This window comes from Salvelinus sp. IW2-2015, linkage group LG9 (assembly GCF_002910315.2).
Source record: "Salvelinus sp. IW2-2015 linkage group LG9, ASM291031v2, whole genome shotgun sequence".
Taxonomy (NCBI): Eukaryota; Metazoa; Chordata; class Actinopteri; order Salmoniformes; family Salmonidae; genus Salvelinus; species Salvelinus sp. IW2-2015.
The window spans coordinates 27,370,107-27,442,195 of NC_036849.1; positions in this window are offsets into that span (position 1 = coordinate 27,370,107).

Consider the following 72,089-nt stretch of genomic DNA (forward strand, 5'->3'; position numbering starts at 1 on the left):
GAGAGCTGGTCAACATATTTTACAGAGAGTGTGAAGAGAGCTGGTCAACATATTTTACAGAAGGAGGAAGGAGAGCTGGTCAAACATTTTTACAGAAGGGAGAGAGAGAGCTGGTCAAACATATTTTACAGAAGGGGAGAGAGAGCTGGTCAACATATTTTACAGAAAGGGAGAAGAGAGCTGCGTCAACGATTTTTCAGAAGGAGAAGGAGAACTGCGTCAACATATTTTATACGAAGGAGAGAAGAGAGCTGGTCACACATTATTTTACAGAAGGGCGAGAGAGAGCTGGTCAACATATTTTTATAGAAGGAGAGACAGAGAGCTGGTTCAACATATTTTACAGAAGGAGAAGAGAGCTGGTCAAACATATTTTAAGAAGGAGAGAAGAGAGCCTGGTCAACATATTTTATAGAAGGGAGAGAAGAGAGCTGGTCAACATATTTTTTACAGAAGGAGAGAGACAGCTGGTCAACATATTTTATTAGAAGGAGAGAGGAGAGCTGGTTACACGAGAGAATTCACATATTTTTATAGAAGGGAGATGAACGAGACTGCTCAACATATTTTACCAGAAGAGAGAAGGAAGAAGCTGGTCAACATTAATTTCTACATAAGGAGAAGAACGAGGTAGGCTGGTCCCATATTTTATTAGAAGGAGAGTAAGAGAGCCTGGTCTAACTATTTTTATTAGAGTCTCCCCTTCTGTAAAATATGTTGACCAGCTCTCCTCTCTCCTTCTGTAAGATATGTTGACCAGCTCTCTTCCCAGCTTCTGTAGAAAACACATAATGTACAGTGCATTTGGAAAGTATTTAGACCCCTTGACTTTTTCCAAATTTTGTTATGTTACAGCCATATTCTAAAATGTATTACATAGTTTTTTCCCTCATTAATCTACAATCAATACCCCAAAATGAAAAAGCAAAAACAGGTTTTTAGAAATGTTTGCAAATTTATATAAAAAAAACCAACTGAAATATCACATTTACATAAGTATTCAGAACCTTTACTCAGTACATTGTTGAAGCACCTTTGGCAGCAATTACAGCCTCAAGTATTCTTGGGTATGACGATACAAGCTTGGCACACCTGTATTTGGGGAGTTTCTCCCTTTCTTCTCTGCAGATCCTCTCAAGCTCTGTCAGGTTGGATGGGGAGCGTCTCTGCACAGCTATTTTTAGGTCTCTCCAGAGATGTTCAATTGGGTTCAAGTCCGCACTCTGGCTGGGCCACTTAAGGACATTCAGAGACTTGTCCTGAAGCCACTCCTGCATTGTCTTGGCTGTGTGCTTAGGGTCGTTGTCCTGTTGGAAGGTAAGCCTTCGTCCAGTGTAAGGCTCTGAACGCTCTAGAGCAGGTTTTCATCAAGGATCTCTCTGTAATTTTCTCCGTTCATCTGTCCCTTGATCCTGACTAGTCTCCTAGTCCCTGTCGCTGAAAAACATCCCCACAGCATGATGCTGCCACCACCATGCTTCACCATAGGGATGGTGCCAGGTTTCCTCCAGACGTGACGCTTGGCATTCAAGCCAAAGAGTTCAGTCTTGGGTTCATCTGACCGGAGAATGTTGTTTCTCATGGTCTGAGAGTCCTTTAGGTGTCTTTGCCCAAACTCCAAGTGGGCTGTCATGTTGTCATGTGCCTTTTACTGAAGAGTGGCTTTTGTCTTGCCACTCTATCATAAAGGCCTGATTGGTGGAGTGCTGCATAGATGGTTGTCCTTCTGGAAGGTTCTCCCATCTCCTCACAGGAACTCTGGAGCTCTGTCAGAGTGACCATCGGGTTCTTGAAGGATGGAGGCCAATGTGTTCTTGGGGACCTTCAATGCTGCAGAACTATTTTGGTACCCTTCCCCAGATCTGTGCCTCAACACAATCCTGTCTCAGAGCTCTATGGACAATTCCCGACCTCTTGGCTTGGTTTTTGATCTGACATGCACTGTCAACTGTGGGACATTATATAGACAGGTGTGTGCCTTATAAAGCATATCCAGTCAATTGAATTTGCCACTGGTGGACTCCAATCAAGTTGTAGAATCATCTCAATGATGATCAATGGAAACAGGATGCATCTGAGCTCAATTTCGAGTGTCAAAGCAAAGGGTCTGAATACTTATGTAAGTAAGGTATTTCTGTTTAGCTTTTTTAAACCTGCTTTAGTTTTGTCATTATGGGGTATTGTGTGTAGATTGATGAGGAAATTTGTAATTTAATCAATTTTAGTTGCAACATGCAACAATTTCAAAGATTTTACTGAGCTACAGTTCATAAGGAAATCGGTCAATTTAAATAAATAAATTAGGCCCTAATCTATGGTTTCACATGACTGGTAATACAGATATGCAAATATGCAACTGTTTTGCGTCATACAGTGCGACATCTCCCTCGCATTGAGTTGATCAGGCTGTTGATTAAAGCCTGTCAAATCTTGTCGCACTCCTCTTCAATGGCTTTGCAAAGTTGCTGGATATTGGTGGGAACTGAAACACGCTGTCTTACACGTCAATCCAGAGCATCCCAAACATGCTCAATGGGTGACATGTCTGCTGAGTATGGAGGCCATGGAAGAACTGGGACATTTTCAGCTTCCAGGATTTGTGTACAGATCCTTGTGACATGGAGCCGTGCATTATTGGCACAACAATGGGATGAATGGCATGACAATGGGCCTCAGGATCTCGTCACGGAATCTCTGTGAATTCAAATTGCCATCAATAAGATGCAATTGTGTCTGCCCACATAAAGCCATACACGTAGCCTGTGGTTGTGAGATGTTGGAGGCGGCATATGGAAAAGAAATGGGTATTCAATTCTCAGGCAACAGTTCTGGTGGACATTCCTGCAGTCAGCATCCCAATTGCATGGCATTGTGTTGTGTGACAAAACTGCACATTTTGGAGTGACCTTAAATTGTCCCCAGCACAAGGTGCACCTGTGTAATGACCATGCTGTTTAATCAGCTTATTGATATGCCACACCTGTCAGGTAGATGGATTATCTTGACAAAGGAGAAATGCTCACTAACAGGGATGTGAACACATTTGTGCACAAACTTTGAGAGAAATAAGGTTTTTGTCTGTATGGAAAATGTCTGGGATATTTTATTTCAGCTCATGAAACATGGGACCAACACTTTACATGTTGTGTTTATATTTTCGTTTGGTATAGTTAGGTCGGTTCTCCACCTCTCCACCGGTTCTCCACCTCTCTCTCCCTGCAGTCTAGAATTGGAAAGCTGCAAAAAAATGGGTCACGTGACTCGTGACAGGTCTTTCTGCATTGCTAGCTCTGCTACATTGTCACTCCAAGAGCGATTGAGAAATCCCCGAATTGTGGACAAATTTTTTGTTTTATTGAAAGCTTATGGCCAATTGAGGTTTTGAGTCAGCAAATGTGTACTTTTACACTTACAACTATTGCAATTATTTTGTATCATTAATTTATGTGACCTACTGCAACATCAGCGGAAATAGGTACACCAGTCAGCCACATAAAATAATGCGCTTTCAATAAAACAAATAATTTGTCCACGATTCGACAAATAACTACTCTGTAATGCTTGGCAAAAAATGCACGTAAGGCCCTTATTCACAATCACAGATGCAATTTATTTTCGGGGGAGAAGTGAAGACAGTAGACCAGTGTTACAGATTAGTTATACGAAGTAAACAACAATCTACAAACATGTCTGAAGACGAAATACGTGTGAGTGATGAAGAAAACTAATGAAGGGGCAGATCTTTCACGTCTCTCGAAAAGCTTTTTTGAAATTGGACACTGTGGTTGGATTAACGAGAATTTTATCTTTAAAATGGTGTCTAATACTTGTATGTTTGAGAAATTTGAATTATGAGATTTCTGTTGATTGAATTTGGCGCCCTGCAATTTAATTGGCTGTTGGCGAGTCCTAGACAGGTTAATGCATCCGCTGTGTCAGATTTCAAAAAAACTTTACGGAAAAAGCAAACCATGCAATAATCTGAGTACGGCGCTCAGACGACAAATCAACCCAAAGAGATATCCGCCATGTTGGAGTCAACAGAAGTCAGAAATAGCATTATAAATATTCACTTACCTTTGATGATCTTCATCAGAATGGACTACCAGGAATCCCAGTTCCACAATAAATGTTTGATTTGTTCCATAAAGTCCATCATTTATGTCCAAATTACTCCTTTTGGTTTGCGCGTTCAGTACACAATCTAAGCTCACGACGCGCGGGCAGGTCCAGGCAAAAGTTCAGACGAAAAGTCATATTACAGTCTGTAGAAACATGTCAAACGAAGTATAGAATCAATCTTTAGGATGTTTTTAAGATAAATCTTCAATAATGTTCCAACCGGAGAATTCCTTTGTCTTCAGAAAAGCAATGGAACAGAGCTCGCTCTCACGTGAACGAGCGTCACGAGCTCAAGGCATTCTGGCAGACCTCTGACTCATTCCCCTCTCATTCGGCCCCACTTCACAGTAGAAGCATCAAACAAGGTTCTAAAGACTGTTGACATCTAGTGGAAGCCCTAGGAAATGACCCCATAGACACTGTGTATTTGATAGGCCAAGAGTTGAAAACCTACAAATCTCAGATTTCCCACCTCCTGGTTGGATCTTTCTCAGGTTTTCGCCTGCCATATGAGTTCTGTTATACTCACAGACATCATTCAAACAGTTTTAGAAACTTCAGAGTGTTTTCTATCCAAATATACAAATAATATGCATATATTAGCAACTGGGACTGAGTAGCAGGCAGTTTACTCTGGGCACGCTTTTCATCCAAACGTGAAAATGCTGCCCCCTATCCATAACAAGTTTATTAAGGAGCGGGACTCTAACCCGGAAGCTTATAAGAAATCCCGCTATGCCCTTCGACGAACCATTAAACAGGCAAAGCACCAATACAGGACTAAGATTGAGTTGTACTACACCGGCTCTGATGCTCCGCAGCCGGTGTGAGTAAGACATTTAGACAGGTCAACATTCACAAGGCCGCAGGGCCAGACGGATTACCAGGACGTCTACTGCGATCATGATCTGACTAGCCAAGTGTCTTCACTGACATTTTCAACCTCTCCCTGTCCGAGTCTGTAATACCAACATGTTTTAAGTAGACCACCATAGTGCCTGTTCCCAAAAACACTAAGGTAAACTGCATAAATGACTACTGACCCGTAGCACGCACGTCTGTAGCCATGAAGTGCTTTGAAAGGCTGGTCATGGATCCTATCAACACCATCATCCCAGAAACCCTAGACCCACTCCAATTTGCATACCACCCCAACATATCCACAGATTATCTATTGCACTCCACACTGCCCTTTCCCACCTGGACAAAAGGAACACCTATGTGAGAATGCTATTCATTGACTACAGCTCAGCATTCAACACCATAGTGCCCTCAAAGCTCATCAATAAGCTAAGGACTCTGGGGCTAAACACCTCCTTCTGCAACTGGACCCTGGACTTCCTGACGGGCCGCCCCCAGGTGGTAAAGGGTAGGTAACAACATATCCGCCATGCTGATCCTCAACACAGGGGCCCCTCAGGGTTGCGTGCTCAATCCCCCCCCCCCCCCCCGTACTCCCATTTCACACATGACTGCACAGCCGGGCATGAATCCAACACCATCATCAAATTTGCCGATGACACAACAGTGGTAGGCATGATCACCAACAACAACGAGACAGCCTATAGGGAGGAGGTCAGAGACCTGGCCGTGTGGTGCCAGGACAACAACCTCTCCCTCAACGTGATCAAGACAAAGGAGATGATTGTGGACTACAGGAAAAAGAGGACCGGGCACGTCCCCATTCTCATCGACGGGGCTGCAGTGGAGTAGGTTGAGATCTTCAAGTTCCTTGGTGTCCACATCACCAACAAGCTAACATGGTCCAACCACACCATGACAGTTGTGAAGCGGGCACAACAAAACCTATTCCCCCTCAGGAGACTGAAAAGATTTGGCATAGGTCCTCAGATCCTCAAAAGTTTCTACAGCTGCACCATCGAGAGCATCCTGACTGGTTGCATCACTGCCTGGTATGGCAACTGCTCGGCCTCCGATCGCAAGGCACTACAGATGGTAGTGCGAACGGCCCAGTACATAACTAGGGCAAAGCTTCCTGCCATCCAGGACCTCTATACCAGGCGGTATCAGAGGAAGACCCTAAAAATTGTCAAAGACTCCAGCCACCCTAGTCATAGACTGTTCTCTCTGCTACCACATGGCAAGCGGTACCGGAGCTCCAATTCTAGGTCCAAGAAGCTTCTAAACAGCTTCCACCCCAAGCCATAAGACTCCTGAACATCTAATCAAATGGCTACCCAGACTATTTGCATTGCCCCCCCCTCCCTTCTCCACACCACTGCCACTCTCTGTTGTGATCTATGCATAGTCACTTTAAATTAACTCTACTTACATGTACATACTACCTCAACTTACCGGTGCCCCCGCACATTGACTCTGTATCGGTACCCCCCTGTATATATTGTTATTTTTTACTGCTGCTCTTTAATTGTTACATTTATCTCTTATTCTTACCGTATTTTTTGAAACTGCACTGTTGGTTGGGGGCTCGTAAGTAAGCATTTCACTGTAAGGTCTACACCTCTTGTATTCGGCGCATGTGACTAATACAATTTGATTTGATTTGGTAAGGTGATTTGTCTATTAGCTCTTAAACATTTGCTAACCGGTAGAGAGCCTAGGCTACAACACAATAAGATCAAATCGAACTGCAATGGTTAGACTACACATCTCTGCACGCTTGCTTTGACGGGTTCCCTTCTCCAAAGCACCAATGTATTTTAGCACGGCACCAGATCCAGCCCATGGGAACACAGAATGAACAGCTGTGTCTGAGCTTTCTACAGTGTTTTGTTCCCACTATTTCTGATTGTATATCTCTTTCATTGTCATCGTCGATAAAGTGCTTACTACACACATGTAGATTGTATGTAGGAGTGTTTGCATCCTATTTCCTGTCACAGCTACTAGCCTGTATCTCTCTGTATCTTTCAATGGAAAACAGTGAATTGTTATGCCTTTTCCCTAGATTTTTTATAATAAAGTGCAGCCAGAGACCGAACATCAGCTTGCTCTTGCTAGCATCTATTTGGATTTACACTTTTCAGAACTATCTTTTGCACGCCCTCCTTTCCCCCCCAAATAGTTGCATCTGTGACAAGCTCCAAATAAAGGCATTGAGGTCACAAAGTTTGCCCTAAGGGATTGCACATGCGCAGTTGTGACCCATCTCTGCTGTTGTCAGCCACATAACACAATGATATACAATAATAGCAACCATTTTAGGTGGGACAGTGCCAATTTCCTGACTCAAAACCGATAGTACTTTTGATCAAAATTCGGCCGTACACTTTCAATAAAACAAAGAAATTGTCCACGTTCGCAGATTTCTCTATCGCTCTTTGACTGACAACAGGGCACAGCTAGCAGTGCACAAAGACAAGTTACAAGTCAAGTTACCCCATTTTTGCAGCTTTCCAGTTCAAGACCACAGGGAGAGAGAGGGGGGAAAGTCAAATTCCACCTAACTACATGGCGGTTGGAACCAAAAATCTCAAATTTGTACTCACCAGACCAAAGGACAGATTTCCACCAGTCTAATGTCCATTCCTCATGTTTCTTGGCCCAATCAAATCTCTTCTTATTATTGGTGTCCTCTAGTAGGGGTTTCTTTGCAGCAATTCGACCATAAAGGCCTGATTCACGCAGTCTATTCTGAACAGTTGATGTTGAGATGTGTCTGTTACTTGAACTCTGTGAAGCATTTATTTGGGCTGCAATTTCTGAGGCTGGTAACTCTAATGAACTCATCCTCTGCATCAGAGGTAACTCTGGGTCTTCCTTTCCTGTGGCGGTCCTCATGAGAGGCAGTTTCATCATAGCGCTTGATGTTTTTTGCGACTGCACTTGAAGACATTTTCAATATTCTTGAAAGTTTCCTGATTGACTGACCTTCATGTCTTAAAGTAATGTTGGACTGTGGTTTCTCTTTGCTTATTTGAGCTGTTCTTGCCATAATACTTGGTCTTTTACCAAATAGGGCTATCTTCTGTATACCATCCCATACCTTGTCACAACACAACTGATTGGCTGGAACACATTAAGAAGGAAATAAATTCTACAAATTAACTTTTAACTAGGCACACCTGTTAATTGAAATGCATTCCAGGTGACTACCTCATGAAGCTGGTTGAGAGAATGCCAAGAGTGTGCAAAGCTGTCATCAAGGCAAAGGGTGGCTACTTTGAAGAATCTCGAATATAAAATATATTTAGATTTGTTTAACACTTTTTTGGTTACTACATGATTCCATATGTGTTATTTCATAGTTTTGATGTATTCACTATTATTTTTCAATCTAGAAAATAGTAAAAATAAAGAAACCTTTGACTGGTACTGAAATATGAAAAGTCCAGATAATTAAAACATTCTAGAGTGCACTCATCTCAGTAGGTTCATCGTTACTGTCAGTGCGCACAGGTTTCCATAAGCCACAGCCTTGGCTTGGGTCTCTAATTTTCACCCCCCGAATGATGAAGCCAAAGGCCTACAATTAAAAATCGGAAAAATGACACAGCTACACTGTAAGCTTCACTGTGGAAAAGAGGTGAAAATACTGTACCAAAGGCCTACAATTAAAATTCGGAAAAATGACACAGCTACACTGTAAGCTTCACTGTGGAAAAGAGGTGAAAATACTGTACCTGTCATGTTGACATGATTTTGTGTTTGCTAACTGGTTTCACATTTGTCTTCAAAACAATTGTCATTAATGCTTAAAATCCCCTTATCCAAACATATTACTCATTTACCTAGGTCTTATCAATAGCTCTTATCAATGTATAAATTACAATGCCTTTTTTGTTGGAGACGGTGTGGTCAGAATCAGTGTCACACAAACATTCAGACCCACTAGGCAGACAGACTGGCCTCCCAATCAGCAGGCGGCTCCAGATAGACACTTGAGGGACACGTTGGCTTGTGTTTGACAGCAGACATCCCGGTTAGCAGCCGACCTTTACAGAGCTGTTGCAGACTGGGGAAGCATCATTTGACAGCTCCACTTCTCCAGTTTTGGACCCATTGGCAAATTCCTTCAACAAGGGCCTGATAAACGTTTGACATTCAAAAGTTTGTGTCGTGAGGATAAGGACATGGCAGGTGGCTACTTTTAAAAAGGAGCTGTCCTTTTAACACTACTAACATAGCCAGACACAGAAGCACAGTCCCACAGAAAGAGTATTTGACTCTACTCCTGTCTCTATGGACCATACCTTATCAGTATCTTGGCTCAAGACAACACTAGCAGGTTGCTATCAGGGAAGAACAGAACGAGAAAAGAAGAGAAGTAACGATGGAGTTGAAGGAGTCTTCATTAGTCTGGGAGCTCCCCCCCCCCGTTGTCTAGTCCCTGCTCCCGTGTCTGGAAACAGTCCATTAGTTCAGTGCTCCAAGGTAAACATGTTTACTCAGCGGTGATGGGTTGCCAGTGTGGTTCCTCGGGTCTCCTGGCGGAGCTCAGGGGGTTTCATTAGGCCCAAGGAGGGGGTAGAGGGGGCAAGGGGGAGGAAATTAATGTTCCATTCAGGATGATTTCTTTCTTTCCCATCAACATGATCCTAAACAGGCCTAGAGGGGAAGAGATTATTTACAAACACAAAGAAAAGAGAGAGAGAGGGAGAAAGAAACAAAATAAAGAAAAGAGAGAGAGAGCGAAACAGGGAGAAAACATCACAAAAGGCTCCCAAGTTCCTAAAATATCTTCCTTTTGGTGAAATGTTCTAGTGGTGATTGTGTTAAGGCTGGAAGTGTTGGAATTGATTTCAATCAAAAGGTTTTTCTCCCTCTGTCATTAAGGATGGGGATGGGAGTGTTTTCTGCAAACCCCACTAAAAGACGTCATGATGTCTTTCTCAGCTCCACTCGTATTGCACATGTTAAACCAGACAACAATGTTGTCTCACTCACAGCTTGGATTCAAACTATATTATCTTTTCATTCAGCACCAGTCCACTCTTGTGGTAATTATGTTACTCGCAGATTGGGATAATTTCACCGACCTGGGTTCACACTGAGTGTGGGTCACTCTAAGTTACTCCTACATCTGCCATCATGGATACACCAACCACAGCTCCATAGCAACACATAACACTCACTCTCTAAACACATCTCACTTCTGACTGGGTCGTCTCCGACGGGACCGTCACTCCAATGTGAGATACTGGATGTTCTGTGACGTGAGCTGTGTTTGAACCACCTGGGGGAAAATAACACATTTCCTCATTGTATTTGCACACACAACTGTAGTCTGTAATATCTGCCAGTCCTATGAATAGAGTCCTTTCTGCTGCGGTGGGTGACCTTACCCTGTGGAGCAGGTGTTAGGATCTGATAACATCATCTCTGAGAGTACAGGTGTGAGCACACACAGGAGGTACACACATGCACGCTCACATGTGCACACACACAGATGCACACGCACGAGTACATACACGTACGCATACACACACATACGCACGCGAGTACACACACACAAATTTGATATCATATTGGATAGCACAGGCAACAAAACAAGAAGATACTGTCCAGTGCTGATACATGATGGACTAATATACAATCATTACAGATATAAGATAAGAAGTAACTTAGCGCACAAACAAGGGTATGGTGTAATTCAAGTTGAGTGTAGTTCCCACGACAATCTGATACCTGATACCCAAGAACCAACCAGGGATGGGAGACTTCATATTTATATGAATGGTGTGGCTGTTGAACAAGTTGAGGAGACTAAATTACTTGGCGTTACCTTAGATTGTAAACTATCATGGTCAAAACATATAGATTCAATGATTGTAAAGATGGGGAGAGGTCTGGCCGTAATAAAGAGAATCTCTGCTTTTTTGACACCACACTTCAAAAAGCAAGTTCAGCAGGCTCTAGTTTTGTCTAATCTTGATTATTGTCCAGTCGTGTGGTCCAGTGCGTCAAGGAAAGACCTAGTTAAGCTGCAGCTGGCAGAGAACAGAGCGGCACGTTTTGCTCTTAATTGTAATCAGAGAGCTGATATAAATACTATGCCTGACAGTCTCTCTTGGTTTAGGAGAGACTGAGTGCATCAAGTCTTATTTTTATAAGAAACATTAATGTGTTGATATTCCCAAATGGTTTGCATAGTCAACTTACACACAGCTCTGACACACACACTTATCCCACCAGACATGACACCAATGGTATTTTCATAGTCCCCGAATCCAGAACAAATTCAAGGAAGTGTACAGTATTATATAGAGCCCTTACTGCATGGAACTTCCTTCCATCTCATATTACTCAAATAAACAGCAAACCTTTTTTTTAAAACAGATAAAGCAACACCTCGCTGCACAACTCCTCTCCCCTATTTGACCTAGATAGTTTGTGTGTATGCATTGATATGGAGGCTACGTGTGCCTTTTAAAAATGTATGTAGTTCTGTCCTTGAGCTGTTCTTGTCTAATGATGTTCTGTATTATGTCATTCTGTATTATGTTTCATGTTTTGTGTGGACCGCAGGAAGAGTAGCTTCTGCGTTTGCAACAGCTAATGGGGATCCTAATAAAATACCAAATACCAAATATCTCTGTCACAGCTTTGTGTCCAAAACCTTAAAGGAAGACATTGTATCATGATGGAGGTTATTTTGACCTCAGGCACCGTAATGATATCGATGTGGCTCCCTATGAAGTGCAATAGTCTGTGCTTCATTTCTGACTCAGTGGCAGCGTCTTAAGGTCAGTGACGTCATCCCCATAGGGACAATGATACTTGAGACATGGTGGGAGCTGTTCTGCTGTGTGATCCATATCTTCCCTGGTCCAAAGACAGAACATTGTGTAATAATGATCAGCTGAAAGTAATGTTACTGCTCACTACCAAATGACTGGTTTTATGTTCACTGACCCCTGTCTCTGAAAATGCTGGCTCACTGCATTGATGATGATCGTGGTGACAGTGGTTATCGTGTATGATAATGATTAGAATGATGATGATGTGGATGGTGAGGAGGAGGAGTATCACTTGTCTTACTCACTCAGTGCATCATTAGTGTCTGCACTAGCAACTGTGGTGATATTGCAGATCATCACAAAACACTATGTTGTACTCGTCCTGCATTGCTTGACCTGGCCTCAGGGCCAGATATTTGGCTATCTAACGAGGGTTTGTCTTTGCTCTCTCCTACCCTGTAATGTATTGTTCTGTACTGCAGAGGTCTGGAGATGAATGCTGCAGCCAACACAGCTCACCACACGGGGCAGAGCAGGTCACACAAGCAAGCAGCCGACCCTTGGACAGGGAGAGGACAGGGGCCGGCAAATACCAGGACAGTCTGGAAGCAGCACTACAACACTACAGTCAGGGGCCAGAGAAAAGGAAAGGGAAAGGAGATACATAGTCAGTTGCACAACTGAATACATTCAACCAAAACGTGTCTTCAGCCCCTCTGAATCAGAGAGGTGCGGGGAGCTGCTTTAATCGACATCCCCGTCATTGGGGCTAGGGGCACAGGGATAGGGGATAGGGACTAGGGGCTAGGACTTAGGGACTAGATCTAGGGGCTAGAGGATATGGCAAGGGGATAGGTCTTGGGACTAGGGGAGAGGTTCTAGGGGACAGGTCTAGGGTATATAGGAGCCAGGGAGCCACGTAGGAGCTAGCAGCTATTTACTGTCAACTAGGGGAATGAAATGAGGTTTATATCATATAAAGGTTCCTTGAGTTAGCACACTGTACGTGTTGATCAGTAATTGTTACTCTCTCAGGCTGTTGTGTCTGATGAAAGGGTTTGTTTTCCCATTTACAATGCAGCAGATAGCCGTGGTTGAATATGATTTATAGAGAATAAACATGACATGGACAATTAGGTTTTATTATAGATGTGTTGTCAATGTGTTTCCCACTCTTATCTATGAGCCCATATACAAATAAACATATGTTCATCGAAATGAAGTCGTTATTTGAATAACGTGTTTACTCTCTTTAATATAAAGATGATTTACGTCGCTATATTATTTTATTGGTTGGCCGCAAAATAGGCATGTTAGCGTCTTTTGTCATGAATCTTGATCTGGAGACAGCTCTTCAGAGTGGTCACTAGCTGGCACAGCCTCAAAGTCATAAAATGGGTGAAATGTTGTTCATATTTTTCATAATTTCACAATTCATAAATCTATATATCTTTTTAACAACGGAAATCAAGTGTTTCTATGTCAAACAGTTTTGTTATATTTAAGTCTTCTGTGATGTATATAAAGTGTAATATTGGGATGTAAACGCAAAGTTGAATACATTTCAACTCTATATCTAACATGGTACAGGTTTCTTCTTTTTTTAAAGCCCATAACCATGTGTGAGGTGTATACTTTGGTTTCAAAGTAGATTTTCTGAAGACTACCAAGAATCACTCTGTGTGACCCAGATTTAGCCCACTGCAGTAAAAGGTTAAACCTAACCCTAACCTTAACCCTAAACCTAACCCTAACCTTAACCCTAACCCTAACCTTAACCCTGAACCTAACCCTAACCCTAAACCTAACCCTACTACCTCAATCAGCCTGACTAACCGGTGTCTGTATGTAGCCTCGCTACTTATAAAGCCTTGCTACTGTATATAGCCTGTCTTTTTACTGTTGTTTTATTTCTTTACTCACCTATTGTTCACCTAATACCTTTTTTTCATTATTGGTTAGAGCCTGTAAGTAAGCATTTCACTGTAAGGTCTACATCTGTTGTATTCGACGCACGTGACAAATAAACATTGATTTGATTTGATTTAACCTTAAATTAAGACCAATAATTTAATGCATTTTTACAATATGGCCAATTTTACCTTTGCAGCTTGTCCATCTAGTAGAAATTGCTCAGTTGTTCCTCCAGTACAAGACCCATCTGAAAAAACTCAACCAGCGTAAAATAAATGTTTGTCTTATTTGATTTACACCACTCTTGTTGACATGGTTGTCTGGGTTGGCGCCTCCCCTTGGGTTCATGCCGTGGCGGACATCTTTGTGGGCTATACTCGGCCTTGTCTCAGGATGGTAAGTTGGTGGTTGGAGATATCCCTCTAGTGGTGTGGGGGCTGTGCTTTGGCAAAGTGGGTGGGGTTATATCCTGCCTGATTGGCCCTGTCCGGGGTATCGTCGGCCAGGGCCACAGTGTCTCCCGACCCCTCCTGTCTCAGCCTCCAGTATTTTTGCTGCAGTAGTTTATGTCTCAAGGGGCTAGGGTCAGTCTGTTATATCTGGAGTATTTCTCCTGTCTTATCCGGTGTCCTGTGTGAATTTAAGTATGCTCTCTCTAGTTCTCTCTCTCTTTCTCTCTTTCTCTCTTTCTCTCTTTCCTTCTTTCTTTCTCTCTCTCAGAGGACCTGAGCCCTAGGACCATGCCTCAGGACTACCTGGCCTGATGACTCCTTGCTGTCCCCAGTCCACCTGGTCAGGCTGCTGCTCCAGTTTCAACTGTTCTGCCTGCGGCTATGGAACCCTGACCTGTTCACCGAACATGCTACCTGTCCCAGACCTGCTGTTTTCAACTCTCTAGAGACAGCAGGAGCAGTAGAGATAGTCTGAATGATCGGCTATGAAAAGCTAACTGACATTTACTCCTGAGGTGCTGACCTGTTGCACCCTCGACAACCACTGTGATTATTATTATTTGACCCTGCTGGTCATCTATGAACATTTGAACATCTTGGCCATGTTCTGTTATAATCTCTACCCAGCACAGCCAGAAGAGGACTGGCCACCGCTCATAGCCTGGTTCCTCTCTAGGATTCTTCCTAGGTTCTGGCCTTTCAAGGTAGTTTTTCCTAGGCACCGTGCTTCTACACCTGCATTGCTTGCTGTTTGGGGTTCTAGCCTGGGTTTCTGTACAGCACTTTATGACATCAGATGATGTAAGAAGGGCTTTATGAATACATTTGATTGATTGATTGATTGTCATATTTTGAAAGCAACAGTAGCTGAGTTCTTACAACTCCACTATGATGTTTTTGCCTGTCAAAGAGGATTCCTAATGTATTGACCTACAGTAGGGCATACTGTATCACGTCTGTAGATGGATGAAGTCAAGAATCACATTTAAACCACAACAATGTGTCTGTGTGTGTGTCTATGTGTGTATGTGTGTGTGTATGTCTGTGTGTGTTTCCTTATTCATAAGGCCAATGTCAGCTGCCAAGGACTCCATACGTATCCTCTGCACCATCAAGTGGAGAGAAAAAGTACAGCATTGACTTCATCATCATCCTTCTTGTGTTTTTTCTTTGGCATTAGAGCCATGTATAGAAATATCTCAGGAAAAAAGGACTTAACCATACAGTGATGCTTAGAATGAAGTACTAGGCTTTTGATAAGCCATAAGGACACAATGTGAGTATTCATGATAGCGGCCTAGTGAATCCCAAGGTCATGTATTGATAAGTGATGTTTTGTCTCTCCAGTTCACATTGAATATGACAGTGGTGCCAGATGGGAGATTGGGCTATGGGTATTGTCTATGAAACCGCTCGAGGTATGTCAGATTTATCTGTGTTCAAACATACCCCCCCAAAATCTGTCATATTGTGATATCAGAGCTATTTGTTTTTGTATTTATTACGGATCCCCATTAGCTCCTGCCAAGGCAGCAGCTACTCTTACAGGGGTCTAGCTAAATTAAGGCAGTTGCATACAATTAAAAACATTACATTATATTTAACAAAAGATTTCACAACACATTAAGTGTTGCTATAGTGAAGCTACAGCGTCTCTCCCATCTGCGGGGATGACTGCGCGTTGTCGCCAACTATCTCGGCGCTGCAGTGTACAGTTCATGGGCAAAAATAACTGTCGATTTCAGGAGAATGCCTCACTGCCAACTTTGTGGTACTTCAATTGTGAAATATGGAGATATGGAGATATGGAAGCTTCCCAATATTATGCTATATTATGGAGCCATATTTCAACCCCTCCCACTCTTACTCCCCCTTTCCCTGTTTCCTTTTCCTCATACCATTCAAAAGGTGTGAAAGGTAAATATGCTGTCCTTCCCTGTGGACATAATACTGGGGTCATAACTGGAATGTTAATGGCATTGTGACTGTCTTGGCTCAACACACCAGTATTTACTGTGTGAATAACAGGTCAGCAGTCAAAACCAAAACAGTGCACCATTCCAAACCAAATACTAAAACCTCAGTGAGTCATTGGTGGTTTCAAGTTGACTTGTGGTTCACCTACAACAACCATACATATCTGGTAAGAATGTGACAAATATGTGACCTTTCGAGGGGAAATATGCCCCTCTTCCTAGTGTGACCTGTCAACTTAAAATCCATGTCATGTTGGGAATGTTAATAGAGGAAACAAAGGGGTCTGAGAGTGGAAGGAGAGGACTGGAGGAAAGAGAGGACTGGAGGAAGGAGAGGACTGGAGGAAGGAGAGGACTGGAGGAAGGAGAGGTCTGGGGGAAGGAGAGGCCTGGGGGAAGGAGAGGCCTGGGGGAAGGAGAGGCCTGGGAGAAGGAGAGGTCTGGGTGAAGGAAAGGTCTGGGTGAAGGAGAGGACTGGAGGAAGCAGAGGCATGGGAGAAGGAGAGGCCTGGGGGAAGGAGAAGCCTGGAGGAAGGAGAGGTTTGGCTTACAAAAATAAACTCAGCAAAAAAAGAAATGTCCCTTTTTCAGGACCCTGTCTTTCAAAGATAATTCGTAAAAATCCAAATAACTTCACAGATCTTCATTGTAAAGGGTTTAAACACTGTTTCCCATGCTTGTTCAATGAACCACAAACAATTAATAAATATGCACCTGTGGAACGGTCGTTAAGACACTAACAGCTTACAGACGGTAGGTAATTAAGGTCACAGTTATGAAAACTTAGGACACTAAAGAGGCCATTCTACTGACTCTGAAAACCACCAAAAGAAAGATGCCCAGGGTCCCTGCTCATCTGCGTGAACGTGCCTTAGGCATACTGCAAGGAGGCATGAGGACTGCAGAAGTGGCCAGAGCAATAAATTGCAATGTCCGTACTGTGAGATGCCTAAGACAGAGCTACAGGGAGACAGGACGGACAGCTGATCGTCCTCGCAGGGGCAGAACACGTGTAACAACACCTGCACAGGATCGGTTCATCCAAACATCACACTTGCGGGACAGGTACAGGATGGCAACAACAACTGCCGAGTTACACCAGGAACGCATACTCCCTCCATCAGTGCTCAGACTGTCTGCAATAGGCTGAGAGAGGCTGGACTGAGGGCCGGTAGGCCTGTTGTAAGGCAGGTCCTCATCAGACATCACCGGCAACAACGTCGCCTATGGGCACAAACCAACCGTCGCTGGACCAGACAGGACTGGCAAAAAGTGCTCTTCACTGACGAGTCCCGGTTGTGTCTCACCAGAGGTGATGGTCGGATTTTCGTTTATCGTCAAAGGAATGAGCGTTACACCGAGGCCTGTACTCTGGAGCGGGATCGATTTGGAGGTGGAGGGTCCGTCAGGGTCTGAGGCGGTGTGTCACAGCATCGTTGGACTGAGCTTGCTGTCATTGCAGGCAATCTCAACGCTGTGCGTTACAGGGAAGACATCCTCCTCCCTCATGTGGTACCCTTCCGGCAGGCTCATCCTGACATGACCCTCCAGCATGACAACACCACCAGCCTTACTGCTCATTCTGTGTGTGATTTCCTGCAAGACAGGAATGTCAGTGTTCTGCCATGGCCAGCGAAGAGCCCAGATCTCAATCCCATTGAGCACGTCTGGGACCTGTTGGATTGGAGGGTGAGGGCTAGGGTCATTCCCCCCAGAAATGTCTGAGAACTTGCAGGTGCCTTGGTGGAAGAGTGGGGTAACATCTCACAGCAAGAACTGGCAAATCTGGTGCAGTCCATGAGGAGGAGATACCCTGCAGTACTTAATGCAGCTGGTGGCCACGCCACTTTTGATTTTGACTCCCCCTTTGTTCAGGGACACATTGTTCCATTTATTTTAGTCACATGTCTGTGGAACTTGTTCAGTTTATGTCTCAGTTGTTGAGTCTTGTTATGTTCATACAAATATTTACACATGTTAAGTTTGCTGAAAATAAATGCAGTTGACAGTGAGAGGACATTTATTTTTTTGCTGAGTTTATTATGAACACGATGTTGGTCTCCGTTTTGCTCTACGACCCCCACAAGTGCCACCGGACTCGTCTAAGATTTGCCAACTTCTGTCTAGCGTCCAAACGGTTTGGCCTACAAACTATTATCACCACTCTATGGACAGGGTCGACTGGTGTTCTCTGTTTTGCTCTATGACCCACAGAAGTGTCACAGGACTCGTGTGAAGGTAACCCATTTAAACAAATGGCAGTATGGAGGTACAAATATGTGTCCAAGATGAACGACAGACACTTCTAAACCTAATTCCTTACGATTTTTTCCCTGAATATGTTATTCTATGCGTTGCTATGGGCTGTAGTAGTAAAGGCAAAGTTACATATTGTAACAAATATGTGGTCTTAAAATTCAAAATCAAATGCCTACATGATCCTGGTATAACCAACAATTCCATATGTTTGATTGGTACTCTCCCCCCACACACACACACTACCACCCCTCCCAACGGCTTATACTTTTAGAGGTTAACTAGGCTAGGGGTCAATGCCATCTCAACCTGACCTTTCAAAGTATTTTTTTTCAATAAGGATTCTATTCATTAATCTTCTTTCATTAATTGAGTTTCATTGTATCACGTGAATGGATTTGAATTGAATTGATCTCTATCTTGGGACCTTCTCCGTTCTCATAAGGGTAACAAGATACAATGAGGATTCTGGATTGATACATCATTCAACTCTAAAGTACTGGATGGAGATGGTAGATCAGGTCTCTGCTAGGAAAAACTTTTAGTATTTGTAAACTTGTTAAAGTCAAGCTGAAGTCACAATGAAGCATATTAAAGGTGAAACGAATTCAATAATTATTTAAAAAATTCACCAGCTTTTAATCTCATCACCGGCAACACCATAATGTCATGTGCGGCAGATGGATGGAATGTCGAGGCGAAACGTTCTTTCACAGAAGACGGTTATATAAACACATCCTTGATGTCGGATTTGCTTTTCAATTTTTCACTGCAAAGAAGAAATTACAAAGGTGGAGTGAAGCGCCAGTGCGGGCTGAGGCCGCGTCTCCTGATATCCATTCCAGATGCTGGCTAGACTTTGTGGAGCCAGGGCTGTGGTACTGGGGCTGGATTTAGTTGTCTTTTCCTCCAGGTGTGATGCCTCATGCTGATTCCTCCACATGTTCCACGGGCCTTATCCAAACACGCCAGCGCCCGGTGACAGCGCCGGCCTGCCCACCCCTCTCCCCTCCCCTGGTGGCCCACCCACCCACACTACAGGAGCAGGCACCAGGGGCTCAGGGCTTGGGGATTAGTGGCCAGACTCACCCCACACAGACACCCTTGTCCCTGGCTGTCACCAGAGGCCGGACCCTGGAGGCCTGGAAGACTAAGTCTTTTGAGCTGCTTTATTCTTTAATTTCATTCCTCTCTTTCCCTCCTCCTCCCAACCTCCAGACCTCCACGTCCCTCCTTCTGGTTTTTCTACCCCATTCCCGTCTGTCCTGGGAGGTTATGTTCAAACTGTTCCTGAGCTACAGGCCCTGTCAGTCCATGTGTTATTTTTGTAACTCGATCGCGGTCAACACTGTTGTAGAACGTATTAAACTTGTCATATTTCAAGCCTGGTCAGTTTTCGGACAATGTGCTATTAGAGAGTGTTGGAGAGGTTAAAAAAAGAAAAGTTTAAAAAAAGAAAAACAGAAGCCAAAGACTTTTCAGCGTCTGTTTCCATTAAAAGTGTTAGTTAAAAAATAGAGCTTCTTTATTCTCCTATAAACCAGGCTTGCAAAGGGGCTCTTTTTCACATTCATCTTTGCTTGGTTGCAGTGACTCCGTTCTTCCATGACAAAATCAAAGTTTCCCTTAAATGGGCGTGAATTACGCCTACTCCGAAAGGTTTACCAGCACAATAACTTTTGTGATGCAGTAGGGGAAACCATTATTAACCCACTCAAAAAATGTTGTTTCAAGCCATGGTTGGAAATATTCCAGTTTGACATGAATGAGGACAACATAATGTACTGTAATTATTTGAACAACAGACCTTATTGAAACAGTTGGCCTTACATCCTTCATATACCTTTTTGTGTGACTTATTTGCCACAATTTTTGAATTTATTTAAATTGAAGTTCACTTAGTCTTTTTTTTATAATGAATTCATTGTTGCAGGTATGCATCTGCTTGGACCTCATCATGGATTGTCAGTTCAGGAACTAAATCTTGATCTGAAGTCATGTTATTTTATTTTTTTCAGACATAATGAAGTCGGAGAGGTTTGATGATTTTTACAGTAGCTGTGTATGGAAATTGTATCAACTGTTAACTAAATCCATCACTTCCCCGCTTGGGGCATTAATGTATTACAAAACCACACATTTTGATCCCAGTCTTATGGAAAGAGCTATTGTGTGCATATTGCTTTGTTGTCATAACTTAGCAGAGATTCTTTTGGGTCTCCCCGTGCTCTAACGTGGCGTAAATTGGTTTCTTTATGTTTAAACCATCATGGCTGTAATAGGATGTACAGTATAATTTCAACATATAAACAGCTTGGACTTCACTTCAGCTCTCCTTTAGGAATACAGAGGATTATGGCTTTCAGTTCTGATGTCTGAAGTTATATGGGCTTTCAAAGGGAATATCTTAATCTTCAAACAATGTCTGAGCTGAACATATACAATATAGATGTACTATCACCAATTTGTGTAGATGTAGACTATGTTGACTGTAGAATGAATGATGACCAAATGGAACTTTGCTCCTAAACCAAATAGAACATCAGTCAATATCTGATCATCAGGAAACATTGGGTAGCAGACATGTTTTTTGTCGTTGGTTGGTGGGTTGTTGGATTTGTTTGATGGTTTTGCACTTTAACATGTCAAGAGTCTGTTGTGGTTCCCCTCAGTCTTCCAGAAAGTATCTTCCTCTTAAGTAATGTTCAACGATGTTCTCTTCCAGTACATATGTTTATGATTTCTAGTTGAATGATAGCGTGATTAACGGGAAAAGAGGGCCGAGGATAATTATATGTGTTGAGTTTCGACGGGGCCTGTTTATGTAAGTGTTATTTTTCTGCCCATATTTCAACATCTTTAGCTTATGCATCACAAAACGTGCTCGTGGCTGCCAACAATCTAGCGAAGAGGTGATGCCACCAGCTTCATGTCTCATCTTTCTTCACAGACGGTCTTCCTCTCTCGGTTCCAATGCGGCACGTCACAAGTAGACGTCACAGACACAAACACCCGACTCTTACTGAATTCCAGTCAACGCAGTCAAACCAGTGGCTCTCCTCTCCAGCTGGAGCCCAACTAGTGAATTTGAGTGAATTTGGACTCTGGTCCAATGCTGGTATTCATTTCTGGTGCCTATTGGCAGTGCAATCCCTGGCAGTGTCGGGCCAGCCCCAACCCTGTGTAGGAGTTTTACTGGAAAGCCTGGCCAGAGGGCGTCTGATAATAATTTCTGTCCAGACCTGCCAGCATCTGTACTGAAGCTTACAGGAGATTTGGACTATTACTATTCTGAGAGGAGAGAAAGTGAAAAAGAAAGGAATCTTCTGCAATCCTTTTTCATGTTAAGAAAATAGAGAAATTAAAACAACTTTTTGAGGTCTCAAATACGGCTATAACCTAATACCGATATGATGCATGAGTTTGCAGAATTTCTGTGTGGTTTCCAAAATGTTGAGCATTTTATATGCCAAAGGCTGTTTCCAATTGCAACTGAGGAATAGGTGAATAATGGAATGTAATCAGAGAGGTTTTATGTGTGGGATAACAAGCACAATCATTCTGAGAGCAAACACCTTGAAACACGTAAGCGTCTTGAGCCATGTTCAACCGCGTGTTCTCTTGATGAGCAAACACAGATACAACTGGAACGAAAACATGTTTGATGCATAATCCTACATTGTTACACACTTTCATGACACTCATATTAAACTGGAATTAGGTATAGTAGACAATGTATCTATTGTATTACAAACCAACAAGACACAGCATTCAAGAGAAACTCATTCTCAGCAATTGGGGACCAGCAGCTTTTAATGAAAACAAATCCCATAATTGTCTCTCTCTCTCTCTCTACAATTGGTCTCAAACAATCTTGGTTTGCTCCTTAGGGAGCATCTGTATGCATGCTGTTCTTTTCCATAAAACTTAACTCACTAGCTTTGGTACGACCTCTTATTCTCCCTGGTTCCACAGTTTAATATGGTTCTGTTTAAGCGGAGGAAAAGCATAATGACTCACACCACAGATACATCATAATTCTCCTCTGCCAAAGCTCTGGATGTCTCCTGCTGCAATCACAGCAGTGGGAGCCTGGAGTGGAGTTGAGTGGAGTGGAATGGAGTGGAGCCTGGAGTGGAGTGGAGCCTGGAGTGGAGTGGAGCCTGGATTGGAGTGGAGCCTGGAGTGGAGTTGAGTGGGGTGGAGTGGAGCCTGGAGTGAAGGCCTGGAGTGGAGTGGAGAGTGGAGCCTGGGAGTGTGGAGTGGAGCCTGGAGTGGATTGGAGCCTGGAGTGGAATGGAGTGGAGCCTGGAGTGGGTTGGAGTGGAGTGGAGTGGAGCCTGGAGTGGAGTGGACTAGAGTGGAGTGGAGTGGAGCCTGGAGTGGAGTGGAGTGGCCACTGGTCAGGAATTCCTACTGGTGCACAGTCAACCAGGAAATGTGCGGCTCGGACATTTCTGTAGTTTGGGATTGGGAATGCCACAGTTCCGATATAGGGAACGTTTTACAATTAATCAATATTACATTTACATTGACATTTTAGTCATTTAGCTGACGCTCTTATCCAGAGCGATTTACAGTAGTGTATGTGTGTCTTTGCTCTAACCGTACTTTAATCTTAACCTTGTTACTGTATGAAGAAATGTCTTGCCCTCTCTTTATGAGACCAGGTTGAATGGTTCAATCTCATCGGGAGCAGTTTATAGAAAAGGTCTTGGACTTGAAACTGATCTTGTAAATGGATGTTTCATAGAGATGTGATTAATAGTGTTTTCTTAGCGAGATGGTTTGGCATACCCAGTCAAAGATGTCACAGGGGATTTTGGTCTTGGGCACATCTGCAACCTCTGTAACCTTTATGTTGAGTGTACATTCTAAGGTCAAGCAAATTAATAGTAAAAATGTTCTGGAGAGAAAAGAAAAAGAAAAGAAGGAGTTTACCCTGAGAACAGTAAACAGTGGCAAAGTACACCTACAAAGTACAACTGTATTCCGTCCTGTACAAAATAGAATTGTAGATACATAAACTGCTGTTCAATACACTCTTTTTCTCCGTTCCAAACAACCCTGTGAGTTTTTCCTACAAGCTGTTGTCCCCAGTCCCCAAGCTCAGCCTGACTTGGTCCCAGTCCCCCAGCCCAGCCTCTTGGTCTCAGTCCCCCAGCCCAGCCTGACTTCGTCCCAGTCCTCCAGCCCAGCCTCATGGTCCCAGTCCCCCAGCCCAGCCTCTTGGTCTCAGTCTCCCAACCCAGTCTGACTTGGTCCCAGTCCCCTCAGTAAAGTTGAAAGTTGTTCCACTTGCCTCCATGACTATGCCTCACTACCCCGCCTGCTTCCCTCCTTACCCTGGAGCAGAGCAGCTCCGCTCCACTCGCATTCCCCTCGCTGGGCCCATCAAGGTTACCCTACATGCCCCGGGACGACTGGTCCTGTTCTGTTTCTCTTTGCCTTTATGTGAGCTTCTGCTGCAGTACGGTACACTGGTGCCCTGTGTGGCTTCGCAAAATACCGTTGCACGTTGGTAGGGATATGTCTCATTTTTCACTGCACAGCTGCCCTAAAATGAGACACATAGGTGAAGGTGACCTCCATTCTTCAGACCAGGACTCAGTTTGCTGTTATGGCTGTTCTTTTGTCTTCTATTATACATTTTGTGGGGATCGGTCATTTTAATAACCTCTTGGTTAACTAACTTAGTTCATATACACTCATACAGATATGGTCAACAATTCCTCAAACTTAGAGTTGACGTATTGACTTCTGCAGCATAAAAGTTGGTTGAACTAGAGGGTTCTGCAATGGAATAACTGACAGATTGCATCTATTTTCTCTCTGAAACTAGGCCGGGGCAGATTGTGGAGAGAAGTGATATGCGATGGCACAACAGAAGTTGAGGGAGAAGCTCCTAGTATTCCCAGACGGATCAGGAGGTGTGTGACGGAGGTGTGGATGGCTGCTGCAGGTCAGTGACGTTGGCGCGCGAGGCAGGCCTATCCACATGGCACAGGGACTGGCGGACTGAGACAGATGGCACCTGGTGGGTGACAAACAATTAACAAACCAACAAGAATAGCTGGGTCGGCAGTGTACCCGCCAGCGCATGCAGGAGACCGCGAGCATTGTACATCTGTGCGTGGAAGCACTTTTTCTGTTCCTGTACTTTGTCAGTTGTCATGTTTTAACAGTTACGTTTCTCTATTTATCTTAGGGTTGTAGTTTTGTTCGAGCACACTTTAAATAGGGACCAATTCTATTCACTGTATAAAAACAGTATATGTGATTACACCAGTTTTCATATTATAGTTTTACAACCACTTGCCCAAATAAATATAAAGTGTTAAACTGTACATGTATACTGTGAAAGTATGGCAGTTGTTGACAGGCACATTCAATGTTTCCCTCTAGTTAAAGATATAACTGACACTGCATCAATCAAACAAAGTTCCCTACGTGCTTCCAGATAAATGTATCCAGTATGTTTGGCCCAACTGAAGGACAACAACGTTAATGATGACCAGTGGTATGCCACAACCTAACTGCATCCAAATGTCATCTTGATAGGGGTGGTTTGGCCTCCGCTCCCACGGATACTGCTTAAAGATGTTCCCAATATATCATAGAACTACTCTGAATCGCCTTCGAATCTTACAGACTACTGTATATCCCGTACTACCCGGCTAGTAACTAATCAAACCATTTTAAGGAGCGCTGTCAGGAATCTCCTACACCACCATGTCCACACTTGAGAGAGCTCTGTGTAAGTCTTTGTAAGTGGGTGGCTGTCACCTGCTAGAAATATTGCCCGGCTTGGAAAGGCACTGTGCTCTGCTCGCTGGCCCTGGTATGGCAGTAGTGTGAACAACTTATCTGGGGTCTAGACTCAGTGGCTCTGTGAGCCGGATCCTCCTCGTATCAGTGAGCAGGATCCGGGCCCAAGCACTGTTTACATATACTACCAGTCAAAAGTTTGGACACACCTACTCATTCAAGGGTTTTTCTTTATTTTTTACTATTTTCTACATTGTAGAATAATAGTGAATAAATCAAAACTATGAAATAACACATATGGAATCATGTAGTAACCATAAAACTGCTAAACAAATCTAAATATATTTTATATTCGAGATTCTTCAAAGTAGCCACCCTTTGCCTTGATGACAGCTTTGCACACTCTTGGCATTCTCTCAACCAGCTTCATGAGGTAGTCACCTGGAATGCATATTAATTAACTGGTGTGCCTTGTTAAAAGTTAATTTGTGGAATTTCCTTCCTTCATAATGTGTTTGAGCCAATCAGTTGTGTTGTGACAAGGTAGGGATGGTATACAGAAGATAGCCCTATTTGGTAAAAGACCAAGTCCATATTATGGCAAGAACAGCTCAAATAAGCAATGAGAAATGACAGTCAATCATTTCTTTAAGACATGAAGGTCAGTCAATGCGGACAATTTCAAGAACTTTGAAAGTTTCTTCAAGTGCAGTCGCAAAAACAATAACGCGTTATGTTGAAACTCGCTCTCATGTGGACCGCCACAGGAAAGGAAGACCAAGAATTACCTCTGCTGCAGAGGATGAGTTCATTAGAGTTACCAGCCTCAGAAATTGCAGCCCAAATAAATGCTTCACATAGTTCAAGTAACAGACACATCTCAACATCAACTGTTCAGAGGAGACTGCGTGAATCAGGCCTTCATGGTCGAATTGCTGAAAAGAAACCACTACTAGAGGACACCAATAATAATAAGAAACTTGCTTGGGACAAGAAACACGCGCAATGGACATTAGACCGGTATAAATCTGTCCTTTGGTCTGATTCTCAAAATTTGAGATTACTGGTTCCAACTGCCGTATCTTTGTTTAGGTGCAGAGTAGGCCGAACAGATGATCTCTGCATGTGTGGTTCCCATCGTGAAGCATGGAGAAGGTGTGGTGGTGTGGGGGTGCTTTGCTGGTGACACTGTCTGTGATTTGTTTAGAATTCAAGGCACACTTAACCAGCATGGCTACTACAGCGATACGCCATCCCATCTGGTTTGCGCTTAGTGGGACTATCATTTGTTTTTCAACAGGACAATACCCAACACACCTCCAGGTTGTGTAAGGGCTATTTGACCAAGAAGGAGAGTGATGGAGTGCTGCATCAGATGACCTGGCCTCCACAATCACCCGACCTCACCCCAATTGAGATTGTTTGGGATAAGTTGGGCCGCAGAGTAAAGGAAAAATAGCCAACAAGTGCTCAGCATATGTGGGAACTCCTTCAAGACTTTTGGAAAAGCATTCCAGGTGAAGCTGGTTGAGAGAATGCCAAGAGTGTGCAAAGCTGTCATCAAGGCAAAGGGTGACTACTTTGAACAATCAATGTATTTTTTCGGTTACTCCATGATTCAATATGTGTTATTTCATAGTTTTGATGTCTTCAGTATTAAAAAAAAGTCCAAACTTTTGACTGGTACTGTAGGTGGCACAAACCAGCATCTGTTTAATCATTTAACCCTATGGTAATCTTGTTAACAGTCAACTCTATTTTACTCCGATCAACCGTCAAATCTATGGTACTCCCATCAACAGTCAACTGTATGGTCCTACGACCAACACTCAACTCTATGGTACTCCCACCGACAGTCAACTTTATAGTACTCCCATCAACAGTCAACTGTATTGTACTCCCATCAACAGTCAACTCTATGGTCCTACGACCAACACTCAACTCTATGGTACTCCCACCGACAGTCAACTTTATAGTATTCCCACCCACAGTCAACTCTATGGTACTCCCACCAACAGTCAACTCTATGGTACTCCCACCAACAGTCAACTCTATGGTACTCCCACCAACAGTCAACTCTACGGTCCTCCCACCAAAACCCCTACTGGATTGTTTTATTCTCCGGTGAGGGACGAGGGGATTGGAGGGGTGGAAAGAGAGGGGTGGAGGAGGGGACAGGGGGAGGAGAGGGGCCGACACTAGCCACCGAAACTCCCGGCGCCGAAGCAGCCCGCCCACGATGTCCCTTGTAACCAAAAGCAAATGCTACTCCAGGACCATAAATCCTGAAATCTCTGTTTTATATTGCTGCGTCAGGATATTAAGACATGAGGGAGGACTGTGCGTGCATGCATGCGTATGTGTGTATTTTTTTTATAAAGAGAGATTGTGGAGAATGATCATGAATTTCCTCATGAGTAGCTATTGCTAATCATCCAAATGTCCTCTCTGTAGTGTAGTGTAGGGGGGCAGTGTAAGCCGGTGGTTCGCAGTGGGGAGTGCACACAAGCGGCCTGTAGCGGTTCCACAGTCAAGACTTTTATTGTGGCTATATGGGAGTGCTGCCACTTTTAATTTACATTGGTGCGCGCTGTATACACACACAGGGTCCCAGAGCAAAAATAAACACAATAATAAAATGTGTCGTGGAGTGACGTGAAGAATTCTCGAGCGTAGGCTTTTCACAGTAGAAAAATAAACAATGATAAGACTGTGGGAATAAAACAGGGACTGGGGAGGCAATAACAGCTCCCCCTATACAGCCCAGGTCATATTTCTAATACAAACTCCTAAAAGTGTGGGAGACATTCGAAAACCCTCCATCCACAGTACATACTGTATCCGTCTATTTGAAAGGATTTGTGCCTCATTATTTTTCTGTACAGATGTAGGATCTTAATTTGATCACTCTTTTGATGCTGAAAATTTGTGCAGGAAATGTGCAGGAAATGCAAACTTGTAGTGTATTTGACTTTTTATAAGGCTTCTAAAGTTTGTAATTTACAATTTAGAATTCCAGACTTGATTTGCCTGACGAAAAATGTATCAACCCCTACAAAATGTCCATTCATTATAATCCACATAATAATTCACATTTCCTGTGGCTGCAGGATTATTTTCCTGTTGTAGCAAACTGGCTCAAATTAATATCCTACATCAGTATGTACTCTCTTTTCAAACTAAGTAACTGCACACGGTCTCACCCGCCAACCAAATGGTAGTATCAATAGTGGATCGAGGAGGGTACAAGAGCAAATCAGTGGAAATGGATGGACTACCATCCAGAAGGTAAGAAAATCAATTACTATACACACAGCTGATTGTGATGAAGAAAGGCTGCCCCTTGCTCCGCACTGACATTAAGCCTTGTCAAGATGGCGGGAGGCCACTATGAAAATGTGCTCAGCAAAGTGGAGATCCCTTAATAGGATCAAGGAGATGCATTTTCACATCACCTCTGCTGCCTCTGAGGAGACTCGAGGTCGATAAGAGAAGAGATGCTGTCGAAAGTTGATTTGGGGAAATAATTGCCATTCTTTCTATCCGGGGGAGTCGAGTGTCTCTAAGGCTTTATCCTATTACTAGTTCTGGGCCAGTGAGCCTGGGCAATTTAGCTTCTCTGATAAAATACAGCTTTTGGCCTTCTAGTGATATAGGTAGTAATACGACTCAGAGATTTACAGCTGGTTCTAGCGAATGGTTGGAGATTTTTGGAAGATTGATATGGTCTGACCTTGACTCACATTTCTCTGACAATTATTCAGTGAGAAAACAATTCACTTTCAAATCAGTAGCTAGTTGCTCGTTATACACTTCCTGTGTGTCATCATTCCATTTATCCCTCCATCCATAAAAGGCATTAGCCAACACCACATTTGTGACTGAAGTGATTACCAGCCAGATCCTCAGAGAACCGCCTTAATTCCAGCTCTAATTCCCTGATACCTGGACCCTGTGTCTCGTCTGGATGGCCTCTCAGCACTGCCCTGACACACCCCTGCTTTGTACCCATTTAGCTAACAATAACAAGAGTCATTTAGCAGAGATAATTACAGGGAGCGGAGCCAGCATTGTGTTCTGTGTGCCGTGGCCTCCCCTTGCTCCTGCATACCCCGGTGCCCTCTGAAGTTAAGTCTCGCTCTGCAGCTCAGCTCTACTGTACAGAACGTCATTGTGGTGTCCTGGAGACAAGGATATGGAGTCTCTCCTCTCATTCTGCCTCTCTCCCGAGCCAAGATGCCAGGGCTATCTCCTCTATCTCCGCCTGGGAGCGCTGACATTCCCAAAGACACTGGTGCTATGATCCGCCCCCACCGCCCCACAGCCTCCCGCCCACTCACACACCAAACCTGGAGATTTATGTCATGGTAACCCAATCTCTCTCCCCTAGAACAGAACGTTGGTCTCCCCCCAGTCTCCCCACACTGGCATTGGGAGTTGAAGCTGAGTTAGACCTGATGTTTTTGTAGTGCTGCAGAGGGCTGCTGGAGACAGCGTTCTGTTTTTGTTGTTTTCATCTGATATGGGTGGCCCTCAGATGTTAGGATGGTTGGCTGGCTGGGGTCGAGTGGCTGTCTAGCTTACACTGCTGGTTTAGATGGGAGTGAAGGAGAGGAGACGTGATGTTTATAGATTGGGGTGAAGCAAAACACAAGCACCCAAACACGGATGCACGCACAAACCCATACACATATGCATACACAAACAGCGTGCACACACTCACATGCACACACACGCATGTATAAACAGCACATCACACAAGCACATGCGTGTACGCCGTGTTTGTTAGCTTTACAAGAGTTGTTTGTTGGTGTTACATCAAACTTGGATAAGGGAGAATCAATTTGACTAATCTTGAAAAATAATGGACCTTACAACATTACCAATCAGTCCATGCTCCAAACAAATTGTAGATACAACTGTAATTGATACTGCTTGTCAGTAGTATGAATTATAATTCATTGAGTCAACAATGTAGAGTGCATTATACATGAGACACAAAATAAGACACCTCCTTGGAATCCATGCGTTAATGTTTAATCACTTGGAGAAACACCTGAGAACTGAACATATGACCAAATCAAAACTTAATGTGGATCACGTAACACTGTGAAATATCAGCTGCACGGAAACATATCCTCACTTCCTAAAGTGATGTTTAGAAACTTTTGGAGTGAAACAGTCCAACAAATTCAGTTAAAAGATTTTATAAATGTGATTTTTCAATAAAACTATAACAATAACTTGAACTCGCACTGAATTTACAACTGAGAGACCAAAGAGGTCTCCTGTAGACAAACAAGGCTGAGAACTTGTGATATGTAGAGAACCAGCATGAAACCCACATGTACATATCACCTCAACTACCTCAACTACCTCGTACCCCTGCATATTGACTCGGTACTGGCACTCCTTGTACTGTATATAACCTCGTTATAGTTATTTTACTGTGTTACTACTTCCTTTTTTTTACTTCATATAAAAACATTTTTTTTGCATTGTTATGAAAGGGCTAGTAAGTATGCATTTCACGGTAAAGTCTACACCTGTTTTATGCAACGCATGTGACAAATACAATGCAATTTGATTTGAAAAGATAGAGAGATTAGTCACCACCCAGTCATCTCATGTCAAAAACAGCATTTTCTGAACATGTGTCCACCCCATAGGAGCCGAACGAACGGCTGTGTGTGCTGCGTGTGTGTATGTGTCTCTGTGTGTGAGTCCATGTGTGAGTGTGCATGCTTGCATGTGTGTGAGAGAGAGACGAGGGCTACCTCCTGCCCTGATCAAACATGGTGGCGGCTGTGCAGGCACCTCGTCAGGGTCTGTTTGTTCGAAGGTGCACGGCGTGCCTCGCCACCCTGCCGAGGCGGGGGAAGGAAGAGGCACAGCAGGCCCAGGCTTTTTCAAACACCTCACCTGCCGTGCCACGGCCCCTTGGAGGATCTCAGAACATGACACTGGGCTTAGAGAGGAGCCGGTGATGAGCACAGAGGCTATGGAACACATGCTCCACAGAGGGGGTAAGACTGGGTTCTACCCTCTGTCACACAGATGTGAGAAGACAGGGAGAGTCTGTTCCATTACCGTTGGCTGTCTATCTTAGACTTCCGTTGCATCGTACTGCAGTAGCTTGGCTCAACTAACATGATTGATTTGACACCATGTAGTCAAACAGGGAATGCTGAAATGAGAAATTAACATACTGTGTCAACATACTGTACAACAATGTCCCGGACCTTTGCTATCATATCAAGAGTGAAAACTGGAGTTCCATGTTGTCCCGTTCATAACAGTCTAATGAGAAGCATGAGCTGGCGTACACACAGAGAACATGATTTAGTGTAGAGGTGCTGATCATGGTTCAAAGCATTTTCCCCCTCAGGAGACTGAAAAGATTTGGCATGGGCCCCCAGATCCTCAAAAGGTTCTACAGTTGCACCATCGAGAGCATCCTGACCGGTTGCATCACCGACTGGTATGGAAACTGCTCGTCATTGTCACGGCCGTTGAAAGAAGTGAACCAAGGTGCAGCGTTGTGAGCGTACATTTTCCTTTTTATTTAAAATGTCGCCAACAAAACAACAAACTAAAGAAACAATCGTGAAGCTTACAGGGCTATAGTGCCACAAAAAAGTTAACTACCCACACTGAAAGGAGGGAAAAAGGGCTACCAAAGTATGGTTCCCAATCAGAGACAACGATAGACAGCTGTCCCTGATTGAGAACCATACCCGGCCAAAACGTAGAAATAAAGAAACATAGAAAACAAAACATAGAATGCCCACCCCAAATCACACCCTGACCAAACCAACTAGAGACATAAAAAGGCTCTCTAAGGTCAGGGCGTGACAGTCATCTGATCGTAAGGTGCTACAGATGGTAGTGCGAACGGCCCAGTACACCACCGTGGCCAAGCTTCCTGCCATCCAGGACCTTTATAACACGCGGTGTCAGAGAAAAGCCCATAAAATTGTCAGAGACTCCAGTCACCCAACTTATAGACTGTTTTCTCTGCTACCGCACGGCAAGCGGTACTGGAGCGCCAAGTCTAGGACCAGAAGGCTCCTCAACAGCTTCTACCCCGAAGCCCTTAGAGTGCTGAACAATTCATAAAAATCACCACCGGACAATTTACATTGACCCCCCCTCCTCTTGTACACTGCTGCTACTCGCTGTTTGTTTGTTACCTATGAACAGTCACTTTGCCCCCACCTACATGCACAGATTACCTCAACTAGCCTGTACCTGCACACTGACTCGATATCGGTGCCCCCTGTATATAGCCTCGTTATTGTTATTCTTATTGTGTTACTTTTTATTATTACTTTTTATTTTAGCCTACTTGGTAAATATTTTCTTCTTCTTGAACTGCACTGTTGGTTAAGGGCTTGTAAGTAAGCATTTCACGGTAAAGTCTACACTTGTTGTATCATGTGGCAAATAAAGTTTGATTTGATTTGATTAACGACAAATAAACTGTAAGCTATAAAAACAAAGAGAGTCATGCAATCCATATGTATAAAGTCCCAGTAATGTATTGGGTAAATCCCTGTGCCTTCTTCAGGGTGATGTCGTGAATGTATGAACCAGGTTATGTAGATAAACAGTGCAATTAGTGCAACCAATGACAATGGTGAGGGGTGTGTCGTAATTATAAGGAATTGAGTGAAAGGGTTAAAAGCCAATAGTTTACAGCATATTGAATATATTAGGCTATTGTTTCCAATTTCATAAAATGTTTGTTACATGTAATCTTTTGGTTCATCCATAATGCATAATAAGCATCATCAACAGGGGGAACATATTGGGTGTATTGGGTGTACGCTGATAAGCTGCAGAAAGAACATATTCATTTATAAGACTTTTCATAAGAAGGGCCTGAGATCAAAGTCAATATTCAGGCCAATGTTTTTAGACAGGATATCCAGTAGGCCTCCCTCTGTAGTAGTAGGACCTCCATGTTACCTCCTCTCCTCTGTAGTAGTAGGATCTCCATGTTACCTCCTCTCCTCTGTAGTAGTAGGATCTCCATGTTACCTTCGCTTCTCCTCTGTAGTAGTAGGAACTCATGTTACCTCCTCTCCTCTGTAGTAGTAGGACTCCATGTTACCCTCCTCTCCTCTGTAGTAGTAGGATCTCCATGTTACCTCCTCTCCTCTGTAGTAGTAGGACTCCATGTTACCTCCTCTCCTCTGTAGTAGTGGATCTCATGTTACTCCTCTCCTCTGTAGTAGTAGGATCTCTCATGTTACCCCTCTCCTCTGTAGTAGTAGATTCCATGTACCTCCTCTCTCTAGTAGTAGGCATCTCCATGTTACCTCCTCTCCTCTGTAGTAGTAGGACCTCCATGTTACCTCCTCTCCTCCGTATTAGTAGGACCTCCATGTTACCTCCTCTCCTCCGTATTAGTAGGATCTCCATCTTACCTCCTCTCCTTGGTAGAGCAACATGCTCAACGCCTGTGTATTTGAGGGAGGAGATGGGATGGGATGGATGACACACATGGATGACACACATGTGTCACGCCAGTTAGGATGTACCAACGTGGCGATAAGGATATTAACCTGGCTCATGTCCAGTAGCCAAACGCTGTCGAACATTGCAGATAGATATACATCAAATAGAGCCGACTTGATTCCTTATTCTACGTCAGAGAGGCATGTTTGTTCTACATAGGCCAGTTCAAAACATAATTTTGTCAGAACAGAGCTAACCTGATTCTGAGAGAGGGAGGTGTCTTGTCTTAATTGAAGACCTTTATCTTCTCAAGGCTAAGCTATATACTGAGACACGATATTTCAATGTCTGATAATTAACAGGCACATCCATATCAAAATGGAGGCGTAGTCAGGATAGATTGAATCTCTTCTTTAATAAACATATTCACCTGATGTAGTTTTCGACAGACTATTTCTAATCGATTTCCACCCTCCTCGTTAGTATCCCTCCATGCCCCAAGCACCACATGTCAGCCCAGTACGCATCACTATCCTAGACGTGTTTGTTTGGTGCTTTGTTCATCCACCACAGCTTGCATATGCATATTTGATCAAAAACTCAGATGAAGGGTTTCATAATATCACTGGGCGCCAATTACTGGCTGTTCTGTTGGAAGTTGCAGTGGAAGGCCGTGACTCGTGCTGTCAGCCAGCTAGCGACGAAGCGTGGAGACAAAGGGAGCCCATAAGCTGCAGATGTTGATGCTGGAAAGCCTTGGGCAGATGGGGGCCAATGGTGGGGGCCAACGCTCTGGCCCTGTGGCTATTCGGGAGAGCTAGCTGGGAGGAAAGACTGAACGCTATTCATCTGGGCTCTCGGGTGCCTCGGCCCCGCTCCACGCAGGTACCCAGCCTATCAGGAGGCTTCGCTGGATGATGGCTGCACCACAGATGTCACCTGCTGGGGTTCATTGGCCTAGCCAGCAAATGTCATGTTTGGCAGCTGGTGCGTTGCTCTCCCACCAGTTGTTGGCAGAGCTATTCCTAAAGGATGCGAGGGCTGGGGGCTTCCTAATGGGACGACATTAAAGAGAGTTGTTGGCTTCTGTCTGTCATAGAACATTAACCTTGTCCTGTTTCCTGCTCCTCCAGGACCCCAGCACTAATGTACGTCTCACGTGAACCTGCAATCTGGCCTCACCCAGGAGCCTCATATTGTTGTGTTTGGCAAAAAGTTTACTACAGTGGCTAACTGTTTATTTTCAATTTTTTTTTATTATGTTGTCAGGTGGTGTTTTAGCTCCCGGTGCATTACAGTTTTATTATCTGTTTATCCGCTTTGAAACGCTGCGCCCAATTAACCTTGTGTTCTTGTTTTCATCCACCATGATCTTGTGTTTGGATTCATTTGAAACATTTATGAAAAGCACCAGTGTCCCTGGGTGGGAAGAATGACACCTTCAAGGATTCAGATCCTTCAGAAGAGACCAAATCCATTTACCATTTACATAACGATAATCTCTGTGCTGACAAGTTCCTGTGACATTTTCAATATAGCAACAGAGAACCTGTCTTTTTTTCTTCTTTTGAGTGGAAACCTAAGGGTACATGTTTTATAGACGTATACATTGAAATTGATAATGTACCTTTAACCCCCCCCCACAACAAAAAAATAAAAAAATATAAACTTGGTTCGCCCCCAAAAAATAACAAAACAAATACAAACTTGGTCCGCCCCCAAAATAACAAAACAAATACAAACTTGGTCCTCCCGCCAAAATAAAAAACAAATTACAAACTTGTTGCCCCCAAAATACAAAACAAATAACAAAACAAAATACAAACTTGGTCGCCCCCAAAATAAACAAAAACAAATACAAACTTGGTCCGCCCAAAATAACAAAAAAATACAAACTTGGTCCCCCCAAAATAACAAACAAATACAAACTTGGTCCGCCCCCAAAATAACAAAACAAATACAAACTTGGTCCGCCCAAAATAACAAACAAATAACACTTGGTCGCCCCCAAAATAACAAAAACAATAAAACTTGGTCCCCCCAAAATAACAAACAAATACAAACTTGGTCGCCCACCAAAATAAAAAAACAAATACAACTTGGTCCCGCCCCCAAAATAACAAACAAAAAACAACTTGGTCGCCCAACATAATACAAAACAAATACAAATTGGTCCCCCCAAAAAAAAACAAATACAAACTTGGTCCGCCCCCAAAATAACAAACAAATACAAACTTGTCCCCCCTCACCAAAATAACAAAACACAAATAACAAACTTGGTCCGCCCCCAAAATAACAAAACAAATACAAACTTGGTCCCCCCAAAATAAAAAAAAATACAACTTGTCCGCCCCCAAAATAACAAAACAAATACAAAACTTGGTCCCGCCTGCAAATAACAAAAAAATACAAACTTGGTCCGCCCCACAAATAACAAAACAAATACAAACTTGGTCCGCCCCAACAAAACAAACTTTGGTCCGGCCCAATACAACAATACAATTGCGCCCAAACACAAACAATACAACATTGGGTCCCCCCCAATAACAAAACAAATCAAATTGGTCCCCCCGCACAAAAACAAAACAAATACAAACAAATACAAACTTGAAACCATGAGGTATATATACTGTTCTTCTCTCTGTCTCTGTAAAGAATGGGCCTTCTGTCTGAGGCGGTCACCTTTTTAGCAGAATGATAACCCTGCAAACAGTGACTGCGGTAAGGTGTGCTCATCCTCCTGTCCTACAGTACAAGATTATTCTCAGCCTGCCATCTGGGTAAAGAGACAGGCCATGCTACAGAGTGAGCTCTCTCTCTCTATTCTCTCCTTCTCTCTGCTTTCCCTCCAGGTGGAGAGGTGAGCCTTCTGACCATTAGTGTGGAGACACTCTGAGGTCACACAGCTGAGCTCCTCTGTCTCTAGAAACACTGTGAAACATGTAAAAAACTATTTGTGTAGCCTAGCTTCTTTCACTAGCTTGCAGTTGACATTAGCCTATGAAGTTAATGCTGACAGATGCTAACAACAAAACAAAGGCCCTCTGTGAATTTAGCTAACGTGTGGTAACAACATTTCTGAAAAGTCAATATCTTCTGTGCAATTTTCAGTGCAACGACACTCTTTGTGGATGTTTTGAGCCTTGCGTTGAATACAAAGAGTGTGGTGTATTCCTCTTAATCATACAATGATTCCGTTTGGCATTGGCCTCACTGTTCCAGCAGTTAGCCTTTGTTAATGTTTACCAAGGGCACGTAACTGCAAATCCCATTGTGAATACTGTGTCTGCAGCTCAGGAAAGCATTAGTCAAATGCCAGTTTCTCACTGAGACTACTTTCAGAGGAGACGTCAAGCCCTCCTCAATCATAAGAGAACATATGAGGAAAGGGGTTGCTCTCTTTGAATACAAATAAGAAACACATACATTTGTGGGAATAAGGAGAGATCCAACTCCGTAAGACTATAGGCACACGCAGTGATACCCTACACATTCTGAATTGTATGACATTTCCATTTCTAAAAGACCAAGGCTATCATTTCACCTTTAAAAGGAAAACATTATATTGAACAAAATCTTAGTTTTCATCTGACACATCCTTATGCATCCTCTCCTTGGTCTGTATCAATATAAAATTGCTAAATTCTAAACTGTAAGAGCAGGCCTGAATATCGACTACCATATCCAAATCGATCTGCCTGAGCATCACCCTCCGTATTTAAACGGATTAGCAAACAGGAGGCACACTACCAAGCAGACAAATCACACTCAGGGGATTGGTCATGCAATTAAGATTATGATCAATGACAAGTCAATCATTCAGGCCCCCCTCTCTCTCTCTGGCGTGTTCAGCAATTACCCTCCAGCTGGTAGGGGCTGCCCTGACCCAATAGAAGTGCCTCCCCCATTACCTCCTCCAAAGAGCAGATAGCTCTGTCAGTCACATCTCTGGGCACAAGGCGCTCCAATAATTACCCCCAGCCCCATAGACACCATGTCAGGTTGGTTGAGTCATACGGCCCCCTCCTGAGGAGAAAGATGAGGAGCAGGACGTGGAATGTTTGAGATTTTAAAATGGCCGCCACTAAGATTTAAAGCTATGTCATCTTAAAAGGGTAATAGAGGTGTATGAACGGTAAGATAAAGATATTGTGTCATAATCGTTTAAAAAAATGTATTGTATAGATGTTGTGAGAATGAATCAAGCCTTTTTCCAAATGGTAGTTCATTAAAAAACGAGTTCCTCTCTTTCATTTGTGATATCAGTTAAAATGCATCACACTCTGCACAAAAGCTCACCAGTCGTTCTTTTGACTTTTTCAAAGATTTGTTGCCAGCTAAACAAAGAGACAATGAATTCTCTACATTCTCAGGTGTCCACGTTGCATTCAACAGTGGCTAGTGTGGTTGTCTGCAGAGATAGGAGATGTGTGCACTGAACCCTCCATTAGTCATAATAGCGAGGAAGCCCACCCTGCATCTCACCACCAAATAAAGGAGGCAGGTGTGAGAAAGAAATTAATGTAAACCCATCAAGAGCACAATTAGGGCCTCACAACAAAAAAATCCAGACACACTCCAAAACCAACAGAACCCTGCTTTATCTTTTACCAGACACATCCATATTTAATTGTCAATCTACACCCCCTAACATGTAAGTCATACTACTGGAGACCTATAAATTCTTTAATTACGAAACACATATTTTCATATTTTGCAGGTGCAGATTTAGCCGAGCAGCAGTCGCATGGTTTCGTCCATTAGGCGCTCAGTGTGTTGCCGGTCTAATTCGCTGTGCCTGGAGGTGCAGGGAGCACCAGGCCTTTGTGGTCGGTGGGAAGAGAAAGGCAGTTTAACCTAATTTGATTCTAATTACTAAAACAGGAAGTCCACCTGCCACATGGACGTGAGGGCTGTGCTGTGTGTTTTCCCCTCCAAGGGTTGGACAGAATCCGTCCACTGAAATGAATCTCAAGCAGAGAGCTTGATATTGGGAGATTCCCAGTAATACTGTGCATGCTTTTGCATTGCCTGCTAGGATTTGTTCATGGTATTACAACAGCACAGTGGCCATGTTATAATGTATTTATTCAGACAAATGTTTGTCACATAAAGCCTTTTAGATGGCATTGAAAGGTGTGTTGTATGCCTGGCTCATTCAACGCCCTTCTCCAGGTGTTATGAAAATAATTGCCATTAGTAAAATGTTAGCTTGTGACTGTGTACCTTATTCCCTTACAACTAATAGCACAATGCACATTTTGAATGTTTCCCCAACGATAAATATTTGAAATGCAAATACAACTCATTAGATAAGAATTTCAAGGAGCCGTGGTGTGAGGGATGTCAAAATCTATGTTATCTGCCAAGAACAAAGCACTATTGTCTAGACGTGTGTTACATTACCACAGGCGAGAAATGTCTAACATTACAGCTATGCCAAAAATTTACTCAGCCCTAATATCTATTTCTTGGTTGGAGCCGTACGATTTGCAGTTCAATCTTATTATTTTCAGCACTTAGGCTGATAGGAGTTTGCCAAGTGTGGTGTAAGCCTTAAGCGGGCTGCCACATAGAATTTGTGTAGTTTAAAAATGTTACTTAGATAGCTAATTAGAGCATGAGACCAAGATCAAGCTTTTAGTAAAAGGAAAAGAGATGGCGAGTGACAATGTGAGTGCAGAGTTACATGTAGTCAGTGTTGTTGTCATGATTTGAACTGATATCAATGAGAACACACCCATTTGGAGCTGGCCTGTCTTCCCTTCTGAGGTCATCACTGTTGCATTGGGTTACATGAGTCAGATCTGTAGAGAACGGAGTAATAATGAAAGTCTGATACACCTCTGACTCTCGACCATTATCTCATTATGTTGTCATTGGTGACTTGTAGTTGGCTAATGATCAACAATGAAGAGAGTGGATTCTACATCGTATGTTTGTGAAATAGGCATTTTGTCAAAGTCTTTATTTTGGGACTTTTTCTAGTTGGAATCTGCTCATTTGATTTGCCCACCCACACATGTTCCAAAAGATTTCTCTGTCAATGTGGACAAAGACAGAAGCACCATCCTGTGCAGAAATACATCCTTATGTTCTCTTCACTCCATGGAAGTGACCTCTAAAACACTAGAAACTTTCACAAAAAAACAAACTAGAAAGTATTTTCTTTTGTTGCTTGGTACACCTTGGCTGCAATCAGAAATGTTTCAAAGGGGCTGATTAGTAGACTTTGCCAGTTGCTTGGATGCGAGAGGAAAATTAATAATACTGTTTGTCCTTGAATTGTAATAGCATACTGCTGGGCTTGTGTGGGCAGCAGTTCCATGAGGCAGGATCTGATTCCATTGTGTAGTCACTATGCTCGCTGCGTAATAGCTTCCCCAAGGGCGTCGTTCCAAGCCAGAGTGAGTGCACCATTAACTCAAGAGCACAGGGAAAGGATACTATCCTATCTACAGTTTAAGGTCACTAGTCCACCTCATCTGTCAGCCCTTATCAGCTGACAAAATCCGCCAGTGGTGTTAATGGCAAGGCCTCTCTCTGCTTTCACTGTGTCAGACTCTAACAAGGGAGGAGATTGTTCCCTTAATGTGTCACTTCCTGTTTTGGTAAGGGAAGGAGCTGAGTAGTCCTCTCCTGGAAGAGTTAGAGATCAGAGGAATGGTTGGCCCGGAGGAGGTGTATTTCAACTGTAGGCATGCCTTGGAAACCTGATTCTTCCTCGTGGGCCCCAGTGTTCTTAGAGAGCCTGAGCTAATGTCAGAGGCTTTTCGTGTCAACAGATTCACACCGTATAGCCAGACTTGCTGAGAATTTGTGAATGTCAGAGGGATTTTATTTTTCCATCTCAGTTTTCACTCCTACAGTTATATTGATATTTTCTACCGGTTGGCAACGCCACAATTTTCCATAAAAAGGCATAAAATTACAATGTGGTATGACATCAGCAATGGTGACTGTCACCACTGTATATTCCTGTAGCTTATTCCCACACAGACAGATTTGCGCGCTGTGTGCAACTTTGATCTCCGGGTATTAAAGTCAATAGTATCCAAATGTGGTGGGGAGTAGAACAGCGGCTTATGGGGGTTTATTTTCTGCACTACATGCAGGAGGCTATCTGAGCCGAGACAGAAGCCCAGAGAGAGAGAGAGAGAGAGAAGAGAGAGAGAGAGAGAGAGAGAGAGAGAGAGAGAGAGAGAGAGAGAGAGAGAGAGAGAGAGAGAGAGAGAGAGAGAAGCCTATTTGTCAGACTTGCCGCTTGTCTGAGGAGCAGGTCAAGTTCTTGGCTGAGAAAGTGCTGTGTTGCTATGGTGACGTGTGGATTCTCTCCGTGTCCTGGGGTTAGGGCGCCATCAGCAGTATGAGTATTGCTCGAGATGCAGCCGAGATCAGGGCCCTAATCAGAAACGCTTATTTTGGGTAAAGGCAAATAGTGCCTGAGGCAATGAGAGCAATGAGAGATCAGCAAACACAGCTACGAGACAGCACAGACAGCACCGGAGCCTTGGCTAAAGCAAAAATAAACACAGAGATACTGTAGATACTGGAATACATGACAAAAACGGAACGGGTCTGCTGCAATCTGCAGGGCTTGTATCAGCGCTGATATAGGAGCTGATTAAAGATTGACGACGGGTTTCAATTTCACAGTTATTACAGTATATGGTATGTTAGAAATCAGTAATAAGTATATTGCCTACTGAATGTAGTATAATGTCCAGCTTCCATCCCTGGACATACAGAGAATGAGGGAAAACTTCCAATTGCATTACTTAACTTTCTGAATGAAAATCTGACTCACACTCTAAAGATACTGTATGTTTCATATTTTTTTCCAGCAAATCATTGCATCAAATTAGTCTTGTTTTTACATTTTTCAGGGAAAAGTTTGGCAAGAACACTGCACGCTGGGGGCTGCTGGGAGCCAAGAGCACTTTATTTCTGTTTGGACGGAAGGGTTAGGTTCAGGTTGGCACAGGCTGTCTGCTGTAGTCTTTGGCACCCCTCCCCATCCCTGTCCCTCGACATACACTCCCCCTTCTGTACACGGCCTGTACAGTGTCTCATGTGTTTGTGTGTTTGTGTGTGTGTGTGTTTCTTTGTTTATTTATTTGGATCCCTATTAGCCTTCGCAGAAGCAGCAGTTTCTCTTGCTGGGGTCCACATAAAAAACATTAACATGACAAGTAACAAAACACTGATACATTGATAGACAAGGACATACAAACATTTAAAATACAACGATATACAAACAATACAACAACAAAAAATAACACAAACAGTAAAACAAAAAAATGATGTGTGTATTAGTGTTTCTGTGTGTGTGTGTGTGTGTGTGTGTGTGTTTGTGTGTTTGTGTGTGTCCCCTCACAGTCCCTGCCATTCCATGGGTTGTTGTTAAATCTATTATTTAAAGGTAATTATGTTGTTTAATCCATTTTAAAGGTCATTGTGTTGTTTGCTTGAGTAATTGGAGATGGAAGGGAGTTCCATGCGATCATGGCTCTGTATGAAACTGTGCGTTTTGGACTTGAGGACTGTGAAGAGACCTCTGGTGGCATGTCTTGTGTTTTGGACTTGAGGACTGTGAAGAGACCTCTGGTGGCATGTTTGTGTTTTTTGGACTTGAGGACTGTGAAGAGACCTCTGGTGGCATGTCTTGTGTTTTGGACTTGAGGACTGTGAAGAGACCTCTGGTGGCATGTCTTGTGGGTTATGTATGGGTGTCTGAGCTGAATTAGATTTGATTACGTAGACACTCTGACATTTTTGTCACAGTAATACTTCTCATAAAAACTAGAAGAGAAGCAGTTTATCTCTCGTCAACCCTCAACCAGGAATGACATGGCATGCATGTTGTTGAAGTTAGTTCTGTATGTGCAGTTAATGGCAAGACGTGCTGGTCTGTTTTGGGCCAGCTACAGTTTTGCTACAGTAGGTCTTTCTTTGATGCACTTGACATTATTACTGGACAGTAATGAAGATAGAACAAGACCAGAGCGTGAACAACTAGTACACTTTATGTTTTATAACAGACATACTCCTCCTCATCTTCACAGCAACTTTGTTAATATGACTTGACCATGATAATTGACCATCCAATGTTTTCCCTAGGAGTTTAGCTTCCTCAACTTGCTCAATGGTCACACCCTTTATGTACAACTCCAGTTGAGGTTTAGGTCTAAGAGAATGCTTTGTACCAAATACAATGTGTTTAGTTTTAGATGTATTTAAGACCAGTTTATTATGAATTGCCCATTCTGATACTTACTGTAACTCCTTATTTATAATTTCAGTGAGCCTATGAGGCTCAGCCAGTGAGGCTTTAGGTGCTGGAATGTAGAGTGTGGAATCATCTGCATACATCTTAATTCTAGCTTCGTGTAAGACCAGTGGAAAATCATTTGTAAAATAGAGAAGAGTAACGGCCCAAGATAACTGCCCTGAGGGACAACGCACTGTACATATCTAATGTTAGAAAAATTGCCATTGAAGAACACTCTCTGGGTTCTATTGGATAAATAACTCTCCAACCATATGATGGCAGGCGATGTAAAGTCATAGTAAAGGAGTTTTTTCAATAGTAATCTATGTCAATAATATCAAAGGCTGCACTGAAATCTAACAATACAGCTCCATCTATCATCTTGGTATCCATTTCCTTTAACCAATCATCATTCATCGGAGTCAGTGCAGTACAAGTTGAGTGCGCTTCTCTATATGCATGCTGAAAGTCAGTAGTTAACGTGTCAAACACAATCCTTTCCATCAGTTTACTAAGAACAGGCAGCAAACTGATTGGGTGGATGTTTACTATTTAAAGGCAATGGAATGACTTCAGCTTCCTTCCATGCCTGTGGACACACACACTCCTTTAGGCTTTGGTTAAAGACATAGCAAATAGGGGTGGCAATACAGTCTGCTACCATGTTCAGTAGTTTCCCATCAAGGTTGTCTTTACCTGGTGGCTTATCATATATAACAATAGCTTTTCTGCCTCTCCCACATTAACTTGACCAAATTAAAAACAGCAATCCTTCTCTTTCATTATTCCATATTTTATACAGAAATATTATGGTTCACTGTTCAATGTTGTTATTTCACTTCTGAGTTTTTCCACTAGTGAAATAGTCATTGAAATGATTGCCAATTATCACGCCCTGACCTTAGAGAGCCTTTTTATGTCTCTATTTGGTTTGGTCAGGGTGTGATTTGGGGTGGGCATTCTATGTTTTGTTTTTCTATGATTTTGTATTTCAATGTTTTGGCCGGGTATGGTTCTCAATCAGGGACAGCTGTCTATCGTTGTCTCTGATTGGGAACCATACTTCGGTAGCCCTTTTCCATCCTTTCTTTGTGGAAAGTTAACTTTGTTTGTGACACATTGCCTTAAGCTTCACGGTTGTTTTTGTATTGTTTATTGTTTTTGTCGGCGTCATCCTAAATAAAAGGAATATGTACGCTCACCACCCTGCGCTTTGGTCCTCTTCATTCGACAGCCGTGACAGCAATATCAAACGTTTTTTTAAATGACCCATCAACTTCAATGAACGATGGCAATTAATTTCCATTGTGTTTTATGTCATTTATTTTTGTTTGGTAATATAATTTATTAATTTTTCTCTTACATTTTCTCACAAAATGTCTCAATTAACAGTTTGTCAACCAATCGGCTGAGCAGCCTTACTTTTTGCCACTGCTTTTGCATAATTTCTTTGAACCATACCATTTTGAAATGAATCATCAATCAAGGGGGCTCTAACAGTTCTCACAAATTGTTTTTTAACAGGTGAATGCTTGTCAACAATTGGAATGAATAATTTTACAAACACTTCCAGTACTGCATCTGGATTCACTTCCTCATACACATCAGATCAACCTACATTTTTTTTTACATCTTCAACAAAAGAGTCCTGAGAAAACATTTTGTACGATCTCTTGTAGATGACTTTAGGCACAACCTTTGGCACTATGGGTTTCCTTGTCATTGCCACAATGTTATGGTCACTACACCCAATTGAAACTGATATTGCTTTGGAACAAAGCTCTGCAGCATTAGTGAAGATATGATCAATACAAGTGGATGTCACAGATCCAACACAATTGGTATGCACTCTAGTTGGTTAAGTGATAACCTGGGTCATATTACAGGCATTAGTCACAGTTAGACGCTTCCTTTTGAGAGGACAGCTAGTTGATAACCAGACAATGTACAGGTCACACACATTATGAATCATTGTACACTTATTATCCAAATACTGACTGCTAGCCCTTGGTGGCCTATAGCAGCAGCCCAAAAGAAGAGGCTTTAGATCATCTCTAAGCTTTACAAGAATATGGCTCTGAACATATACAGCAACACCTTCCCCATAGTATTCCTGTCTTTTCTGGAGATGTTATATCCCTGTATTGCTACTGCAGTATCATCAAAGGAATTATCTAACTGAGTTGCAGGGGTGGTCAGTACATGAACGTTATCCAATGTTAGCAAGATATTGATTTCATTAACCTTATTTCTGAGGCTGCATATATAAATACGGCCTATTCCTAGCCTTTTCTTTGGTAGCTTATCAGAGACATACATAATATACTATAAAAAATAATGTGTGTGTGTGTGTGTGTGTGTGTCCAAAAAGTTGGATGAATTTTGGCCCATTCCTCCTGACAGAGCTGGTGTAACTGTCAGGTTTGTAGGCCTCCTAGCTCGCACACGCTTTTTCAGTTCTGTCCACAAATTTTCTATAGGATTGAGGTCAGGGCCTTGTGATGGCCACTCCAATACCTTGACTTTGTTGTCCTTATGCCATTTTGCCACAACTTTGGAAGTATGCTTGGGGTCATTGTCCATTTGGAAGACCCATTTGCGACCAAGCTTTAACTTCCTGACTGATGTCTTGAGATGTTGCTTCAATATATCTACATAATTTTCCATCCTCATGAGGCCATCTATTTTATGAAGTGCACCAGTCCCTCATGCAGCAAGGCAACCCCACAACATGATGCTGCCACCCCCTTGCTTCACGGTTGGGATGGTGTTCTTCGGCTTGCAAGCCTCCCCCTTTTTCCTCCAAACATAACGATGGTCATTATGGCCAAACAGTTCTATTTTTGTTCCATCAGACCAGAGGACATTTCTCCAAAAAGTACAAATCTTTGTCCCCATGTGCAGTGGCAAACCGTAGTCTGGCTTTTTTTATGTCAGTTTGGAGCAGCTTCTTCCTTGCTGAGTGGCCATTCAGGTTATGTCGATATAAGACTCATTTTACTGTGGATATAGATACTTTTGTACCGGTTTCCTCCAGCATCTTCACAAGGTCCTTTGCTGTTGTACTGGGATGGATTTGCACTTTTCGCACCAAAGTACATTAATCTCTAGGAGACAGAACGCGTCTCCTTCCTGAGCGGTATGACGTCTGCATGGTCCCATGGTGTTTATACTTGCGTACTATTGTTTGTACAGATGAACGTGGTACCTTCAGGCATTTGGAAATTGCTCCGAAGGATGAACCAGACTTGTGGAGGTCTTGACTGATTTATTTTAATTTTCCCATGATGTCAAGCAAAGAGGCACTGAGTTTGAAGGTAGGCCTTGAAATTCATCCACAGGTACACCTCCAATTGACTCAAATTATGTCAATTAGCCTATCAGAATCTTCTAAAGCCATGACATAATTTTCTGGAATTTTCCAAGCTGTTTAAAGGCACAGTCAACCTAGTGTAGGTAAACTTCTGACCCACTGGAATTGTGTTACAGTGAAGTATAAGTGAAATAATCTGTCTGTAAACAATTGTTAAAAAAAATGTAAAAGTACAAAGTAGATGTCCTAACCAACTTGCCAAACCTATAGTTTGTTAACAAGAAATTTGTGGAGTGGTTGAAAAACGAGTTTTAATGACTCCAACCTAAGTGTATGTGAACTTCCGACTTCAACTGTAAATATATAAATTATATAATATACACTGAGTGCACAAAACATTAGGAACACCTGCTATTTTCATGAGAATGACTGACCAGGTGAATCCAGGTGAAAGCTAGAATCACTTATTGATGTCACTTGTTAAATCCACTTCAATCAGTGTAGATGAAGGGGAGGAGACAGGGTAAAGAAGGAATGTTGTGCCTTGAGACATGGATTGTGAATTCCGAGGGTGAATGAGTAAGACAAAAGATGGAAGTAACTTTAAACAGGGGATTGGTCGTAAGTGCCAGGCGCACAGGTTTGAGTGTGTGAAGAACTGCAGCGCTGCTGTGTTTTTCACTCTCAATACTTTCCCGTGTGTATCAAGAATGGTCCACCACCCACAGGACATCCAGCCAACTTGACACAACTGTGGGAAGCATTGGAGTCAACATGGATCAGCATCCCTTTGGAACGCTTTTCAAGTCCACGCCCGTCGAATTTAGGCTGTCCTGAGGGCAAAAGGGCTGCAACTCAATATTAGTAAGTTGTATACTTCTGTAAATGATCATGTGTTCTCAGTCAACTTACCTGGTAAAATAAGGGTTACATTTGTACATTTTTTATACACTCAGCGTATATTTATATACCCAAGCTGGGGCTTAGTGGCCTTAAAAGGCAGTGAGGCTCTTTTTCTCGCAACAGTGTTCCCGGAGTCTGCGGAGGCTCAAGCCCAAGGATCCGTAGCCTGGGATTCCTCAGAGTGGACCAGCTGGTTGGGAAGTGAGCAGGATAGAGAGTGATTCTGGCTTGGCCAGGCGGGACGTGGCCAGATAACAGACTGATACTGGGGACTAATTTGGTCATGTGCAGGGCTGACATGAGGTGAGGCTGATAAAAAAACATGCCAGACAAAAGGTTCCTGTGGTCGTGGCTGGTGTCTCTGAACTGCCCCTCACTCTTTGTCTGTCCTGTGCTGTCTCTGTCTGTATGGATGTCTGTCTGTGTTAGCAGGTCAGTCACACACACACATACACCAGTGGAGGCTGCTGAAGGGAGGATGGCTCATAATAATGGCTGGAACGGAGCGAATGGAATGGCATCAAACATGGAAACCATGTGTTTGATGTATTTAATACCATTCCACCTATTCCGCTCGAGCCATTACCATTAGCCCGTCCTCCCCAATTAAGGTGCCACCAACCTCCTGTGACATACACCCCCTTTCCCCTGCTCTCCCCACACAGATAAAAATGCCAGAAGTGTAGGAAGCCTTGAACTGCCACTGACAACCGTCTCATGTAAAGATGTCAACGAGGCTAGATGGCAACTGCCTTTGAATGGTCTTGTTCCCTCCTCAAATCAAATAAAACATGTGCTATTCAAATCAAATGTTATTGGTCGCGTAAACATATTTAGCAGATGTTCTTGCGGGTGTAACGTAATGCTTGTACAATTATATAACGTTCTGGGCTAATAATTTAAGAAATAACAACAACAACAAACAAAAAAAACATCTGCAAAGAAACAGAGCTCCCATATCTATCGGTACCCCCTACAACAAATCCTTTACCACGCAACACTCTACTTTAACCAGCCAACATAATTCAATCTCTGTGTGAGTGCTACATCGGTCTGTCTCAAATGTCCCCATCATGTCTTTGCGCCACGTCCTCATCTGATATGGCTTAATCTTTTAGCTAATCTTCCATGTGTTAGGGGCCGGCCTGGTTGACTCCACCAGGATGTAAACACCCGAAACACCAAACAATATCACAAATAACAGACTGACAGGCCGACGGACACAACAGAAGTATTGCACCCAGCTCTGGTCGTAATGGAGATGAGAGTCAGGCCGGGCCTCTGCTTACATAAACTCAGGCCAGGCCCAGTCGGCTCACTTGGCTGCGGTAAGGGGAATAGCAGATCAGCGGTCAGAAAGACTGTGAAACGTCTGTGTCACAAGTGTTACCCAGGGAGACACACACACAGAGCAGCAGCACATTCAGGGCTGGTCTCCAAACATTTCTCTCTTCATACAACGACATTCTCTCTCTCTCTCCCTCTCTCTCTCCTCTCTCTCCCGTCTCTCTCTCTCTCTCTCTCTCTCTCTCTCTCTCTCTCTCTCTCTCTCTTCTCTCGCTTCTCTCTCTGCTCTCTCTCTGCTACTCTCTCTTCTCTTCTCTCTCCTCTCTCTCTTCTCTTCACTCTCTCTTTTGCTCCTCTTCTCTCTCTTCTCCTCCTCTCTTCTCTCTCTCATCTCTCCCTCCCTCCCCTCCTCCCCCCTTCTTCTCTTCTCTTTTTATCCTCCCCCCGCCTCCCTCCCTCCCTCTCTCCTTCCCCCCTCCCTGACCCCCCGCTCCTTCTCTCCTCCCCTCCTCCCTCTTCCCCGCTCTCTCTCTCTCTCTCTCTCTCTCTCTCTCCTGGTTCACTGCCTGTCTCTCTTCTTGGAATAGGATGCACTATACTAAAGGCTTCTGTGAGTAACTGTCTCATACACAGGGGTCACAAGGTGTCAAGCAGTGCTGATTAATTAATGCTTCCCCTCCTGCCTTGTTAAAGACCAGCTCCACTTCAAGATCTGGCCTATCCCTCTCTTATGTTTTAACAAACTCTGTGATGAGTCACTCTGTTACGAGTCCACTCTGTTACGAGTCCACTCTGTATCGAGTCCACTCTGTTACTCCTCTGTTACGAGTCCACTCTGTTACGTGGTCCACCCTGTTACGAGTCCACCTGTTACGTGTCCACTCTTTACGTGTCTTCCATCTGTTACGTGTCCACTTGTTACGTGCCCACCTGTTATGAGTCCACTCTGTTACGTGTCCACTCTGTTACGAGTCCACTTCTGTTTACGAGTCCCACTCTGTTACGAGTCCACTCTGTTACGTGTCCACTCTGTTACGAGTCCACTCTGTTATGTGTCCACTCTGTTACGAGTCCACTCTGGTACGTGTCCACTCTGTTATGAGTCCACTCTGTTATGTGTCCACTCTGTTATGAGTCCACTCTGTTATGTGTCCACTCAGTTACTTGTAATAGCTGCAAAAAGCAATGCACTTAAAGACAACATGCAGACTGTGGATTAATTAGTTGGATAAATTAGGAAACAGTTTAAAACCTTGACAGAATGTTGCCTTCTTGAGCAGAATTGTAGTACGCACACTGTACTGGCAGCAGTGGAAAAAGTACCCAATTGTCATACTTCAGTAGAAGTAAAGATACCTTAATAGTAAATTACTCAAGTAAAAGTGAAAGTCACCCAGTAAAATACTACTTGAGTAAAAGTCTAAAAGTACAGTATTTGGTTTTAAATATACTTAAGTGTCAAAAGTAAATGTAATTGCAAAAATGTACTTTAGTATCAAAAGTAAAAGTCAAATTCCTTATATTAAGCAAACCAGATTGCACAATTGTTGGTGTTTTATTAATTTTCATATAGCCAGGGGCACACTCCAACCCTCAGACATCATTCAGAAACAAAGCATGTGTATTTAGTGATTCCGCCAGATCAGAGGTAGTAGAGATGACCAGGGATGTTCTCTCTTCCGGGAATTTGACAACTTCTGTCCTGTTAAGCATTCAAAATGTAACAACTACTTTTGGGTGTCATGGAGTAAAAAGTACATAATTTTCTTTAGGAATGTAGTGAAGTAAAAGTAAAAGTAGTCAAAAATGTAAAGAGTATTTTACAGACACCCCAAAAAACGACTTCCAGTAAGTAGTACTTTAAGGTATTTTTTACTTTCACCAGTGGTACAGGATGTTTTGTAATTAAATTTAAACCTCATACACTGATCATAGCTCTCTGTCTACACAAAACAGAATGGAGGAGCTCACAGTAGCTAACTAGCACCCCCTTTTGAAACTTCTGATCTTTAAAATGCTCATGTATTCACCCCAAAACCACACTCAAACTTTCAATCCTCATCCAATTCTTCTCTCACCCATAGAATATGTTGAATCTAGTTTGTAATAATTTAGATGAATGAATAAATTAATGAATGGAGTGGTTGAGAGAGTGATTGATTAATGTGTCGACTATATTATACAAGTGTTCTGATGATCTTTCATATCCAGTAACTGTGTGTGTGTGTGTGTGTGTGTGTGTGTGTGTGTGTGTGTGTGTGTGTGTGTGTGTGTGTGTGTGTGGTGTGTGTGTGTGTGTGTGTGTGTGTGTGTGTGTGTGTGTGTGTGTGTGTGGTGTGGTGTTGGTGTGTGTGGTGTGGTGTGTGTGTGTGTGTATGAATGCAGCATGCCAGAGAAAACAACAGCTCAGCTTTGATTAATTAGGATTAGGAGTCTTACAACTCATAATTCACATGCTGAACAAAAACATATTTGTAAAATCGTAATTCCCCAAATATATGAAAAATCACACAGCGTATTTTTTTAAATTCCAGTTGGAAATTGCCCTGCTATTTTTGGCCATAGATGAAATAGGGTCAGCTTCAAAAGAAAGAGTGCAATTATCAGCAAATTTGAAGGCAATTCATGTAATGTAGCCTATATTTTAATTGCACAGTGGATATCACTCTAGTTAAATTAATAGAAATTACACTCTTGAAGTTCTTTAGCATTACCTCATTTGAGTGTATGCATTGGAACTGTCACTGTGCAAGAAGCTATCAAATAAGCTATCACTCTGTACAACAGACCTGGTAAACAAATAACAAGTAATTAACAACGTGACTTCAGAAAAGGAACCCATGCTTACCAAGGGGAGGATGAGAGTACAAATACTTTCCAATCCATGTTACCCCCTGAGTGATGTTATAGTGCTACCCAGCAGCAGTGAGTCTGAGACAGGCTAAACCCACAGCCCCTAGTGCTAGAGTGCCAGAGCCACAACACCAGAGAGCAGTGTGGGAGAGGGTCGATAAGCAGCTCAGACAGGATCAGTGGAAACAGTGGGGAGGTACATGCACCCTCTCTCTTTCCTTAGAGCTGTTCCGCCATCTTCCACCCTCCTCCCTCTCCTTAAAGCCGCTCTGCCATCCTCTACCGTACTGGGCCAATTTTGCACTGCCCTATGGAACTCCCAATCACAGCCGGTTGTGATACAGTCTAGATTCAAACCAGGGTGTCTGTAGCGACACCTCWAGCACTGAGATGCAGTGCCTTAGACCGCTGCGCAACTCGGGAGCCCAATGTCTCACCCAGGGAACGAGGCGAGCATCTGTCCGTCCTTCCCCGTAGACACGAACATCCTACCAGCCCGTCCAAGTCAACCCACCTGGTTACAAGGTCACCTCACTAACTCCCACACTCACTTACTCTCTTATGTATTTTTTGTGTTCGAACACCCATCTCTCTCCTCCTCGCTCTGTCTTTTTCCCTCTTTGTCTTTGTCCTCTCTCTGTCTTTGTCCTATCTCTCTCTCTCTCTCTCAATCTCAGGCACAGGTTGTGAAAGCAGCACACTGTCTCTGAGATACACAGACGGAGGAGATGAGTAGGAGGCTGACTGGACTAAAAAAGGACGGTCGATAAAGGGAAACATAATTGGCTTCCAGCACTTGAGCATGTGGTTTCAACTGTTTCATCCACCCATTGTTTGCACATACCCCACAGGCCCGTTCAGATTGATGCATAGGGTTTATTCACCGAAGCATCGCCCATGTCTGTTTCATTTACTTGTATTGTAGTTTGAAAGCTGTGTAATTATAAATGTCTACTTTACCCACTGGTAAAGCACAAGGGCAAGATTAACATTTTTCAAATGAAATAATTTAAAGCGGTTTATACAATATCCCTTGGGTAAGTGCATGTTCTGAAAATGGAAAGCAATTAACTGTAGTTGTTCACCAATATAAAGTTGTGAAGGCCAATACTCATCTCGTAAAGGCTTCAGTGGGAGGCTACTGCTAACAAAGCATACGTGGGTTGTCAGATCACAGATCGTGGAGAGAGAGAAACATCTCATATTGCACATTATAGGACTGACAATAGTAAATACGAAAGAAATGTCTGCTGAATATTGGCCAAGTACATCAGTGAATTTACTTATGTTATACGTAAAGAAATACTTTTGAGGAGATGGGAAACTCCACTGGAATCATATTAACGCCCATTGTGTACGTTGCCCATTCGTCGTCAATGGGTGTATTCTGGGCGATTCTGGGACAAGGAGGTTTCTCATATCCTGACTTATAGAAGGGATTGCATGACAATTAGCTAAGCAACCATGAGATGCAGCATGACAACGTGAACGTGATTTGTCAACAGGGGCATTATACGTTTCTCCATTCATCGGTCACTGAGATTCCTATCTCCTCCTTTCTAAGTATCTCTGCCCTGGTACAGTGCACCTCTTTACTTAAAAATAAAAGTGTTACAGCCTGAATTTAAAATTGATTAAATAGAGACGTAATGTCAAAATGGTATTTAGTTTTTCTAAACTTTTACAAATTAATAAAAATCTCTTTAGTCAATAAGTATTCAACCGCTTTGTTATGGCAAGCCTAAATAAGTTCAGTAGTAAGCATTTGCTTAACAAGTCACATAATAAGTTGCATGGACTCACTCTGTGTGCAATAATACTTCTTAAAATGATTTTTGAATGACTACCTCATCTCTGTACACCACACATACAAATATCTGTAAGGTCCCTCAATCGAGCATTGCATTTCTTAAACAGATTCAACCACAAAGACCAGGGAGGTTTTCCAATGCCTTGCAAAGAAGGGCACCTATTGGTAGATGGGTAAAAATAGAAAAAGCAGACATTGAATATCCATTTGAGCATGGTGAAGTTATTAATTACACTTTAGATGCATGTATCTTTCTGGTGAGTGGATGGAATGATACACCATCCTTCCTAACTCAGTTGCCGGAGAGGCAGGAAACCACTCAGGGATTTCAGCATGATGCCAATGGTGACTTTAAAACAGTTACAGAGTTTAATGGCTGTCCTGTTTGCAACATTAATACTGCCAGAAGTGTGGCAAACCAATTCACTTTTAGTCCTGAACTATTTTATTTAACCAGGCAAGTCAGTTAAGAACAAGTTCTTATTCACAATGACAGCCTACCCCTGCCAAACCCTAACTCGGACTACGCTGTGCCAATTATGGGACTCCCAATCACAACTGGTTGTGATACAGCCTAGAAGCAAACCAGGGTTTGTAGTGACACCTCTAGCACTGAGATGCAGTGCCTTAGACCGCTGTGCCACTCGGGAGTGAATACAAAATGTTATGTTTGAGGCAAATCCAATACAACATATTACTGAGTACCACTTCCACAAGCATAGTGGTGGCTGCATCATGTTATGGGTATGCTTGTAATCGTTAAGAATGGGGAGTTTTTCAGGATAAGAAAGATACGGAAGGGAGCTAAGCACAGGCAAAATCTTAGAGGAAAACCTCATTCAGTCTGCTTTCCACCAGACACTGGGAGACAAAATCACCTTTCAGCAGGACAAAAACTTAAAACACAAGGCACAAATCTACACTGGAGTTGCTTACCAAGAAGACAGTGGCTGATATATAGTTTTGACTTAAACCTGCTTGAAAATCTATGGCAAGACCTGAAAATGGTTGTGTATTAATGATCAACAACCAATTTGACAGCTTGAATCATTTTGAAATGGATAATGGGTAAATATTACACAATCCAGGTGTGGAAAGCTCTTAGAGACTTACCCAGAAAGACTCACAGCTGTCATCACTGCCAAAGGTGATTCTAACATGTATTAATTCAGGGGGTTGAAAACTTAAATAATCAAGATATATTAGTGTTTTAATTTTCACAATTGTTTTACAAATGTTAGAATTTTTCTTCCACTTTGACATTACAGAGTATTTTATGTAGATTGTTGACCAACTTAATCCATTTTAATCTCACAAAATGTGGAAAAAGTCAAGCGATGTGAGTACTTTCTGAAGGCACTGTACTGTATATAACAGAAAGCTAACAGCTAGCGATTTCCCCTCATTTAGCCAAAGTGCCAAACGTTTCCATTGTTGTTTATGAGGGGTTTATACAGTATTAGCCCTTCATAAACAACAATGGAAACGTTCAATACTTTGGCTAAATGAGGGGACTTTTGACTGGTACTGTAGGTGGATGGAATCAGTGATTAAATGCAATAAGTGCTGGGTTTTAATCTATTTGGGCAAGCAGGTTTGCTCTCCACTATTACCAGTGTGTTACAACAGGATATTTGAGAGTAAACTCACCAGACCACAAAATAGCATGCGGCTGCTCATTAACCTGTCAAATGCAGCATCCCGCAAACATACTGAGGTATAATTAATCACAATCAGGATAATTACACAATGTGAAATGATGACCGTGGACAACAGGTGATGTTGTAGGTCAACAAGGCAAGTGATGGTTACGAGAAGCACAAAGTAGGCTTACTGGTAGGGTTGTTATCTTGGGTACCCACAACTGAACATATTGAGTAAACATACGTTTTCACATACAGTAGTATCAGAACATACAATAGCGATGATTTAAAATTCCGCCATCATACCAAGTGTAATTGACCAAAAAGTGAATATTGCATATGAGGTTTGAACTTGATCGAACATAGGAAGGACACAATCTGTATAAGAGCAATAGACTGGAAGATTGCAGTGAAAACTTCAGTGATTCATTTTGACAGCTTCAGCTGTGGTTATTGTGGCACGGGGCTGAATTAGCTTGGCCCAGATTAAACAGAAAGGGATGAAACAGGTGTGACTTTACCTTTCTCCCTCACAGGAGACCAGAGAGCCGTTGGTCAAGGACAGAGAACCTGTGACATTATTTCCTCCCCACAAATGGCTTTTAAGTGCACATTTTTCTGATTGGTCATGAAGGAGGCCTCTATACCTATTTTACTCATCATGTACCGCGGGAACATTTTCATAATGGGTCTAATGCAAAGTGAGGTTGAGTTGAAGTGTATCTGCACACCACAAATGAGTAATGTATTGAGTGTTTTTGTTTTCTTTTATTCCAATGGGAAGAGGATTGATAGAGGAGTGAAAACACATTCTTAAGACAGGTGACAGTGAAGTTCAAATATATGTTTGTCAGAAATTACATCTAGACAATAAAAATGTAACTTCATTCAGACCACGTATCATGGCTGACCAGGGCTACAGATGTTGTATTGGGTGTGACACGAAAAGTATCACGTCAAGAGAGACAAACATGAGGGATTGTAAGAGTACTGTTGGTTCAGACATGAGGGATTGTAGGAGTACTGTTGGTTCAGACATGAGGGACTGCCAGTAGGAGTACTGGTGGTTCAGACATGAGGGACTGTAGGAGTACTTTTGATTCAAACATGAGGGATTGTAGGAGTACTGTTGGTTCAGACATGAGGGATTGTAGGAGTACTGTTGGTTCAGACATGAGGGATTGTAGGAGTACTGTTGGTTCAGACATGAGGGATTGTAGGAGTACTTTTGATTCAAACATGAGGGATTGTAGGAGTACTTGTTGTGCAGACATGAGGGATTGTAGGAGTACTGTTGGTTCAGACATGAGGGATTGTAGGAGTACTGTTGGTTCAGACATGATGGATTGAGGAGTATTGTTGTTCAGACATGAGTGATTGTAGGAGTACTGTTGGTTCAGACATGAGGGACTGTAGGAGTACTGTTGGTTCAGACATGAGGGATTGTAGGAGTACTTTGATTCAAACATGAGGGATTGTAGGAGTACTGTTGGTTCAGACATGAGGGATTGTAGGAGTACTGTTGGTTCAGACATGAGGGATTGTAGGAGTACTGTTGATTCAGATATGAGGGATTGTAGGAGTACTGTTGGTTCAGACATGAGGGATTGTAGGAGTACTGTTGGTTCAGACATGAGGGACTGTAGGAGTACTGTTGGTTCAGACATGAGGGATTGTAGGAGTACTTTTGATTCAAACATGAGGGATTGTAGGAGTACTTTGATTCAACATAGGGATTGTAGGAGTACTGTTGGTTCAGACATGAGGGACTGTAGGAGTACTGTTGGTTCAGACATGATGGATTGTAGGAGTACTTTGATTCAAACATGAGGGATTGTAGAGTACTGTTGGTTCAGACATAAGGGATTGTAGGAGTACTGTTGGTTCAGCATGAGGGATTGTAGGAGTACTGTTGGTTCAGACATGATGGATTGTAGGAGTACTGTTGGTTCAGACATGAGGGATTGTAGGAGTACTGTTGGTTCAGTCATGATGGATTGTAGGAGTACTGTTGTTCAGACATGAGGGATGTAGGAGTACTGTTGGTTCAGACATGATGGATTGTAGGAGTACTTTGATTCAAACATGAGGATTGTAGGAGTACTGTTGGTTCAGACATGAGGGATTGTAGAGTACTGTTGGTTCAGACATGAGGGATTGTAGGAGTACTTTTGATTCAAACATGAGGGATTGTAGGAGTACTGTTGGTTCAGACATGAGGGATTGTAGGAGTACTGTTGATTCAGATATGAGGGATTGTAGGAGTACTGTTGGTTCAGACATGAGGGATTGTAGGAGTACTGTTGGTTCAGACATGAGGACTGTAGGAGTACTGTTGGTTCAGACATGAGGGATTGTAGGAGTACTTTTGATTCAAACATGAGGGATTGTAGGAGTACTGTTGGTTCAGACATGAGGGACTGTAGGAGTACTGTTTGGTTCAGACATGATGGATTGTAGGAGTACTTTTGTTCAAACATGAGGGATTGTAGGAGACTGTTGGTTCAGACAGAGGGATTGTAGAGTACTGTTGGTTCAGACATGAGGGATTGTAGGAGTACTTTTGATTCAAACATGAGGGATTGTAGGAGTACTGTTGGTTCAGACATGAGGGATTGTAGGAGTACTTTGATTCAAACATGAGGGATTGTAGGAGTACTGTTGGTTCAGACATGAGGATTGTAGATACTGTTGTGTCAGACATGAGGGATTGTAGGAGTACTGTTGTTTCAGACATGAGGGACTGTAGGAGTACTGTTGGTTCAGACATGAGGATGTAGAGTACTGTTGGTTCAGACATGAGGGACTGTAGGATACTGTTGGTTCAGACATGAGGGATTGTAGGAGTACTGTTTGGTTCAGACATGAGGGACTGTAGGAGTACTGTTGGTTCAGACATGAGGGACTGTAGGAGTACTTTTGATTCAAACATGAGGGATTGTAGGAGTACTGTTGGTTCAGACATGAGGGATTGTAGGAGTACTGTTGTTCAGACATGAGGGACTGTAGGAGTACTGTTGGTTCAGACATGAGGATTGTAGGAGTACTGTTGGTTCAGACATGAGGGATTGTAGGAATACTTTTGATTCAAACATGAGGATTGTAGAGTACTGTTGGTTCAGACATGAGGGATTGTAGGAGTACTTTTGATTCAAACATTGAGGATTGTAGGAGTACTGTTGTCAGACATGAGGGATTGTAGGAGTACTGTTGGTTCAGACATGAGGATTGTAGGAGTACTGTTGGTTCAGACATGATGGATTGTAGGAGTACTGTTGATTCAGACATGATGGATTGTAGGAGTCTGTTGATTCAGACATGAGGGATTGTAGGAGTACTGTTGGTTCAGACATGATGGATTGTAGGAGTACTGTTGGTTCAGACATGAGGGATTGTAGGAGTACTGTGGTTCAGACATGAGGGATTGTAGGAGTACTGTTGATTCAGACATGAGGGATTGTAGGAGTACTGTTGGTTCAGACATGAGGGATCTGTAGGGTACTGTTGGTTCAGACATGAGGGATTGTAGGAGTACTGTTGTTCAGACATGAGGATTGTAGGGGTACTGTTGGTTCAGACATGAGGGATTGTAGGAGTACTGTTGGTTCAGACATGATGGATTGTAGGAGTACTGTTGGTTCAGACATGAGGATTGTAGGAGTACTGTTGGTTCAGACATGAGGGATTGTAGGAGTACTGTTGGTTCAGACATGATGGATTGTAGGAGTACTGTTGGTTCAGACATAAGTTATGACAATAGTAGCCTAGATAGTGTTCCAGTTGAGGGCTGGGTTCTCATGGTTTTTTAATGCCCGTGCTGTATTGCTGGTGCGTTGCATCATAAGCTTTCAAGTTTCCATCTCACTCTACCATTGAGTGTCAGTGAGTGAGAGGCTGTGTTGTTATGTTGTAACCGATTGAGTTTGTCCTCGTGATGAAATCATTTCTTCCACTTAGTGCAGTCAAAAGTCAAAGGATACAATGGTGTCATGTACTGACAAACAACCCCACTATACAGTGTCTCAAAGAAATCATTAAAAACCTCTGAATATAGTGCTGTTCTACCCAAAGGAAAGACTCCAAGCTATTCCCAAATCAAATACATTGTAATGATATGAGAAAAACTATACAACACATGCATCACACCCTTCTAATCTTTCCACTCAGCTGCTGCTGCAAAGTTTGCACTAGAAGAACATCCCATTACCGTGAGCACTGTAAGAGACCACACTAGCGGTGTTAATTTCCTGCACTGACTGCATCTGCATTGCATTGCGGCCAGCAGCATGCCCCTCTCAGCATCAGCCAGGCATAGGTCTGTGACTCTGTTGCAGGAGCAGGCAGGGAAAAATTAACAGTGGTTGCATTGCAGAGAGCAAGAATTGACTGGCCAACTTGCATTCATTACACATCTGCCCATTGTGACTCGTGGTATTTTCCCCTCTCTGCCATTGAGTCATTGTTCTGGTGACAGAATGCTTTGAAGGTAGATATGGACAGTATGTACAGTATGTGAAAGTGACGCATCATCAGTGTCGCCATTTTAGTTCTGATGAATCTAAACATGTTTGTTTAGGTTCTGCCTTGGTTGTGATGACTGGTATTTCTGATGGAAATGTATTTGGAGTGAGTGAATCAAGAAATGAAAAGATAAAGGTGTGAATGTAATCTGCACCATGACATAGCCAACTATCTACTGACTATAATCACCCACAGCATTGTGATGAGCTGACAGTAACTCCCAAGCAAAATTACATTAAACAGTGAAGTGGCCTCCACTGGGGATGACAACGTCTCATAATGATGCCTTTGCCAGTTCTGCACTGAGCCTTGGTGATCTGGAGGTATGCAGCAAGGTACCTAAAGTGAGCTGTTGCTCTTGGTCTTGGTGTCTTTGTCAACCACTGGTGCATCCTGGGAATTTACTTAGATTAAACCTATCTGAGCTTTTTACACACAGGAACCAAGTCAAACACATCCACATTAAGTCTTACACGGACCGACAAATAAAACGTCAGCACCCTGTCGCCTCGTTCTCTGCGAAGATAGATTATCTGTGAATACGATGGGAAATTTCTCCTGGGATACATTGGGAGGGAGTAATAAAAGTGGGAGCGTTGCTCTTGCCAAGCTGGGACATCTGCTCACCTTATCACAGATAAGTGGGGGTTAGTCCTGGCATCTGCTAGAATTCATCAATTTTGCAAACAGTTATCCCAATATACTAAACAGGTTTGTCCCCAACTGTATTGTACAAGAAGAAAGTATTTCAACTGTGAGAGAGAGTGAGGAGAAGTTTGGCGTCAGATATGGAAAAGGAGGGAAACGGGAGGAATTAAGAAGGAGGAAAACGGTGTCGCAACCTGCCCAACTGTGCGGAGAGTTACATGATCCTCCCTCTACCTACCCACCATCCCTGCATGAATATTCATGTTGAAATTTATATTTTGTTGCCTGCCTAGTGTACAGTCACAAAACACATGGTAAGTGTTGGCAGAGGCCTTGCCTAGGTAGAGGGGCCGTGGATGGAGGCAATGGCAAGAACCAGGACCTGTGAGGGCTGACTGACATTTCCATCTGTAGCGAGGCCTGGTAATTATCGGGGAGAGGAGCGCCCGCAGCAGCTCGCCATCTGCTAGGGAGATGGCTCAAATTAAGGTTATGAGGTCGCGAGCGTCGCTCTGCCCGTCGGGCCACTGCTGCCACTGACATGAGGGCTCGCATCTGCTGCCGAGGAGCCGGGCCGCCCCAACACCGCCTGGCCGAGAGAGAGGGGCTGACAGGAGGGGAGGAGAGCAGCAAGAGCCCCCTGACCCCCACCAATCTTTCCTCCCCCACCACATCATCTCCACCCAATGCCACCTCTCACCCACCATCAATGCTAAATGAATACACGATGAACACCCATGCACAGACTCTGTAAGTTTCTGGACCGTGTGAGTTTTGTTGGTTTGTTGGTTGGTTCCTCTTGTTTGTGGCTAAACAGAGGTGGGAGTGGCATTTGAAGGCTTGCAAGCTAAACAATGATTAGCCATTACACCTGCAGGTGTGCCTCAGTCTCAACTCAGCTCAGCTAAGCACTGTCTCAGTCCAAGTGTGGTTCTGTTCCTCACACTGCCCATAGACACACACAAAAACCTCCCATTAACAATGAGTATGCAGTAAGCGCTCTACAGGGAGCCACAAAACTCATGATGAGGAGCCAAGGTGGCCAACTGCTATTATCCATATAAGACAGCTGTCTGTCTGATGATGTGTGTGTGTGTGGGTGGGTGTTGCTGTAAATGCTTAGTTGACTGATGTTTGTCTGTGAGTGTTGTCTGTATTTGTGTGTGCGGAGTGTGTTTGTATTTGGTCTGTGAGTGTGTTTGTGGTGTTGATGAGTGTGAAATAAGAATAGTGTGTAAAGTGTAGTGATGAAGGTTGTGATTGTGTGTGTTTGTCTGTGAGTGTGTATGTATGTGTGTGCGGGTGTGTGTGTGTAAAGCCACTATTGGATAGTGAGCTCTTCACCGCTGCCCAGGATGCAAATTGCACAGTGTACTGACCATGCTTGCCATGCTTGCCATCTATCAATCTGAATTTTTGCAAACAATGTATTTGGGGGCATTGGTTCATATACAGTGCCTTCGGAAAGTATTCAGAACCTTTTACCTTTTCCATATTTTGGTTACAGCCTTATTCTAAAATTTATTCAATAGTTTTTTCCCTCATCAATTTCCACACAATACCCCATAATGACAGAGCAAAAACAGGCTTTATGAAATATTTATAAAAAACTGAAAATAAAACTGAAATATCACGTTTATATAAGACCCTTTACTCAGTACTTTGTTGAAGCACCGTTGTCAGCGATTACAGCCTCGAGTCTTCTTGGGTATGATGCCACAAGCTTGGCACACCTGTATTTGGGGAGTTTCTCCCATTCTTCTCTGCAGATCCTCTCAAGCTCTGTCTGGTTGGATGGAGAGCGTTGCTGCACAGCTATTTACAGGTCTCTCCAGAGATGTTTGATCGGGTTCAAGTCCGCCCTCTGGCTGGGTCACTCAAGGACATTCAGAGACTTGTCCCGAAGCGTTTTCTTAGATGTGTGCTTAGGGTCATTGTCCTGTTAGAAGGTGAACCTTCACCCCAGTCTGAGGTCCTTCTCCGTTTATCGTTCCCTTGATCCTGACTAGTCTCCCAGTCCCTGCCTCTGAAAAACATCCCCACAGCATGATGCTGACACCACCATGCTTCATCGTAGGGATGGTGCAAGGTTTCTTCCAGACGTGACGCTTGGCATTCAGGCCAAAGAGTTCATTCTTGGTTTCATCTGACCAGAGAATGTTGTTTCTCATGGTCTGAGAGTCTTTAGGGGCCTTTTGGCAAACTTCAAGCGGGCTGTCATGTGCCTTTTACTGAGTAGTGTCTTCCATTTGGCCACTCTACCATAAAGGCCTGATTGGTGAAGTGCTGCAGAGATGATTGTCCTTGTGCAAGGTTCTCCCATCTCCACAGAGGAACTCTGAGCTCTGTCAGAGTGACCATCGGGTTCTTGGTCCCCTCCCCTCCCTGACCAAGGCCCTTTTCCCCAGATTGCTCATTTTGGCCGGGTGGCCAGCTCTAGGAAGTCTAGGAATCTTGGTGGTTCCAAACTTCTTCCATTTAAGAATGATGGAGGCCACTGTGTTCTTGGGGACCTTCACTGCTGCAGAAAGTTTTTGGTACCCTTCGCCAGATCTGTGCCTCCACGCAATCCTGTCTCGGAGCTCTACGGACAATTCCCTCGACCTCATGGCTTGGTTTTCACTCTGACCTGCACTGTCAACTGTGGGACCTTATATAGACAGGTTTGTGCCTTTCCAAATCATGTCCAATCAATTGAATTTACCATAGGTGGACTCCAATCAAGTTGTAGAAACATCTCAAGGATGATCAATGGAAACAGGATGCACCTGAGCTCAATTTCAAAGCAAAGGGTGTCACGCCCTGCCCATAGAGAGCCCTTGTTTCTCTATGGTGTAGTAGGTCAGGGCGTGACTTGGGGGTATTCTAGTTTATAATTTCTATGTTGTGTTCTAGTTTATATTTTATATGTTGATGTTTTTGTATGATTCCCAATTAGAGGCAGCTGGTAATCGTTGTCTCTAATTGGGGATCATATTTAAGTAGCTATTTTTACAACCTGTGTTTGTGGGATATTGTTTTGTGTTTGTGCATGTGCACCGCTTAGTCACGTTTCGTTGTTCGTTTATTGATTTATTGTTTTTGCTTTAAGTTTCACTTTTTAAATAAATATGTGGAACTCAACATCCGCTATGCCTTGGTCCCGGGTCTGAATATTTATGTAAATAAGTTATTTCCGTTTTTTATTTGCCCAAATAATAAAATAAAAAAATGTTTTTACCTTGTCACTATGGGGTATTGTGTCTAGATTGCTGAGAATTAAAAAAAATATTTAATCAATTTTAGAATAAGGCTGTAATGTATTTTTTTGGAATACTTTCTGAAGGCACTGTAGCAGGTGTTATTATTTGGCATTTTAGAGTTCATGTGCATTTTATGTTTATTATGACAGCCTTTGTGTTTATTGACTTCATACACAGACACTACTTATAATAGGTTCCTAACTTACAATATTAATTGCACAAATATAAAACAAAGTGCACCTTTTCTTCCCTGCATCTCAAACCTCATCTTTGGGGATCTGGTTTTATTTTATTGAGAAGGTGTCTTCAGTGACAGTTCCAGATTTACAAACTAGTCACAGAGAGAGAGACACACAGAGAGAGAACATCTCCCTATCACATGAGTTGTCAGACTCTTTTGACAGATTGGTAGAATACAAAATGCGACGGGAGCTCTGTTGTGGCGATAAAGCACTTGCCTTTGATCGTAGTTCTGATTTTTTTCTCCCCTGCACATGTGCATGTCAAAATGAATTATGTCAACACTGGAGAGACACAGCAGCATCCGCTACTAAACAAACCTGCACATCACACTGCTAGTTTACCAACATCCCAATTATTGCTCTTATGGTGAAGCCATTGACATATACTCTGAAAAATACAATTGCTGATTCACAGAAGTCGAAGATGAAACAATTCGATGCAAATTGAATATACGATGAGACGACTAAACAAGAAACCAAGTTGTGCTTACAGTACATTCCTTCCACAGCTGTCAATTACCCATGAAAACACCCCTTTGATAAGGAAAATGTTAGTTTTTCCCTCCCCGCGTTTGGAGTGGCTTTTCAGCTGTCGTAGCACTTATGAGAAATTTGTGACAGAATCAACAGCGCGTATTCCCCATTCAGAGGCATTAACTCTGTGCCATGTGTCTAACAAACGGAGGCCATTCTGGGGCCCTTAATGACAAGGCAGCATGCACTCCCCCCCGCTCTTTTCAAATTGCTCACTAAATGAAGTACAGCTGTGTGGACCAGGTGCTGCCATCCCCCTTTCAGAAAGCACAGGAAATTATGAAATCCCCAAATCCTTCACAAACGGGCAGCAGGGAAGGTTGGCGGGTGATTGGCTCTCTCCTGGTCCGCATTCTCTGTCGGTTTACGTGATTGCCTTTAGGTCTCAAACATACTCCAACTAATATTTTCGCTAACCTTTCCTTCCCCTAACCCTTTTCCTAACCTTAAACTAATTCACCTAAACTGCTACGTAAATTCTCCTAATCTTTGTCCTTAGTTCTCCTAACCAGCAAAGTATATTCGCCAGTAATTCTATGCATAGTCACTTTACAAATTACCTTGACTAACCTGTACTCCCGCACATTGATTCGGTGCCGGTGCCCCCTGTAAATAGCCTCGTTATTGTTATGTAATTTTCTTGTGTTACTTTTTGATTTTAGTAGTTTTTTTTACTTTAGTTTATTTAGTAAATATTTTCTTAACTCTATTTCTTGAACTGCATTGTTGGTTAAGGGCTTGTAAGTTAACATTTCATGGTAAAGTCTACACCTGTTGCATTCAACGTATGTGACAAATAAAATTTGATTTGATATTGTTTTGATTCGAAATCTCCTTTGTTGTTATGATGCAACCAGCAGCCTGGTCTCATAGAAAAACGTAAAATACTATATGTCCTTCAAGATGTATGATGAGTAACATCATCCAATTCTTATGCTATTATATGACCGGGTAAGATGTATGATACGATATGTCCTATAATTCCTATGATATTGTACAACCGGTATTCCATTAATAACGTATCTTAACGTAGCATAATATATCATACTAAATGGAGGGATTCCCATTTACACACCTTTACAATTTACATAATCTTACGAATTGCCCTGAGGCCAGGCTGCAATATTACATGCTACTTAGTAAGATATGACCCAGATACAGGGTTACCAAAACCCTCCATATTGCATTTGGAGCATCCAATATTTCACAAACTGCGAGATAACCATGTTTGAGACAGCACTCCAGACTACCCCAAATCACTCTCCCATCATAGGAGGCTGGTGGGAGGAGCTATCGGATGACAGGCTCATTGTAATGTCTGGAATGGAATGAATGGAACAGAGTAAAAAATGTGGCTTCCATGTGTTTGTTGTGTTTGATACCGTTACATAAACTCTATCTCAGCCATTACAATGAGCCTGTAGTCCTATAGTTCCTCCGACCAGCCTCCTGTCTCCCATACCATAGGCCTTCCATCGGCCATCCTACCATGTCCATCACCAAAACAAACATCCATCCTAACTAGCCTCCTTCTCAACTCTACCACAAATGTTGTGAGCTTGACTATGTGTACAGCAAAAGGAGCAAAACAACAGAAGTGGGCTTCATGCTCAGTAGATGTGCAGCTGTCAATGTCTCCATTAAATATCATTTCCATAATACACAGAGACTCCTCAACGCAGCTTCATCTGCAGTCCCAGCTGCCCCATAACCAGAGGCATCTCCCATTCAAGGCCTGTGAGCACCAGCCAGATGTGGGCTCACAACATGGCCTATGGGTCAACACATGGTAAAGGTAGAGCGTATAAATTAATTATACCCTGATTATCATACATAGGAGAGCTGATGATTATTGCAGGCGGAGAATGTGGTGGAGAATGAGGTGGAGAATGAAGTGGAGAATGAGGTGGAGAATGTGGTTGAGAATGAGGTGGAGAATGAGGTGGAGAATGAAGTGGAGAATGAGGTGGAGAATGTGGTTGAGAATGAGGTGGAGAATGAGGTGGGGAATGTGTTGTTTTGTTATCAATTAGTCGTTTTCAGATGTGAAATCAAGAATGCACATTTTTCAGATACAGTATGAAATGTAGTGTGTGTAGAAGATTCAAGAGGAAGCCCAATGATAGCTTCATTGTATGCTAAAACGTATGTAATTAAATGTTCTGATATTTGTCATTTATATTTTAATGAACATTGTGCTAATAATGTTGTAGAAAATATTATCTAACCCTATATTTTGAAATACGCTACATTTTACACCTAGTACATTAAGTGAAATTGTTATATTATGCTCATAAAGTGTCATGACATAAACATTGGCTTTATAGAATTTTAGGCCTCTCAAACATATTCTGTTTTCTACACGTGCCAGAAGACCTTTTCCATTTCTCGTTGGACACTCACTGGCCACTTTAATGATGGAACACGATTCACTTTAATAACGCTTACATACTGCTTTACTCATCTCATATGTATATACTGTATTCTGTTCTACTGTATTTTAGTCAATACCACTCCGACATTGCTCGCCCTAATATTTATACATTATTTTCCTTTTAGATGTGTGTATTGTTGTGAATTGTTAGATAGTACTGCACTGTTGGAGCTAGGAACACAATAATTTTGCTACACACACAATAACATCTGCTAAATATGTGCATGTGACCAATACCATTTGATTTGATTTGATTTGGTCATGTAGCCACAGCCACTCTCCTTTTCCCTTTAAACTGCCATGCCAACTTCAGAGGACCCAGGTGTACCGGAGCCGTTTCAATTCCACTAACAAGCGTGCTTACTGGGATCACAGGACCTTTAAAATCCCTGTCTGGAGCCCAGGCTGACCTGAAATGGAGAAAAGCAACCTCCTGCTGATACCAGCTAACCTCTGATGGGCAGTCTTACTCCTAGACTTGGCCAGCACTCTGCCTGGCAAGAAAAACTCTTTGAAATACTGGAGTTCCAGGAAGAGTTTAGAAGCAGGACAAAATCAAAGGATTCTGATAGGAAAATTAAAAAAATCTGAATCTGAGAATTGTAGCTGATGAGGGAGGGAAAAAAACACATTTCAGGTAGTGAATGTACTGTGAGCAAAGAACAACACATATACACTGGCTCATCTCTAATCTATACACAACTCCTGAACATATTTATCTCGGTTTGACAGAGTGTGTACTGAATCATATTCATGCTTTAGAGGAAATGTGAGGCCATCTTCCTCCTATACCTCAAAGCAGACTGGTTATGTATCGCATCAGGGTAAAAAAATGGAGGGGAAATTGCATACGGTTTTATCCTATGTAGTCAAGTAGCATGTCATCAACAATTTATCCCACCTCTACACGGTGGGTGTGCAACTCTTTGGTGTTTACATCAAAGATATAGCAGAGGCTGGAGATACCACAATGACAGTACGCCTTTACCATGGAATACTATGCACCGTCTGCTCTACCGGGTGCTGAATCCCTTTTTTGTCAGAAACAGATATCCTCAATGCCATAGGTGGGGGTTTGAATAATGGCAGCAGTGCTTGGGAGATAAATAAAAATGGGCTTAGATGTGAATACAGACATGACAAAGCCTGGTGGTGTTTGTGGTGGTGGTGACTATTATGTCCAGGTGGCCAGGGTGATGCAAGGGGCTCACTGAGAGCCACACAGCTGCCGAGACCCTCTGCATGTCAATTAGGAGAGAGAAGGGAGAGTGTATGATCCTATGTTTCTCAGAAACTTGGCTGGACAAGGACATGGATAATATACAATTAGCTAGTTTTTCTATGCATCGGCAGGACAGAACGGCAGCGTCGGGTAAGCTCAAAGGGGGTGGTGTGTGTTTCTTTGTTAACAACAGCTTGTGCACGCGTTAGCTACTACTATTATTTTTAAATTACTCTGCAGCATTGGGAAAGGTTCGCAAGCAACATTTCACTATAAAGTCTACACCAGTTGTATTCAGCGCATGTGAGAAATACAGTTTGATTTGATTTGATTCAAGCAGGCAGTCCTACTACACCGGCTCTGACGCTCATCGGGTGTGGCAGGGCTTGCAAACTGTCACAGGATACAAAGGGAAATTTCAGCTGCGAACTGCCCAGTGGCGCGAGCCTACCAGATGAGCTAAATGCCTTCTATGCTTGCTTTAAAGCAAGCAACACTGAACCATGTGTGAGAGCACCAGCTGTTCCGAAAGACTGTGTTATCACTCTCGCCGTAGCCGATGTGAGTAAGACCTTTAAACAGGTTAACATTATCAGGATGCGTACTCAGACCATGCTCTAAACAGCTGGCAAGTGTCTTCACTGACATTTTTATCCTCTCCCTGACCCTAATACGTACATGTTTTATGTATACCACTGTAGTACCTGTGCCCAAGAACCTGTCCAAATTACTATTGCCACGTAACACTCACATCTGTAGCCATGAAATCATCCCAGTCACCCTGGATCCACTCTAATTCACATACCGCCCCAACAGATCCACAGATGACGCAATCTCTATTGCACTCCACACTGCCCTTTCCCACTTGGACAAAAGGAACACCTACATGAGAATGCTGTTCAATGACTACAGCCCAGCGTTCAACACCATAGTGCCCCCTGAACTCATCACTAAGCTAAGGACCCTAGGACTGAACACCTCCCTCTCCAACTGTATCCAGAACTTCCTGATGGGATTCCCCTAAGGTCGTGAGAGTTGGCAACAACACATTAACACTGGGGCCTCTCAGACAGTGTGGTGCCAGGACAACAACCTCTCCCTCAAAGTCAGCAAGACAAAGGAGATGATCGTGGACTACAGGAATCGTCGGTCGAAGCACCCCGTTCCTATCGATGGGGATGGAGTGGACCGGGTTGAGAGCTTCAAGTTTCTCAGTGTCCACATCATTAAGGTTCTATCATGGTCCAAACACAGCAACACAGTTGTGAAGAGGGCACGACACCACCTTCTCCCCCTCATGAGAAGGAAACGATTTGGCATGGACCCTCAGATCCTCCAAAAGTTCTACAGCTGCACCGTTGGGAGCATCTTGACTGGCTTTATGGCAACTGTTTGGCATCTGACCCCAGGACGCCACATGGGGTAGTGCATACGACCCAGTACATACAGCCGAGCTCCATGCCATCCAGGGCCTCTATACCAGTGTCAGAGGAAGGCCTTATAAATTGTCAAAGATTCCTGTCACCCAAGTCATAGACTGTTCTCTCTGCTACCGCACAGCAAGCGGTACTGATGCACCTATTCTGGAACCAACAGGACCCTGAACAGCTTCTACCCCCAAGCCATAAGACTGCTAAATAGTTAGTTAATAGTTAACCAAATAGCTACCCAGACTATCTACACTGACCTTTTTTAACTAACTTTTTAAACTAATCACATACGCTGCTGCTACTATTTACTATCTGTCACTTTATTCCTAGTTCTATGTACATATCTACCTCAATTACCTCTGCATATCAACTCGGTACTGGTACCCCTTGTATATAGTCAAGTTATCGTTACTCATTGTGTATCTATTATTACTTATTACGTGTTTTTTTCTCAATTATTTCAGTTTTCTTTCTCTCTGCATTGTTGGAAATGGCCAGTAAGTAAGCATTTCACTGTTAGTCCACACCTGTTGTTTACAAAGCATGTGACGAATAAAAATGTATTTGATTGCATTTACTGCACACAAGGACATCCACAGCTAGCATGTATAATGCATGAAATGACATGGTAGGGTGGATGTACTGCATAAATAGATTCAAAGCCTTCTGCAAAATAGTGTGCTGCTATTTAAACCAGGAGCGGATCGCACACCTTAGGTTTTCATCACAGGCGGCTTGATGCCACAATAATAGAGTCACGCACAGACAAGACAATCACAGTTTTCTCTCTCTCTCTCTCTCTCTCTCTCTCTCTCTCTCTCTCTCTCTCTCTCTCTCTCTCTCTCTCTCTCTCTCTCTTCTCTCTCTCTCTCTCTCTCTCTCTCTCTCTCCTCTCTCCCTCCCTCCCTCCTCCCTCCTCCTCCCTCCCTCCTCCCTCCTCCCCTCCCTCCCTCCCTCCCCTCCTCTCCCTCCCTCCTCTCCCTCTCTCTCTCTCTCTCTCTCTCCTCCTCTCTCCCTCTCTCTCTCTCTCTCTCTCTCTCTCTCTCTCTCTCTCTCTCTCTCTCTCTCTCTCCTCTCTTCTCTCTCTCTCTCTCTCTCTCTCTCTCTTCATCTCTCTCTCTCTCCTCTCTCTCCTCTTCTTCTCTCTCTCTCTCTCTCTCTCTCTCTCTCTCTCTCTCTACACACACGCACACACACACACACACAGCCTGACAAAGGGGTGAGAATTAAATTGTTGTGACAGCCATTCATTCCCAGTTGCTACCTCCAGTGCCATTCTTCTCTAACTAAAGCAATTTACATGGTTTAATGATGCATCTGCAATGGTCCTGGGTGTAATGGAGCCTTAAAGGCCCAGTGCAGTCAACAATATGTTTTATATATATTTCCACACTATGAGGTTGGAATAATATTGTGACAATTATGATAATTTAAGTGTAAGATCTGTTTGAAATGACCGCCTGAAATTTCAGCCTGTTTTGGTGGGATGGAGTTTTGTCCTTCCATGGAGAAATCACCATGCAGTAAATTAGTTAATAGACCAATAAGAACGAGAGTTCCAAAGTCTCTGCCAATAACAGCTAGTTTTCAGTTTTCCCCCTCCGCACTCCCAGACAGTCCAAGCAGAATTCTTTCTTGAGAAATTGCCCTTTGCTAAGAAACTATTTTTGTTGATTTTTTGCCTTTATAATTGAAAACAATCACAGTAAGGTACTTAATTGTTAGCCAGCAATAATTTGATATTGAGACAAAAAAATGCTGCATTGGACCTTTAAGCTGGTAAGCCAAGGAGCCGCATCTATCTGCTTGTAATTTTGACTACCTGGGAATGCAAATTACTGACCAATATCCTTACTTAATACTGACATCAAGATAAAGTTTAGTTTCCTCACAATACAGCTAAGGTCAAAGTCACAGTGTATTGAGGTGCTACAGTAGGTCAGTAGCGGCATGTGCTGATTGCTCTCATAAAAAGTGCATGTAGACGGGTGAGGGGTCACGGGAGCTTAATTCTGTTTTCATGTACCCTATCTCCTTAGCCAAGCTGTATGTGTCTGCGTGTGAGCTGCCGCTCGCTATTGGCCTTGACAGCACACGCTGTAATTGGCTCACTAAGGTGATATGGTAATCGTGTGAGTGGCACCTTCCCTGGGAAAGTTTGACACTGAAGGTGGAAGAGGATGTGTAGAGTTTGGTACCAGGGGGGCTCTAAACTTGTAGCAGGACTAAATTGAGTGCCGATAGATATGGTGCTCCACGTTATCCAATACAAAATTACTAGAAGCCAATGATAGAAGCATGCTTTCCTGATACAAAAGCACATCCCCAAACACAATCCCTCTGAACCAGTGTTATAGCATGCTTCAAAATCACACAACCTACGGTTGGCATCAACAGTAAGAGAATTTACATGTTTCTCAATTGTAATGATTCTACTGCACTCTGACCCATGCTATGAGCTAAAGTTGGACCCTAAGAAGTCTTCCCTGAGAGCTTAGACGTGTTTGTGGGTGTGTTTATGGCAAGAGTGGTCCTCCTCCCCTCAATACCTGGCTTGTCCTGCCTAGCTTGGCTCCTGGTGAGGAGGAAGGAGAACTGTTCCTGTTTCTCAGGACTGTCCTCATGCTGCACACAGATGGTTATTATGGAGCTACACATAAATTGATTATGTTGGAAATGAACAGTTGCTGTCAAAGGCAGCTGCCAACCTGTCCCAGTCTGCCCCTCTGCTTGCTGATGCGTAGGATCCAGCTGATAAGGCAGATGTTGCACAGCGTGCTGCTCATTTTCAGGTCAGCACAAAAGTGGTATGGGTCTCCGACTCACTGGCTTTGAAGTCAAGGCTCACCCTCTCGCCTTTTTGGGGGATTGTAATGTTTTCTCTTACAAGCATGAATTTGTTGCGCCAAACTTCCTGCAAGTTTGCAGCAAATTTGCTGCATAATAAATAGTGTTCAATAAAATGTTGCCAGAAGTTGGTGAATCTACGGCAAACCTTGGTAACAGTAAAAAAAAATGCCACTAGTGGCAAACAGTTTCCCAGAGGTTTTTCTCTGGCAAAAAAATTATGTCAAGATTCTATTTGAATCTGTGGCAAACCTGTGGCAGGAATATTTATTCAATT